The sequence below is a fragment of the Kryptolebias marmoratus genome, linkage group LG9 (genome assembly GCF_001649575.2).
Source record: "Kryptolebias marmoratus isolate JLee-2015 linkage group LG9, ASM164957v2, whole genome shotgun sequence".
In the NCBI taxonomy this organism is placed as follows: domain Eukaryota; kingdom Metazoa; phylum Chordata; class Actinopteri; order Cyprinodontiformes; family Rivulidae; genus Kryptolebias; species Kryptolebias marmoratus.
Window position 1 is genome coordinate 10,773,109 of NC_051438.1, and position 72,089 is coordinate 10,845,197.

Below are 72,089 nucleotides of genomic sequence, written 5' to 3' on the forward strand. Positions count from 1 at the left end.
GGTCTCAACCCCCGCTAGTGAACCTGCTGTTTAACTTCAGAAACAACCGCAGTGATGACAATGATGATTTAAAAAAAAAAAAAGAAAAAAAATAGCTCACTTCATTTCTCTCTGCAGCAGTTACATGATTGGGGTCTGTGATCGCATCTTGTCAGCCCAGCCAGGAGAGGAGATTGTGGCTGTGTTTGACAGTGTGGGTGTTTGTGAGTTGTTTGCTTTTGATCAGAGCTGATCTGAGCAGGGATGGGAGATCTAATCTTCCCGGCAGGACACAGACAGGGGCATGATTTTGACCCTTTCCTTTCTGATGTAACCCAAAATGTTTCTGGGTTGTCAGTTCTACCAGCAAAAGAAAAAAAAAAAAAAAATATATATATATATATATATATACATTTAAATACTGCAAACTGGGTTTAGATTTCTTATAAAAAAATAAAAGAGAAAGAAAACCCCGCAAATGTTCACATGCAGACAGGACAGCAGTCACTCTCATTGCCTGTTTGTCCAACAGATGTACACTAATAGATGTGTGTTTGTGGGTGGGTGGGGGGTTGCATTTGTGCCTCTGTGTGCTGTTTACTGTTGGGATGAGGAGTTTCCATAATCCAGAGCACTGCTGTGGCAACACGGAAACCGAGGTTAGAGTAGGGTTAATCCCGTGAGAAATACGAAGAGGTCAATCGAAAAGGTCACCTACCAGGAAGAGTGATGGTGAAAGACAGAAAAACAGAGTCAAGAGCCTTTTTTGGGGGATTTTATTTTTCCTGGAGGCAATCCTAAAAATGGCTTAGAACAGGCAACATTTCTCATGATTATCATTCCTACCTGTTAACAAACTTGCAACAAAATTATCAAACAGCAATATATTTTTTAGGCTTTGCTTCTGAATGAAAAGATGCATTGTTGGACGTAAAGATTGATAAAAAAAGCACACCCCCTGAGCAATCAACAGTCTGCCTCCAGCTTATAAAAAATCTCCCAGTGGATAAGTTTCACATGCCCTTACATCAGCTTTTGTCAAACAAGATTTGTCTCCTGTTTGTTAAACTAATTGGCCTTCATCCTAAACTTGAAACAAATCATGTCATGCATTCCATTATAAATCTACCCCAGTGGGGAGGCTCTTGTCAATAGCGAAGAGAGAAAAAGAAGAGTGTGTGTTGGAGGGAACTTGGTTGTGTGGTAGCGGGGGCACAGAGCAGAAACACATCATAGTTGTTGTTTAATTTGATGATGTCTCCGGCGAGAGCAATGTGGGCGTGCAGCTGGCTCAGATCTATCTTCCCCTCTCTGTTTTCCAATGTGTTTTTAACCACTAGATCATTGTAGCAATACACTGGTGGGAGCGCTCCAGCATTACCCTGCCTGCAGCATCGATCCTCACAGCTTCATTTACAACACTATGGATTTCTGCATCAGAGAGGAGGAGTGGGAGACAATGAGAGACAGTGATGGAGACAGAGAGAGAGAGCAGAATAGATTTTTTTTAGGGGGCACTTTCAATGCCCAATTTACTGAATGTCTCCAAATTTAAAGGATTAACTGTATTTTGGCAACTTTAGGGGTTAGGTCACACTTCAAAAAGACAATTTTATTGTGATGCTTTTATTGAACAATAGAAGCCATGACATCCCTACTACTGCTCTACCAAATCACCCACATTTATTTTAAAAATGTTTCTTTCAAAACAAACCTTTTGTAAATAGAGGAGTCTTCATCCAACTGGAAAGACCAAAATGAAGAAAAGTTCTTGAATTAAAATCAACAGAAGGTCATTTCATTATTGCCTGCTGCTGAAGGCAATAGTTTTACCCTCTGCCTCTATTTGTGCTGTTGCAAGACTAAATTTAGATGTTTAGAATGACTAACCAAACAAACTTCGGACCAAGTACCACTGCTTTTCATATTAAATTGTTATCAAATCAAGCCATCATGGATGTCAGTATAAACACAGCAATGGTACTTGCCAATAATAGCAACAAAAATAACAAGAACAAAAGACTAATAACTTAGTGTGTTAAAATTTGGTTGTGTTGTAGCATGGATGAAGAAAACAAATAGATTAGCATTATTTTGTTGAAACACAGTGTTCTGCTGTAAAACATCTTGAGCCCAGAGTTTAAAAAGGATGTTACTTGATTACACTTCTAGAGATCCAGATAGGGGTCGTAGGCAGAAATAAAATTTTAGGCTGTAAGAATTTGTTCCCTCAGTTTATTAAATTAGTTCCTAAATATTGTCTTCACTGAAAACAAAATGAAACACAGCACCTGCTGAACATAAACCCTAAGGTTACTGCAAATCTATGCCTACACTTTACTAAGCTGAGAACTGGAACAGATTGTAAATCCATGAACACAAATGAACTAAACTGAGGGAACAAATGCTTACAACATATCCTTTTTTTATTTTGACTCAGGATCTCTTGTGGGCTCCATACATTTCACAACCTAAAGCTTAGTTATCCACCAAACTCTACCTACAGTGGTCTTCCACCTAAAACAAAACTGCTCAAAAATTGACCTGGAAACCTTAATTAATATTGTGGTGTAAGATTCCATAGAATGCCTCAAGTAGTCTGGGTCCCTTCCAGAAATGTCTTTTTTTCCAAGAATATCCAAACAAAATGGCTCCAAGCTGAAAAAAAAAAAAACAGATATGCCTTCTGCAATGACAGCAGAGTAAATGTTAGTCATTCACATGTTCATTTCACAGGATATATTCATAATGACAACTCTGTCTGGTTTGGGAACCTTGGGGTCTCCTCTTTGCTTCTTTCTATTGGCATCTTCAAGCCATGACCTCCAGCTTGTACTGGGGCAGCTCACAGTTGACTATGAAGCAGATGGGGTGAGAGTCAGCTCCTCTAAGTCTAAGGCCAACTCATCTGATTAAACGTGGACTGCTCTCCTGTTTGGGGGTGAGTCTTTGCCTCAATTGAAGGAGTAGTATGTTGATATCTTGTTTAAGAGTGATGGCAAAGTAAAGGGAGAAATAGACTAAAATATCAGGGTTTTGGCCACAGCAATGAGTCGTTTCTCCAATACGTCATGGAGCTGAGCCAAAAAGGCAAAGCTTTCGATTTAGTGGTTCGACTTCGTTCCAACCTTCGTCTATGGTCATGAGATATAAATCACGACTAAAACAACAAGATTCTGGATATGAGCTGGGGAAGTTCAGAGTGGAGTTGTTGCTACTCTACATCAAAACAAGCCATTTACGGTATTTCTGGCAGATGATTAAGAAGCTCGCAGGATGCATCACTTTGAAGGCTTTCTGGGGACATGACTAGAAAATGGATAGAAATGGAGTTTTGAGGTGTCCAAAATTCTTTCAAAAAATTATATTATTGTTAATTTCAGAGACTCTTTATCTGATTTAACAATAAACTGCTGTTTTCAAACACACAGATTAAGTTTGTGATACAACTTGTTAATATGTGACATTTGCATTTGGATCTGGTTATGCTACCTCCAAGTGGTGAAAAAGAAAAATAGTTATGACAGCTTTACGGAAGAAAGTCAAAACAGACAATTCAGAATTGCCACTCAGTCTAACAAATTAGATTCTACTAAACAAGTCATGTGGATTACCAATTGAATCCAAATTTCACAAAGTAGCCTGTTTGAAGCAATAGCCGCAAACTCATTCCTGTCAGATAATGACATCACATCAATGATTAATAGGCATTTACTAATGCACAAAGTGTATATTGATGTAATTTGAATCTTTGCACACGAAGTGGGTCTAGTTAATGTCCTTGGGGAGATTTCTTATTCATCAATTCTCTGTAGCTGTAATGATTGAGGCTTAGCAATCCTTAACTTGAGGATGTGCTGGGAAGAGGCCGGGGAGGAAGACGGGGACAGAGAACATGAAGTCAAAGGTCAATCCACTGAGGTATAATATAACATGGGCAAATGAATGAGCTCACTACTTTCCTTAAACTCTCTCTGGGTTTTTGAAGCTTGGAGGGATTTCATTAATCAGGGGGATCATAGGGACTTAGGAGTGTCCACTACTTTAACCAGCAAGGAGGGTGTGTGTGTGCATGCATGCAGACAAGCTAAGCTTTTTCTATGACCTGGCTTTTAGGGTAATGTGTCTAACTTCACCCAATTAAATGTCACAATGCCTGCTGAACATTACCTTATTAAATGAAGGGACCTGCAGTAAAATGAAATGCAAGCCTGTCCACTCAAATTTGTATTTCTTAGTCCTGAGACATTTCTGATAAATTGGGCAAACCCATTGGGACCAAAATGTAACTTCAGGGTTCATGTTAACTTTACTCACAGGGGGTGTGGGGGTGGGGGGTGGGGATAACACACACTGCATCTGGGTAAACAGCACTTGTCACTTAAGGCACTTTTCAAAGAAAACATGGGATAAAGTCATGTGAAATGGCCTTTATGGCTAACTGAATTTGGACCAACATCAGAGACAGAGCATACAGTAGCTCTTAATCTAGGGTTTATCATAGGGGAGTAATTAGAAGCATTACTGCACAGAAAAGGAGCACCTTAAATTATCAAAACTGTATAAGCAATGTAGATTTGCTTGTTAAATAACTTCTAAAGCTGCTAATAAAAAAAAGTTATTTTGAAACCTTCTGCATGCTTGTTTCTTTTACATTGACCTGTGACTTATAATATTTAAAGGAAAAAGATTTCTATTGTGCAGAACCTTGACAAACTGTAAATCATTTCTCAGACATAAAAAAGAAAGTGCCATCATGTTAGAAAACTGGACTTCATGGCATAAAAATAAAATTGTGTCAAAAACTCATTTCTGACCGTCCGTATTATCCCCTGCTGCCAAGGAAGGCAGACAAATATGTAATTAAGTATGTGACTTCATACAACAGCTAAATTGTTTAAGCGTCAGAAACAAAAAAATATACTTTCCATGTCATGAAACTAGCGACAAAGGAATGCATTAATCCAAAGTAGGAAAACAAACCTCCACACTGTTAAACTTGTTATGAACATCTATTGTTCATTAGCATCAATAAACAAGTTATTGCAAATTCAGAGTGTGTGAGTTCAGTCTATCTAATCTGAGAGTGAAATCCTAACCTAACCAGTTGTGAAGCATGGAGGTAGAAAAATGATGGGACTGTGGTGGTGTGTTGGGCCTGTTCCACTGCATCTGGGATTAAAAGGCTCACCAATATTGATTAAACATTAAATTTAGAAATATTGTGGTAGATTTTAAAGAACAATGTAGAGAATTATGGCTGTGGTTTTCAATTCACAGACATAAGTTTGTGAATTGTTCCATATAAAATAAAATATCCTAGACAACAACCTTCAGTATACAAATCAAGTCATGCTTGATTCAACCTTGATCCATTTGGAAAGATGTAAAATGCTTCACAGTGAGCCGCTAAACAGAGAAAACACACCTGCATTCCAGAACTGAAGTGGTTCTTTCATTTGGCTTAATTTTTAATTGAGGTTTGGATAAAAAAAAAAAAAAATCTTTCAATCTTATGTGTGAAACTGATCAACAGTTAGTAAAAATCATTCAGCTGTTGTACGGATGCATAAGATGCTTCACATGGTTTTGCCACTCACGGATAGAAAATGTTGGATCTTTTTCTTCAACAAATATCAAGGTTGCACCAAACAATCTGCTGGTGACTGCAATTGGATGATTTCCAGCTTGAGTGGCAAAATCAGCGATTGACCAGTCTGAACCTCAAAATCAAATATTTCTTTTTTCCCGTTTGTGAACACACCATTGCTGAGCGCCAGTACTGACTTGTCTTATATGTTGAAGTTTTTACTGAAGACACATAGTTTGTTTTATTTACAATCTGTGTTTAAAGGTGTTTAAGAAACCGTCAGCGAAAGCACAAGAGGTGTAAGAGGATACTACAAGGAAAGGATTTTATACAAAGGCCTGTTTTGCTACTTATATTAATATTCAGTATCATTTGAGCTGGAGGTTTTTCATTTAAGTACCAGCTGCCACTTAAACAGAACATGCATTTAATTTCAGCTTACTGTGTGAGACCTTTAATTTGCAAGCAGGTTTGACAAATGAAAAAAAAAAATTAATAGTTTAATTGTTATCATTATCAAGCTGTAAATTGCCATGCTTATAGCTGCAATTAAATGACTGAAGGCTTTAATAAACCAACACATCTAAGAGTAAATTGGATCTTTTTTCTTCTTCCAAATATCATATTGGACACTGCTGTCATCTATTTTAAGATTTTCTGTGATATTATGCACTTCTATGTTTTGAAATGTGCATAATAATAATGTAAGTAATACATGTATTTGTTTCTCTAATAATTTATATATTGTTTTTAGAGCAGATATAATGCAATTCTTTTTCGCTTAAGTTTTTTTTGATATTATTGGTAGATTTTCACTGACAAAGAGAGAAAACGTAGTAACCTGTTGCTGTTTTGGAGAAAGTGTAACACAATGAACATGTTATTCTGAAAAAGAGTCAAAGTTTTAAGTTTCTAAAGAAACAAGAAAAAAATATGTAGGGTAAAACGTTGAGGTCGACTGTATCAACTTCAGATTTTCCAGAGAGATTTGAATATTAAATGTTTTTTTTGTACAACAGACATTTCAAACTCCAACTATACATTTCATCAAATACCAGCTACCTGTTTACAGCCAGTAGAAAGAATTCAACTGGAATTTATTTTTCTTTGTCTAATATGCAAGTGCATCGTGCTCTTGCTTCTACTGTCTACTGCCTAAAAAAATCGAATGTTTCTGCAGCCAAATAATCATTAACATTGTGTTGCTCTGGGGGTGGAAGCTTTGTCCGTCTGTCTCTCAGCAATTTAATCCAACTTTAACATTGGGCACTTTAAACAAACTAAACCTCAGTGACTATAGTGCAACATGATGACACTAATTAATACAACAAAATAATAGTTGTAACTTATTCAGAAATAAGAAATTTATCTTTTTTTGTTAAATATGTAATGTTGGGGTTAATTGATGACTGCTGAGCAGCGAGTGCTGGCAGGAGGTAGGTACAAATACAAAATGTTCATTAAAAGAAAAAGTGCAGAATGTACACACACAAAAAAAATTGAAAATAACAGTACAAAACTTACTTACATTTGAGGAGCTGACAACTCACAGAGGAACTAATAGATATGGGCAGAGTTGATTAAGGAGTGAATGCAGATGGGATGATTAGGGATGAACAGCAGGTGTGTTTGAGACAAGGCAGCCCAGTAGCTGAGAGAACACACTGCCTGAAAAAGTGGAAAACAAAACATAAAAGCCCAACCATTTTCTATACCCACTTTTGCTTTTCAGGTCTCAGGGGGCCTGGTCACTGTGCAAAAGGTATGGTAGAGTTTGGACAGGTCACAAGTCCATCACAGGACCATATATAGACAAATGAGACAAACAATCATTCACACTCACACCTAGCAGTTAACTTGGCATGCATATTTTTGGTTTGTGCAAGGAAACCGGAGTACCAGGAGAAAACCTATGTGTGAACTGGAAGAACTACTCACAGAGAGGCCGAGAGATGAACCTGTGACCTTCTTGCTGTGAGTCAGTGACACTAACCCCTGCTCTACCTTGCCACCCAAACCTAAAACTGTCAGGCTAAAACAAGTGACAAAACACAGCAAACACTGGCGGACAAAAAACATACCAATTAACCTGAAAACACAAAATTTTAGGTTAAAACTGGGAAAAAAAATTGTTCTTTGAAAGAAATCTGAATCAGCAGATCAGAGACGTACAAGGATTTATTTAGTAAATATAAAAGCAAATATAATGTTTCCCCAAATTGTTTTGTTGAATTAAAAAACATAAATACAATAAGGATTACACAAACTTTGCTTTACCACAATAAATTTAATTTATAAACCCTGACTATTTTCAACATGTATTTTATTTCTACCAGTCTAATCATTACTTATTTCTCCACTGATGTCATGTGGTGAAATTGAACCCAAAATGTAGACAAGTTCCAGTACCCAGCATTTTAGATTAAAGGATAGATTTAGGATAAAAAAAAAACAGAAAATAAAAATAAAACATAAAGATGCCCTCAGGACTGTTCCTTAGGAACAAAGAAAAATGGACAATGTGGATCTCACAATTGGCACAGAGAAAGTAGGACAGCTACAAACCAGACAACCAATACAAGACACCAAAATATCTCAGAAACCTAAAATCACAACAACTGATTGGCTGATTGATTTCTTGGATCTACCTATCGACTGGTTTCTGTTCAGTTCAGTTTTTTAGAAGAACCTTTTTTTGAAAGTGGGGAACACAGACGTATCACTGTTGTTAAAATCAGATTTGCTTTGAGCTTATATTGACACACATTAAAAAAAAAGATTCCCAAATAAAGTCTAGGACAACACAATAAAAATAGATACAAGCACAACCGCTATATACACACATCAAAGTTTTGTGATTATTGTGATGCAACATACATTTGAAGAAATGAAAGACTATAGAGCTCATTAGATGAAACCTTTTCAAACCCACTTCTGTTTGAGTGAATCAACACTTCTGCTAAAAGTTCTGGTTTTACAATTCTTAAAGTAACAGAGAATGTGCAGGTTTTTAGAACTGATGCAAAGAAAAATCTCTCATTGTATTGATTCGTTTTTTGTTGTTTTTTTTTTTCATTCCATCACAGTAACTTTAAATGCGCAGGAGTGCAATGTAGCTCAGTGTGAACACAAAAACTGAAGGACATTTAAAGACAAAGGACAACAGTGAGACAAAGTTGGGTGCTGAAAGAAGAACAGAAATTTTTTAGAACTACATGCTGGTGTGAGACTGCAGAGAGGGGAGAGACAACAGAAGTCCTGTTTGAAATTTAATTGGAATTGATCCTATGGAGCAAGTGAAATTTTTAACAGCGGGCAAATCCATACATTTCAGGCACGAGGCGATGCTGTGCACCTGTGTGTGCGGAGATACTGAGCCTTGGAACGCGAAACAAAGCTGCTCAGATCACCCATCAGTCAGATCACCCATCAGAGGTAGACAAACGAGAAGAGTGTTCTGAAAATGAAATAAAAGATAAATAAAATAAAAATAAGAAAGTTGTGAAAAGAAAAAGAGAACATCAGGAACCACAGAAACTGAGCAGGAGGGAAGGAGGGTGGAGAGCGGGGAGTTAACAGATAAGTTTTAATATTTCTTCAAAGATGATTTATTTATCCACCTTATGGTAACACCACCTGTCAGAGCTGAAGAAACCAGCAAGATTCTTAATAATGTAAGCAATGAAGAGGAGGAGACAATTAGTTTGGTGCTGTGAAAATAAATGCATCAGTATATATATATGTACTTAGCACATATATCATAGCTTGGCTCTAATTGACTTATTTGTATTGTAAAATGCTGCACATAATCTGCATTTGGCCAGGCTATACATTACACTCACCACCTCTTTTGTAGAGATTTGAGAAAAAAACGAGTTAAACCCAACCAACACCTGAGTTGTAGCACACCATAAATGTTTCCTTCAGGTGCCTATTTTCTTATGTTATTTCTAGGCAATCTTAAAAATAAATTTTCAAAATAAGTCATGTAGAAGTCCTGTTATTTATTTTTATTTCTTTATTTTTGTATATGAAGCTGTAGGGATCTTCTGCTAGCCCTTGCAGTATACACACAGATAATCACATGCAACGTTTTATTTCTCAAAGTTCTTGCAGTAATGCTAAAGAGTGCAAAGTCTGCATGGTTGCTTATAATGGCCACATTATTAGGGAATATGGTGGGCTGGAACTGTGCTTTAACTGTAAACATGTAAAAATGTGAGTGCAATGAGTGTAGATGTACTTTTGCAGCATTGTTGCAGAGAATCCGTTCATTTTGTGCCCACTAGTTTCTCTAAAAACAGATGTAATGAGCCCAGATGAAAGGAAAACATGAAAGGAAGAAGGATATATTATCATGTGTGCAACGTCCATTTTTTTTTCTTTTTTCGTTCTTGTCCACGTGCTTGCGTGTCAGCATACGTGCTTGCGAGCTCAAACACTCACACACGCACATGCCAACACAAACAGCGGCTCGCAAACAAACAACAGAAAGCCAGCGCCTAAAGACAAAAGCTGTGCAGTGGAACAAAAGACAACCAAAAAAAGCTATCAAGACACCCACATCAGGCACCCATTGTGATTAATGAAAACAAATATTGGGAGAGAGTGGGGCACGGGAACAGAGAAACAGCACAAACAATGGAGCAGACAGCATAATGCATTCAGGGTTCACTGACGGCCCTCCAGTGCAGAGTGAGAATAATAGGAGGAGAGGGGGTGTGGTGTAGAGGGACAAAAAGGAGAGGGGAAAAGGAGGGGAGGAAGAGGAAACAAGGGCATCGATGCAAAATCTATTTTCTCAAAATATACCCGTACACACACCCACCATCGGAGCAGCCAGTTTCCAAACCCACAGTGCTGTCAGCACGTCTGTGCTTACACCTGCTACACTGAGCACTCGTACCACTGTTTTCTGCAGCAGAAGTCACTCTGCTGCTCACACACTCGCTGACTACGCATTTTATCACACATAGACGAATGCATTTCATGAGTTTAAAGGGATTAAATATTTTTATAACATGTTTGTGAGTGTTGGGTCACAGCTCACCATGACACTTAAATCAGTCACTACAAAGTAATGACAGCAACAGGCTGCATGAAATTACACACATACATTCAGTTTACCAGACAACCTGTTTTTTCAGTGTCTGTTGAGGCGACTCAACAAGAAAAAAATAAACACATTTACATGGATACGGCTGTACTCATTGGATCTGCTGTAGTTTCCATGCCAAGCAGGGTTGCCAGATAGGAAATGACTAACTATTATCCTGTCAATGTAAAATGATTGTATTTTGACTCAAACTATCATATGTGCTGAGTGAGGTGCACTATCTCAGAGGGGGGAGGTTGTTAGGTCAGTTGTGTGTTGTGATTGGCAAACCTGAACAGAAATAGAGGGGGACTTGACCCTAAGACTATGTTAAAATGGTAATTATTGTGCATGTGGCACCACTGATGCCAGGCTTTCAACAAGGTGCACATGCAGTTTGGAGCATGTAAACAGTTACATCCAAAATGGTGACTACATGGATGTTTGGATTTACAGTGAGGTTGGGTTGCTGCTACATATTGAAAAGGGTGAGTAACGTAAACATCACTCTGCTATCTGCCATTACTACTGTTGTTGATCTATTTGTGCATGTGCAGAACAGCTATTGACTGTAGCCATCTGTAGTGCACATGTGGGATTTCCTTTGAAATGCAAATGGGAGGGTCCAAAAGGTTCCACTCTGAGACCTGAATTTAAAGTTTCAGTGTCAGAAAATCTGACTGCTGTTGTCATGTAAATGAATTGCTGAACTGACAACAGAAATGTTACAATTTCACTAAAAAACAGCTTCATGTAAACAGCCCCTTAATCTATGAAAAACATTTAAGTTTTTTTTATTATTGTTTACCTGACTTAGTTTCAATTTAAAATCTTGTTCCAAATCATCACAAGGATGTAAAAAAAATCAAACTGCCTAAATTGTTACAGAAAATTAACACTTAAATGCCTCAAACCAATAAAAGTTTTACTTTTTGCTGCTGTCTTTTTTGCTGATGTCTTTAGATTCAATTGATGATCATTAGCATTTTACACAAAATGGTCCCACGATTTTGTTGCAAAGTTGCCCATGGTCATTCATAACTGCACCAACCACACACTGCTATCATGTGAGTTTACATAATGAGACTGGCATTGTAGGACCATAGGAGGTCCATCCAGCCAGCCAGCCAGCCATCTATCCATCCATCTATTTTCCTGGATCCTAGGCCCAGGGTGGATGTCCAGGAGGCATCTTAATCAGATGTTTAGATCACCTCAACTGACTTGTTTCAGTGTGGAGAAGCAGCTGCTCTACTCTAAGCTACCCCCAGATGATGGAAGAGAAGTGCTTAGAGGTGTTTTATGAAAAGGCCTGTGGTGTTTTAATGTAAAGGCCAAACAATGAAAGTACAGACCTTTAGTTGTTACTTGTACTTATAATCAAAATGCTCCCACCACTTGAGTTTGATGATGAGAAAGAGTCACATATGTTCATCCATAGTTATTAGATTTCATCAAGAGGTTTTAGGTTGCATGCTTGAATGAAAAAATATGGTCAACAAGCCCTGTGGTATTAATTAGAGCTTTACTAATTAGATTATCATCTAATGTTCCTTTAAAAAAATGAAAACTTCAGTTGATACTCCATGGCCTCAGTTGGCTTGAGATTATGTAACGCCGATGAAAGACAGGCATGATTGTTAAGCTCCTAGGTTCCACATTTAACTTCTCTGCTAGGAGCAGTTTGTACGATAAGACAAACATAGGGCTTCCAGTGGCTTGACAACCCACAGGGAATCAGCACAATTTATTTTCTTTCATCGACAGTCCCTAAACAAACAGAGCCAGCAGGACAGGGATGAAGGAGCAAATTTATGTTGTGAGGCAAAGAATAGCTGTGGGTGGAAGGATGGAGGCAGCATTCGGGCCCAGCTATCTGGCCAGAGGCTTCCTTTGGTGGTCTGTGTTATTCCCATCCGGCTTCATTACTGTCTTATCTCTAGGCAAGCAACACAGCCAGCGAGAACAGGCCAGAGAAGCGCTGCAAGGTTGAGGACCCGACACACCTGCCACCTCAGATAAAATAAACATCAGCAAAAGACACAATGTGGGGCTCCAGCTTCTTCATGTTTTGCAGGAGCTTGGCTTTCTCTCACATGGCCTCCTTGTTGATTAATCCCTCTCTTCCCGTCTTTGTCTTCGTTTTATCTCCCCCCTCCCTTCGTCCCGCCCTTTCTCCTTCCCAACGGTCCTTTCTGACAGGGATGCAATAATGAGACAATAAATTAGGACCATCTCGTTTCCCAACATACCACCCTTTCAGCTGCTGATGTGACCCCACTCACCAATAAGGTTAAAGGCTAATGTGTGTAACGCAGTCAGCGCACTGGTCTGAATAATCAATCACTCCTTAACGCAATATCACGGGTGCCACAGAAAGCTGTAAACATTCTGGTGAAATCCCACACTGAGAAAAACACCTGCTGCGTTTTTGCTCATTTCCATAAGCAAACAGGAAACGGTTTCAACGATACAAAGATTGAGTGACAAGCAGACTTAATGTGATGCATTTAAAGAGGTTTTTTATTTAACAACCTGTTTCAAGATCAGCCACTGTTATCACTGCAATTTTGTAATCAAAAATCACTTTCATTGTTGAGAAGTGTTTTTTTTTGTTTGTTTGTTTTTACCGTTGCCTTTTTCAATTCATGCTTTGCTGGTAAATCTAATCGCTCTTACAGGTTTAACTTAATCACATGAAAAAACAAAAAGACCTGAACTATTGAGTCTCTTTAATCCACTTTGTGAATACATATTGGAGAACACAGCTTCCAAATTCCAAAAGGGATTAGCTCTAAACGCCAGAGACAGACAGAGGCCTTTGAGAGAAGCTAAAAATTACAGGTGGAGTGATCCCTTCTAAAATTATCCAACTCTTTTATATTGCGCCCCTGAAGAATTCATGCTCATGTTTAATTCCCAAGCTCTGATAACGAATGTCTCCTCCGAGCACCTGAAGATTAATAGACTTTTACCAGGTGCTCTTTGTCTTTTTATAACACACTCCAGCTATTTAAACGCTCAGCTGTCTGGCTGTCAGCTTACACCATGAGGTCATTTAAAGGAAACCAACTTAAAATCTCTTGGCAAATTCACAGACAAACAATACCAACAAAGTTACATTTTCAAAAGCATTACAGTGCAATAATAAAAAAGCAATACAGTAATTAAAAAGAACTATTCCTTAAAGAAATCTATATCACCCACCACCTTGCATATTTATATATTATATATATATTATATATTTAGTTCTCAGAGTATGTGTTAGAGATAATGTTCAGCTACTACCACATACAAATTACCTCAATATCTGTACAGCTGACAGATTTATGGCTATTTTATATTTGCTAAAGGTGACTTTAGGTGCAATCAGTTGCAGATGTACGTCCAATGATTACTTTTGGAGAGTTACATTCAAATTTGTTCAGGGGTTCATGAAATATTTTGCTAACAACACATAAACAGGCAAATGGAAACACAAACACACACACTGACAACAATCACAGGATCACCCACCTTTTTTAACAGAGAGCAATAAAAACAAGTCTATAATGGAGCACACTGCAGATTTCTCTGATTTATCCAAGTTTAACTCTAAAACTTCTTGAAATGTTATGCTTGGCCGTGCAACTCATGCATTATTTTTCAGAGCAGATATCAATAAAGCACAAAGTAAAACCAGGTTCGGAGGTACTGCTGACTTACTGAGGTGTAGGCAGAGAGAATGTCAGATATTTTTTTACGACTCTAAAAATAAGAAAAGAAAGTTTTGGAAAAAATGGCCTGTTTTTTTGGTGGAGGAAAATATATTGATCAGGATCTGAATGAGAGACAGATGAACTCCCATATGATGCTTGAGTGTTACTGGAGAGGAGATTTCGTTCTTATAAATTAGAAAGACCTCTTTATGAGAAAATCTGAAGATGTGAGTTCTACACTTCTAGAGTTTTAATAAAAATTTATACTTTAACCAATGGCAAGAAGCAATTCAATGAAAGTTTTTGATTGATGAAAGTGTTCAGACAGTAGCTTCTTTCTGCAGCAATATTTATAAACTGTTTAAATATGCTAATTAGAAGTAGACTGATTTGATTGGTTGGCCAAATGATTTGGCCAATTATTGCTGTTTTTTTAATAATCACTATTGGGCTACTGAACACTGTAAGCTGGCAAGCATATTCGAGCGCAGCACAGTGTGGTTACACCTGACTTTACACCCTTGTGTCAATAAAACAGCACTTCCTGTGCCTTTTAGTGGCAGGATGACAACACTGGCAGGCACCAAAGAAATTTGGCCAGAATATTTTGCCAACTTTTAAAGGAACAATCTACCAGGTAAAAATGTACAACTTTGTTTATTTTGTTTATCACAGACGGTGATTTAAGGGTTTGAGTGCTATGCCATTGTCACAACTGCCCAAATTTCTTCAGTCTCTACTTTTATTTCTTTTCAAAATATGTTAGATTGTTCTGCATAATCATAAACCAAATATAAACAAAAATTTTTGTATTTCTTTTAATTGTTTTTTAGCTGTCCTGCTTTCTTAAGATTGGAATTGGCTACTGAAAACATGTTGGTTGACCTCTAATGCAAATTATGGGTTATCTTATTAATAATTTATAACAGTATGGTTCATATGCCAAAATGAAGTAAAAACTTAAAAGCATTCAGGGTGTAATGGTTCATGTATTAATACCAAACCATCCTAGTACTGATGTTGTGAACATTTATTTTAAGCAAAAAATAGTCTTTGAATTCATCTGTATTTCTTTTATTTTTTTATATTTAATTTGTTGCCTGATTTATATTTTGCTTAAAAAAATGAAAAAATAAACCAAGCATTTTCTTATGGCTGGTCTTTCTGATGAATTCAAGTTTACTCAACCCAAGTCCTGCAGCTAAAATACCTCTAATGATTCAAAGGCTTTGAGTACAGGGACATGCTGCTGGTAATTCTGCTAGCCAGGGATGTTTATATTCTCTCATTTTTATAATCCAGCATTCAAAGTCGAGGAGGGTGTCCTTGTTCTGACAGTAAGGCTGAGCGCACCCGTGACCATGGTTTCCACTTTGTAATCCTTTAAAATAAACTATGATGGCAAAAACAGACATCAGGACTGAGTTGTTTTCATTTTATTTTCATGAGGAAGTGGGGGAGGAGAGAGTAGGTGTTGGGTCAAAAAAAAAGTGCACCGACTAGAAAAGCACCGTTAGAAAACATTTGTATTGGTTTCTTTTTCATGTTGTACCAAATCTTGTTGTTGTTTGTTTGATTTCTGTCAGTTTTTTTTCTTTTTTAAAAGGAGCAGAGAAATAAAAAGTAGTAAAATGTCTGTTAACCGCATATGATAGAATCATATTTTTACTGTAGTGTCTCACCTTAAAAAGAGAGCAATAGTTCATACTCCTGGAGAGTAAACAACTGAAAACACAAATTCATACGCGCTGCTCATCATAAAACCGAACACTCAGCTGCTGCCGCAGCTTCTCGCACCAACTCAAGCCAAACTTTGAGTGATGAAAAAGCATATTCAGATTTCACACTCCAATAACAACAAGTAATCAAGGCCAGTGGTAGAGCCGCCCCGACGGAGGCAGCAGACCGAGGCGGAGTGACGACGCCGCAGCCCTCAGTCACATCTAAACACCTGTCTCCAAATGGACACATCAATCCCTATTTCACAGCCCGCCTAGCTTCCTACACTGACACACATAGGCATGCACACACATGTACGATATGGATTATAGATGCACACAAACAGAAACTAAACCGACATTTTTAACTATCTGTGCCTAAGCAGATGTGTTTTCTTCTTTTATTTTTAGAGCAGACGGTTAAAACCTTTGGTTAAATGTGTTTACAGAGCTAAAACATGAGACATTAAATGGATGCAGGTGAGAGTAAATAGGATGGAAAGCAGCTTGTAGAAATCAATCTGTTGCAATGTAGCACCACAATAATATCCCTCTTCAGCAGGAAGAACTGATTCACAGCCCTGGAGTGGTGAGGGGTGTATAGGTGTGGCATGTGAGAATATGGTCCTGGACCAAAAAGGGGGGATATAGCGAGAAGCACTTAGCACCTGGGATAATACCCATTCTCTCTCTTTCTCTTCCCATCTCTCTTGCTAACACACACATACACACACAAGCACTTTGCCTAATAGAGTAGCAGCAGTAGTCAGCGTTTCCCATGGCAGGCTGTAATCGCATGACTGGACTCAGTGATGGATTTTGGGTTCGAGGCAGCATCAGCAACACTGCAACAAACATACACACACACATGCACATATACCATTCAAATGTGCATACACTTAGAAGTTTTCACCCAAGCCTCTATGTACTAAAGGTCTAATGATATGTAGAAGTTTTATGAAAAGGCATAGTTAATGTCTCACAAACAGTTAATTCAATCGCCATGACAATAATCAGAACTCTCAAAACACTGCCTTTCCCAAGTTTTTTTTATAACCTTAACAGTTTGAGGGCATCCTGACATCACATTTTAAACAATTTATAGAGGTACACAAGGTAGTAGTTTATAGTTGCTCTGACTGTCAATCTTTAATAAAGATCCTTAATAAGTAAACAAAGTGTGTTTTTTTTCCAAAAACCAAAACCAAGCAAAACAATGTTTTATAGCACTGCTATCGGTCAAGTTAAACTTATTTTATAAGCACAAAAAACATCTGTTTAATATATTTCAAAAGATCTCTTGTAACTGTAACTCATTTCTGTCTTTCTTTAAAATATGGACCTGGTTGATGTGTTGCAGCTTATTAATTACCTGGACAAAGACCAAAATGGCTGTTGAGTAGGGAGCATTCATCTTTGACTGATGCTGTATGGATCTTGTGGTCTGGTGCTGTCACATACACTTAATATAAAGTGATGAATGTTGTGAAGAACAAATTTTACAATTACAGATTGTTTTGGAGCCTCACAGTGGCTATATCAGAAAATCACTTTATTTTGAGGTCACGGTCTCTCGTGGGCCCTGTTGAAAATGCTTTGACCAGTCAGGGTCATTGACAATAAATTCCATTTATAATGCTATTCCAAATTGCTGTGCCACGAGTTCTGACAAAGAGATCATATTTCTCCCCCTTCACACTTGAAGATGATCCTATTATAGTGTAAAAAAAAATTAGCCGTAATGTAGATGGTCTTTGCAAATTCTTGGCGAGGTCTTCAGGTGTGTGTTAAGAATACAGTACGTTACTCATTACACATGAAAAAATGTGAGAAGTCCACAATGATTTTGAGCATGCATAAAAGTTCTGTAGCGAGGTTGTGGCGCTTTACCATCATGGTGGAAACCACAATGGTAGACCCAGGATGATAAACCCAGGGGGAGTGTGGTGGCAGCAGTGGCAACCTATCCTTGATGTGAGGCCTGAGCACACCAACATGGCTTGATTGTTGAGAATTTGAAGTAGGACTGGCTACAATGTCCTCATGCTAAAGTAACACTTGTGATCAAGATAAGGTCATAGAAACAACCTAGCCCAGATGTTATACCTGTGAGGATAGTCTCATGGTGTATATGATAGTACACTGTGGCAATGTGTTGCTGGTGTGTAGATTAGGTAAAGGTGCAAGCCAGAGTCTTGAAGACAATGAAAAAGCAGAAAAAAATCATTGTCAAGTACTAAGAGCATAGCAGCTTTTTGTCTATGTTTCCACTAAGGTTTAACAAATGCAGCTATGTTAGGTCATGGTGATCACAGCAAGGGTCATCATATAGTGTGAAAGGTGCTTTCGCTTTTCTGGTCTAGCTTCCTGTCAAATCCAGAGTTTGTCAACTACATATATACAGTTGGATTGATAAATGGATGGATGGTTTATTCAAATGCAATGCTCAATGTCAGATAAAGTTTGAACACCAATAAATTGCATGGTTGTTACTTTGACATTTAGCATCCATCTAAATATTGTCAAAGACCAATGACACCATTTATATGGCTCCAGAGCTCTCCATATAAGTGCATATTTCAACAATTCAGCTAAAATCTAAATATGTAAACATGGTAATACTTTTAAATCCTTGTTAAGCAGGTACAAGTACAGAAAAAACAATTGTCAATGTCTTCGCTAATCAGCTCCATTGTATTAGAAAAATATAAACAAATGTAGAAATGTAAAACTTTATCCCAACAGCAAACTTTAAAAAAGCTGGGAAAGATGCATGTTTACAATTGGGGAGAAACGTTACTCCCTTCTTGTAATTACAGTTATTGTTTGAGAACTGAGGAGACTAATTGTTGCAATTAAAAAAAGATTCCTTCTTGATGAAAACACAAATTTAGCTGCTGTGTGATAATCCTCTTTATAACGTGTCAAAACTTTTCAGTGGGGGCAGCAAGGATTGCAGACAGGCCAGTCAAGCAAACACGCACATTGTGTGAATGAAGCTGGATATTGTAAAGCAAGCAGCATTAAGTTTGAATTTGTCCTGCTTAAATAATCATGGATCTACATTTATAAGATTGTCTCAAATGTCTTCTTAAAAGTTTGAGCTACATCTCAGCATCATTTGTACCTTGAAACTAAAGGATAGGAATTTATCCAGACCTGGCACTTCACATTTACACAAAATCTGAATTGTTTGTGAATAGAGAATGAGATGAAAACAGCTGCGGGTGACAGTGGATGGATGAGCTTTTTATACAAGTCATGTCCAGCGCTTTCTTTCCTCAGTGTTTCAAAGTGCCTGCCTTTGATGAAAAGTGGACAGGCTGTATTTCATGCTATTTTTTTTAGTATTATTATATTTTTTTTGGTCTGCTCTATATTAATCAGTTAATTAACATTTAAGGCTAGGTTTAGCAGCAATGAACTTACCTCTTTGCATTTCCTCAACAACAATAAAATGCAATTAGTATAGAAGCCTGAGGAGAGATGTGGTATTTCAACTTTACTAAAGAAATGTGTTTAAATATTTATTTTTCTAGTTTTTAAATGAACTTCAAAATCTAAAAAATGAAAAGTGTGACATTATGTGAACATTTTTTCTTCTTCTTCTTTAGCTACTAGTTTCCTGTCCACCAAGACCAACATCCAGTTAGAGTCCAGGAAGTAGACACCCTCCCTCCTTTTTGGGATCAGGATTTAAACAATCTTTCTGAACAGATATTCTAAGCCATCCCATGATCAAAGGTTCAGGCTGCTGTGGAACTTCTTGTGATGTGTTGATCACTTCTCGACTCTCCTCCTAATCTTCATGTGAAAGAAAAGTCATTGGAAGTCATAAAGTTGAAGGATGGTAATACCCTACTCAAAACAAACAGACACAAAAACTCTTCTGATGTGCCAAAAAAGAGTTTCTGCTTACTTGAAGTGTTTTTACTTTTTTGAGGAAGATTTGATCTCCACCAGATGTTCCCAGTCTGGACTTGCGTACTGTAAACTGGCTGACGGATGCCTTTCCAGATTAGATATAAAAAAACATTGATTGAATTAATTCCTGGAGGTCAGCTTTCTCTACGTTCCTGTTATGGATGGTCATCATAGTTGTTGGGTCTATATTTCAGGTTTGCTTTCATTTATGACTGCTTTTACTACTGATTTAAACCACAAGTAATGTTACCTTTGTTTATTCACTTCTAAACGGTTATTAAACAGTTAATTTGCATTTTGTTTTTGTGTGTGTTTGTCTTTTTCTTGTTGCTGCTTTTTGTTCAGATTTGCTTTGGTATTAAATAAAAGTCCAGTTATTGTCAGTCTTGTTCTCCATTGTTCTCTTCCTTTCCTCCCACCCCAACAGGTCTGTGCAGATCATCTACTTCTCCAAGTCTGGTTTTGCTGAGAGCTTCTTCCTATTAAAAAAGTTGTTTGTTTTTTTGCTCCACTTTTATTCTGAGCTCAAAGCACCAAATAAGTCTTCCCTTGTAGATGTGTGACCACAGTAGACAACACATTTAAGGACTGGGTCAAAGTTCCCCAACCCTATTGATGGATGGACTTCAGATCCTCAAAGAACTGGTTTCTTATGTACTGAGAGTGTACCAAGCAGCTTTGCTGATGCTTTTACCTACTTACACTTGTTTAATTTTTAATGCACCAGTGAGGCAAATGGAAAACTGGGACAGTTCTTGTGTTTACAAATGTCTGCAATTTATTTTTTAAAGCCAAAATGGTAAGAAACCACATCTAAATACATACACCAGGTATGTATTTGCCAAGATGTAGTTTCTTTAATTTCTAGCATGTTGGAGCTGTATTTTGACGCATCCACAGGAGCTCTCTTTATGACAGAAAACATCTGAGGCTACATTCCTGAATGTCCAGGTCCAGAAACCACACCAATAATAAATAACATGTATTTTTTTAAATGTTCCAAACTGCCTATCTTTATTTCAAAAGTGTACTCCACTAAATAAATCTGGGACTGCTACCAAAGTAGCTATAAAGTGGGTCAAGTCGGTTACAATGTGGGCGACCACATAGAGTGGATGTTTTTGAATACTGTTTTGAAGGCCATGCACACATAAAATAGGGCAGGATTTTCAAATATTGGCCCTTTAGAACCTGCCAACATGGCTTTCTGGACATTTAGTCATACTTAGTATTCCTTGAGACTTCAACTGAAAATTTGCCCTTTTTTCCTCACAATTTTAAGATGCTAATTACTTTTCAAAAGTAGCAGCCCAATGAGACACTGTCCTTAGGATTGCTGCTTTTCAAAGGGTTTGTTTTCTATCTAGTACTGATTCTAATTCAAGGAAGTGCAGTCAATGGAACAACAGCTCTAAAAAGTACAACAACCACTGGTGTCTTTCAATCCACAGCTTCATTTCAAGAACAAAACCTAGAGCTAAAACAGACCCAGTAACTAATAGACTTTGTTCTGCTGTTTCCAATGTTCTGCTGAACCTTTGGTCTTACTGGTCCTTTTCGTGTATCTCCTGAGCCACCCACCACTACTAAAGGTCCCCGTTTATCATGTGTTCAAGCCCACCTTCATATAGCATTCTAAAGCTGACACCGTGCAAGAACACATTAAAGTGTGATTCTGAGGTAAAGAAACACGGACCTGTGATTAGAATCTTGTACACTGTCTGGCCTCAGGTGCAGCGAGGGGTGAGATAAAACATGTTTCCTTAGGGAGATCTATAGCATACGGGCAGCTAAATTATTCACAAACCAGCACAGAGGAATCCCCCAGCACTCCAAACACATGCAAACCTTGAATAAATAGTTAAGCTGCACACAGACTTAGAGACTAAATACAAATATCTGGATCTACACACATTTTTTTATCGATATGGATAAAAAATGAATGACAACGTGATGAAGGAACCATCGTTTGGGAGCAGAGGAGCAATGTCGAAGACTCAAAGAGAACTTTGTGAGTATTGCAAGGGTCTAATAATACCGGGGTGAGCGTGATGATGTGAAAACTGTGATTAAAAAAAAGAGAGGTCATAAAAACGACAAATAGAAACAGTCATCTCCATCTTATTCAGCCTCACTTCCATTAGTGTGACAATTTCATTAAACAAACATAATGTACAAAATCATTTCCTCGACTTGGCTGGCTCCGAGAAATTAACAGCAACATGGAAGTCATGCATAATGAATGTGAACATTTGCCATCTACAAGTCTCCCACAGTCAAACATTAATTCAACCTCGCGCAGGGTGCGGAGAGGGAGGCAGAGGACAAATGGAATACCGTGAGGTGGGGAAAAATTCGAAAACCTTTGGAGGTGGTCTGACTGAGAGATTCACTGCTGGGCTAAAAAAAATTGGGAGCTTAGATTAATTTCTTTCTTAGACATAAATATAACAAGACAGAGTTGGATGGAGGAGGATGACTCGCTGTGGTGACCCCTGAAAAAGGAACAGCTGCAAGAAAAAGAAGAAGACATAAATATAAATGATAGAAAATGTGTAATGTAATCAATATTTGCCTTTTTTTAACATCAAAACTAAGCTCTTATTGTGGTATCTAAAACAAAAGACACTGACCAAGATGACAGTTATTTAAAAGACAGAAAAAAACTGTTTGTTGTCACAACGATTATATTGTGTAATGCTCTATGCAAAGCACATTAGCAAGACAAACATTACAGGTCATGTGGAAAAAAAAAAAATGAAAGAAAGACAAATACCAAATAATTAAAATTTAACTTGGCAGGGAGTTAAAAGTACATGTCAAGTCAGCTCAGTGCTCTTTTCCCATAGATCAAAACCAGGGGAGTTTGACATGACTCTCATGACCGTGCCACAAACACTTGGCATCATCTAATTCTCTTTGCATAAATCTTGCAATCATTTATCTCGACACAACACAACAAAATGCTAATAGTAACATTTTAGGGAGGGGAGAGAGAGAGCGGGAAAAAAAAAGAAACCTCGCTCATCTCACAAGGAGTGATTTATTACCCAGTACAGCAGGGTCACACATTAATTTTGCTCTTTATATAAAATGCCTGTTATTCCCTGCATGCATAAACAAAACACTCAGACAGAGACGCACGCAGAAACACATGCATGGGAACATGCACGCGAGCTGCCATATGCACATTTGCAGCCTTCACACTCGGCTTGCATTGAGGAAAATGTCACAGTGTCGAGAGGATGTTTATCTGGAGGAGACAGAGCTGATGGCTTGACGGGGGCCCTCGCGGCTCTCCTACCTTCCTCCGTGATGCGGCGCGCATGTGTGTGTGTCGGTGTGTGCACCATTTTGATTGTGATGTGTGCTGTCTTTGACTGACACGGGGCGATGGGAGGTGCCAGCGCACGGCGCCGCGCTCCAACAGACGCACATCGGATGTGACACCGCCGAGCCAGCGGTGTGACAGGCATGTGACAGGGCAGAGCTGGTCCTAAATAACTTCTTAGGCTCCATTACCCTGCCAAAACACTGGACACGCCATCTCCCATTTCCCATTTACCCTTCATGGTCACAGAGTCCTTTACTATTCACAAATGGAGTGCTGATTGGACCCAACCTTTCTCTCAGTGTAGATTAATCAAACGTAGATGCAGGCTTGCACGCACACTGAATAAGACAACCCATAACCCCCCGCCCCACCTTCCCACCCTACTGCAAATCAAAGAGTGAAGCTGAGCGGGGTGCTGAGTGGTAGGAGCAGGCCAGCAACGGCGGTGATTATCCTGAAGGAAGCATCAGTTGTTGGTATTTACACCGCCACTCTACCCTCTGATTTTTTTGACACTGGCAGGCGCTCGAAGAACTGAAAGCATTTGTCAAGAGCTGCTCTGAGAGGGTTGAAGGTGACCGAAGATGAATGTGTCATTAGCCGAGACACAAATTAGTAAAGGGGAATAAAAGAGGGTAAAGGAGACAGAAGAGGTACAAAACAGCATCTCAGGCTCTGTGACTGGAATGGAGAACAATGGAGATTTGAAACTGCCAAAAGAGAAAAAAAAAGTCTGTTATTGGACTGAAAATTATAGTCAAAGCTAGTTTTACAGCTTCAAGCTATACTTCAAATCTTTTGAAATGGGAGTCTGGAAAGATTATTAACAAATAGTATTTTATCTGTTGTGCACAGCTTTTTGAACAGCTTCAGTTTGGAGAAACAGAGTTTCATTCTGACAAGAATGACGAGCTATCAGATGGCTCATGCAAGATATTTTATCATACTTTTGTTGGAGTTACTCTTTAATGCAAAGTTGATGACAGTTTGAAAGTTTTTCAAAAAGCCTTTACATGAACCACTGTGAAATTTTGACATTGGACTTGTTTCACAACAACAGCAATCCACCTTGGTCTTGGCCTCAGTTGGACTAACGTTAGCCCCTCAGTCCGTCCAAACTAATCTATATTTTCCAAACTGAGGCCGTTCAAAGCTATCTACAAAAGCAAAGATATTAATTGTTTATAACTTTTCTACAGAACCCCACTTCAAAATATCTGAACAGCCCTTTTAAGCATTTCTGCATGTTAAAATCAGTTTATTTTAACCCTGTAGGTAGATGTATGTCTGCAACTATGAAGTGACGTGAGAAAAAGTGTCAAATGGGACATTCAGCTTTGATCTCACATGATGATGGGGAAACACGTGCATGCTCATGTGAAGCCTTTGATGGTTACAGCTGTCACATTACATGTTGTAAGAGTGTATAATCTGATGCACTGCCAGCCTTGCACACTTCATATAGCACCAGGGACTTTGATGTCTTTCCTGTTTGCAGAGCTGAGGGTTCACTGTAGCCGTTCCTATAATGAGGATAGTGAAGTGGGTGTTAAACCCTGAAGCCTGTTAGTCTGTATGTCTGACGGGGAGATTGCTTGTCACCGTTTAGCCGGTTTAGCTCATTCGAGTGTGGTGACATTTCTTCTATTACCTTCCTGACTATTTTGCGAGCTACTAATAGCAGCCCTATATGAAAAGCCACATCCTATTTAAACACGAGAGGAGTAAACAAGATGAATTATGAATTCCTCCATCAACGCAAAGAAGCATGAATCATTTATGGCCACAAAGTATTTGCAGACATGTGCTGAGGGTAGATAAGATCTTTCGGATTTGCAGAGCTGTTGACAGAACAGGACCCTATTTCTTGATTAGAGGATGATGTGTGATAACTAGCAAACGTGGGCTTCAGGGGAGAATTCAATAAGAAAGGTGAGGACTGAGATAAATCCAAGCAGGCAGCAGAAAGAGGTTGTAGTAATTGTTTAAATGGCTTTGCAGGTGATTCTGTCTGCTGTAGCGAAGCTCGAGGCACATTGTTTTAAATGAGCTCTGCTGATTTCACTGTATCCTGTCTGCTCAACACTGCATGAGCCTCAATAAACACTCAGAGCTTTTTGATTTCATGCTTCCCAATGTGTAGCAGCATATAGCAACACCACAACAAGCAATCACAAATTCAAATGAAAAAGGGAGAGGGGAGGAATTCATCCTTCAAAGCCTTGTTTAATTTGCCGCCTCCTGGGCAACCGAAACGTGCTTCTGCCATCCCTCTGTCTGAAGGTGTGTGAGACTCAGAGAGGATGCCTTACAGGCATTTAGGTAGGAGGAGAAACAGCCAAGAGAGAGAAGAAAAAGGAAGTGGGAGAGATATATAAAAAAAAAAGACAAACTGGATAAACTTGGTTCTTGGTGTCTTTCTTCAGCCTGAAGTACATTCCCACACGCGTAGACCCACTCTCCCCAGGATGGAGCCGTGTGTGTTAATGCCTGGAGCTCTTGAGCCATGCAGGTGTCTCGGGGGACGCGTCCCGATAATGCAAACGAACTCCAGCGCGTGGTCCCAAGGCACAGAAAAAAACAAAAGATAATGCTCCGTCTACTTTTATCTCATTAAACAGTCTATAACTTGCCTAATTGTTTACAAAGGGATTTAGAAGAATATCCCACCAAAGGTTTATGGTTTTGGTGTGTGAGCGCATATGTGTCTCTGATCACTCCAGCCCACACATGTCGGAGATGCATTTGTAATTCATTGCTGTTGTGAATTAAAAAGGGGTTTTAATCAGGATGAGTATGGATGTGCAACCTAATAAGATATAGAAAGAGATTAGAAGACAAAGGGCCACATTTTAATTCTTCCTCACTCCATCCGTCACTTCGTCTTTGGAGTCGATGGCGCAGTGTAAACAGTTTTAGAAAGACTCGGCACACACAAGCACACACATCTGGCTCAGAAACAAAAAGTGAGCTTCTAAAACATAATTCAAAGATGATATATTGCCTTTACAGCCAATTCATGTCAACCTCTTTTCCGGCCGCGTCTCTTCTTGACTTTTTTTTCTTTCTGCTTGTTAGATATTCAGCCAGCAGCACTCTCCTCTGCCTTCCCCCGACCCAGTGCTTTTCAATCTGTCCATCGGAACACTTGAGCTTTGATCTTCTCACCCAGGCCTCCTCACTGCAGCCCCTGCAGCCTCCCTGTGCTCTCTCTCCTCTCCAACTCTACTCATCTTTAATACCTCCCATATCCATCACTATCCCTCTCATCCCAGGCTTCGTTCCTCTGCCCTTGTATCATCGGTCTCACCAGCCCACTCTCCCCGCGCTTTGACCACGCACGCGCTAAAGAAATCACTCCCGAGGTACTTATTAGTGCGGCGCTTTTAATTACAGTTTGCCCATCAATCAACTGTTGCATTACTAGTTGGTCCCCATCGTCCGGTTAATGTGGTGATGGATCACCTTCGAGGTTTGGCGCTGGTCATCTGTGACAGTCAGATGTGGATTCCTCAGGCGTAGGGAAAGCAAAGCTCATCTATGATGTTGACGGTGTAGGTCTTGGAGCATAATGAACAGCATAAAAAGGTATAACAAAGTGCAAACCACAAGGGGGTGAGATAAAAGAGAGAGGAAATGAAAGCAAGAACTTCATTTGTTAAAAACAACAAACTGTCGCTGCAGTGCTGTAACTCACTTCATTTACAACGCGCTGATTCCCATTAATGAAAGACAGTCTAGAAGTCTTTAAAGTTGAGTGCAAACAGGAGAGAAGCTCATTTATACAAGGCACACACACAACACACACTCATAAGAAATCCAATGTGTCTGATCAGCATGCAGAGTAACAGCTCCACCACCTGAGTCTCACTGCCCAAAATCTGCTTCTCCCCTCTCTTATCCTGCTGTAGTCTCCCTCTGCATGAGATTACGATCCTTGGCTTGGTGCAATGTATTCAAACAGATCAACAGCCTACCCCTGCATTTGTAATATGTTTACCGTAGTTGTCAAACAGCTCTGCTAAAGCCTCCCTGCCTGACTTACTTAAGTGTGCAGACAAAACACATCCAGGTAAATACCAGACAAGTAGTAAACAGGAGGATCAATGCTGATAAATGATGAAAAGGAATATCCTAGTTGGTAAGTGTGGTATTTTTGTGATTTGATGGCAGCAACTTTCTCCTTTTATAAGACATAAAAAGAGTGACTTTTGGCAAAACAAACATCCATCCATCTTTTTTTAACGGCTTGATCCTGTCCAGGGTCGCAGGGGCTCCAGTGGTCACTGAAAAAAAGGTGGGGTATATTTTGGCCATTCCTTCACAGGGCCACATAGACAAGTAACTATTCACACTCCTACCTACAGCCAATTAACCTAACATGCATGGTTTTGAACAGTATGAGGAAACCGGAGCACCAGGAGAAAAACCCCTGGGAAACCATGCAAACTACATGCAGAAAAGCACCTGTTAGGAGCTGAACCCAGGACCTTAATGCTGCGAGGAAGTAGTGCTATCCAACTATTGTACGGCCTGCAAAACAAACAAGAATACTTTAATAAGTCTTACTATTCGGGAATAAAATAAGAACGTTGTTGCTGTTTTGCCCCATTGTCCGAATGAACTCCTCATGCCACAGATATGTACTTGTGCTGACATGAGACTCCAGTAAATACGATTAGAAATGTAGCAGTGGGCCTCTTGTCCTGAGCCAACCCCTGTCCAAATAAAAAAACCAACAGATTATTATGGAGTTCATTAACATGCAGGAAAGATCCAAATCGTCTGATGGATAAAGAGAATGAGACGTTGAATCTTGAAGAGTCACTTGAAGACAGGGCCTGGTAAATTTATAACTACACATCAAAGTAACTGCTGACCTGATCTTCTCTACAACTGAGACCCATCAAGAAAGTGCCACAGGTAACTTTTAAAGAGGGCAGTGATGTGTGAGGAAGGGGCTAAAGCCTATGTTTTGTGCTCAGCCAACTCATTTGAATGCCCTTCCAAAAAACGTAGAAAGGCAGTGTATGGGCGTGTAACTACATGCAGTCTTGTAATGCGTGCGCGTGCGTGTGCGTGTGTGTGTAATCTCATTACCTGTCTCTTCGTCCATCGTGGCCCATAACGCTGGGATGTGTTGGCATTACTTTGATTAAAACAGGTAGGGTCAGAGAACTGAGCAGAAAGGAAAGAAGAGGTTGGGGTGTTGGCAGAGTTTAAAAAAAGTGAATGTGTGTGTTTTATGGCAAGTAGAAATGACTGGGGCACTTATTGGTATTAAAGGGTAAACTTTGAAAGGCATCCATCTCAAGCATGGAGCGAACTTTTCATTCAAAGTTGCGTGAGTGTTTGATCTTGATGTGCCAGTGACAAATGATCAACATGAAAAATGATCTTAGCGTTATTTATTTCTTTATTTTTTTTAGAAGGAAAAATGTGTCTTTGGCTTGAACCTGGGGTCATTAAGAAGCAAATAAATAAGCACAGAAAGTTTGCATATTGGAAAGCTGTCAGCTCTAGGCCAGCATGTGCTCACTTTCAGCTTGATGGAGAGCCGTCTTTCCCGGGCAAGCCCCTGGACTCGGGGGCCGATGAATCAGCAGGAGTGGACACATTGGCAGTTGTCATGTAATGATATTGCCTGAGTGTCAGCTGTGGTTAAAACAGTTACACACAAATGCTGACATCCTGTACAGACACACTCAGCACACACTTACATAAATTTCCGGGAGAGGTTTAAGAACAATCCAGAACCGTTGCTCTCTTAATTAAAAATGAAATAAAATATAGCTAAAATGCCTAAAGCAGTAGTTTAGAAAATTTGAAGCGGAGTTTTGTGGAAAGGTTATGAACAATTATTGTAATTCTTATTGTAGACAGCTCTTTGAATGACCTCAGGTTGGAGAAAAAGAGTTTGATTCTGACAGGATTGATGAGCTAGAAGTTCCATTTAGAATCTCCTAATATTAATATTGGAATAACAACGTAAGTCAAAATTGATGGCGGTGTAAAGATTCGGTTCATTCTTTCTTTTTTTTTTGTACCACTTGTACACAATAAAACTTAAATGCAGGCCACAACAAATGAGAGAAGAATGTTAGTATGTTTTCCTTAAAAAAACATCAGTAATACACCTAGTACCTCAAAGAAAATTCATTTGCACAGAACAGACCTTTTTGCACTTGTGTGGTGATGAATCCACTTAATTTCTGAAATCATACAAATTAATCAACTTGTGCTTCACACAAATTTTTGACATTATTCTAAATGAAGGCATTTTAACAGTCTTAAAAAGAGAGCATTAAAATCTTGTTATCCTTTTTTTTAGAAAAAAATCCAAGTAAAATTTGTGTGTTAATAGATATTTTAACTGTTTATTTTAGCAAATAAAGTTTTATAAATCTGTTTGTAAAACGGTTTTCACTTGGTTTCAAGATAAGGTTTTAAGAAAGTAAATATAAACGCTCAGTAGAATAGTGCTAAACCACTTTAAAAGTCTCAGTTGATCTCAGTTCCATCTTTTTTTTTTGTCTTCACAGTATAATTATATACTGACACGGAGTGCCTCACATATAGTGGTTGAGTGTGTCAAGAGAAAGAGATGATGGTGTGGCAACAAGCTTTTAGAAAAATGGACAGCCAAGTGTATGCACACACACACACACAGTGTATGTGTGCAGAGAAACAAACATGCAGAGGAGTGATCTGTCCCTCTCTGTTAAGTATCATCTTGAGTTGTCGTGACGACCAATTTCTCACAAACATCACATCCAGTATCATTCCAGTTGTTTGACAAGATGCATTATAAATGAGTACTTAGAGATCTGCAATAGTATAGTCCCCCACACTTTTCTGCCTCTGTGTTAAAGATAACTTTTTTAGATGGTTTAGCAGTATAAAAAGTTAATAAAGCTATAAATAAAACCATGCCATATCTTTGCAGAAATGAAGAATGATGGGAAGCCTTCATGTCTTAAGCCTGTGTCTCACTGAGCTGCAACTGCTGGTGACAAGTTGAAGACACAAAACTATGAGAAAATACACACATTTTCACTTGGACACTAACTGAATTGGTACTTCCAACACGTTTGCAACATAAAGGCAAATAAATTGTGACATTCTTGTGAGTGATGTCCAGTTTTATTTGTCTCAATTTAGTCACAAAGTGTCCTAATTATGTCTCAAATTGGTCACAATATATTTATTTTATGTTTCTTGTGTAACCCGTGTTATAGTTTGGGTTCATTCATTTCAATTTATGTGGAGGTTAAATATTTAAAAAAGGGTTAAGATGTTTAAAAACGTTTAAAAAAGCAATTTCCAAACATTAGTAATATTCCTATGTCCAATGCCTTTGTTATGTACAATTTTGTATTTTCTTTCTGTATTTAATAATTGCCAAATTATTTTACTAATTTCTATTTGGTTAGGGATACTGATCTTTGAACTGTTGCGCAATTGGAAGGGGAGGGGAAAAAAGAGAGAGTTCGACGGAGGGGGGTGAAGGAGACAGTCTGCTCGATTGTTCCTCCCAGTTAGCATATGCTAAGCAAAAACTTTTCCTAGCTAAGGAAAGGCAGCTGCAGTCAAGTGTTCGGCCAGGACATTTATAAAAGCAGTGGACTTTAGTTATGTGCGGTGGGATACTTTTTCTCTGTTTTTCAAGAAGTCGCAGCTTGGACTGTTGTGAAAACTGACGCGACACACGCGAGAGCACGCTAAGCTAAGAGACAGCGAGGAGGGTTGGCTACCACGTTGGTGAGCTACACGACTGCTGTTCTTTGTGGACTTGGAGACGAGAATCGTTTGGACACCGGAGGAGTTGCGGTTTCGTTTGGAAAAGACGACCAAGATCGACTACACGGTGGGGACCGAGAGATTCAGTGCTGCGGGAGTCCATGCAGGAGACACGTGCAGAGCCACGAGCCACGACAGGTCCACGCTGTGCGCACATGAACGCTCTACTCTTCACTTTCAAACGCAAGGAGTCAGGTACAGAGTCAATTTATTTTGTTTGCTCATTGAGTGAAGCGGCCAGTGTTTAAGTTTCCAGGCCCCAACGCACACAAGCGACGTTCAGGCCTGCAACGGGTATTTTTTTGGTCATTTTAGTTATTATAAAGCCGGCATAGCTTAGGATTTACTAATGACTTTGATGATTTTGGTTTGTTAATGCTCTGCAAGTGACTGATGGACACTGAGGGTTTGATTTTTGAACTTTAAAGGGAAACTTTAATTGTAAGGTTTTGAGTTAAGACACATTCCTTATTTACTGTACATTGCTATACAGGTAAGTTGAGTTGTTTTAAGTTGTGTTCACTTCTTCAAGTGTGTTTATGGTTTATTTACAAATGTAAGGTATTTCATTTTACTAAATTCAGGGTAATTTCATTTGAAATATATTTTCATAAGTAAAAAGAAGAAAGACATTTACTGTTTCAATTCATTATTTCATTAACAGATTTCTCCTTGAGTAAAAGAAAGGTATAGTTACAAGGTATTTATAAGGGAACTCATAACTAATCCGATAACAACGACTACAGTTTTATCACCTTTTAACGATAAGAACTCAGGGCGTCCCATATTTGATTATTTTACATGATTTCGGATGTTTTGCCAGTAATGTAGGCAAAGGGGCGCTACACAAAATGGAGGCACCGCTGGGATGTTATGAGAATTTCTGAACTTATTTACCCTTGTTATAGTGTAACTCTGCACATTTTCATAGAAAGTTGAACTTTTTATTTATCAGTCATGGCTGATAGTAAGTGGCAGGCGGAGCTTAGCGAGTGGTGTGACACTGAAACTATTGATGTCACTCATGCTATATTAGTGGTAGGGGTGGGGAAAGATCTCGAAGTGGCCAAAATTGAAGAAGAGCTACACTCAGTCAGATGCTGGGGTCGTGTGAGGGGGACAAAGCCCTACAGTGATGGCGATGGCGTATTGGTTCTCTGTGAATGTAAAGAAGTCATCGACCCGAGTTTAGTTCCTCCTGAAGTCCGACCCAATGATGGCGCTATTTGGAAGATCATAACTCATGCTCAACAACCCACTACCTCTGCTCCTGCTGAAGACTTTTCAGTCAAGTTGCAACGGTTTCTATCGTCAGAGGGAAAGACCTTTGCCGATATTCAAAGCATGTCTTCCACTGATGAGTCAGTCTTACGTGCCATGGTCGACGTGGTCAGCCGCACTACCAGAAGTCAAACTGAGAGCCATGGATACCGCCGCTTGCGGATTTTCTCTGGTATCACTCCCACCCCAGCTGGAGAAGAAACTTTGGAATATTGGCTAGAACAAGCGACGTTGATGGTTCAAGAGAGTGAACTCACTGAACAAGAGAAGAGACGACGAATCCTGGAAGGCTTGAGAGGGCCTGCTCTCGAAATTGTCAAGTCACTACGCCTCAGTAAGCCAAGAGCCACAGCCCAAGAGTTTCTTGATGCGATGGACTGCGCATTTGGTTCTGCTGAGTCTGCCGAAGATCTGTACTTTTCTTTCCGGCTCATACAGCAGAAGTCTGGTGAGAAGCTGTCAGACTATGTTCGCCGGATTGAACCTTTTCTGGCCAAAGTGGTGAAGAAAGGAGGGGTCTCAGCTAATGAAAAAGACAAAGTGCGCGTTGAACAGTTGCTTCGTGGTGCAATTGACTCAGACTTGATGTTGCTTCAGCTACGCCTGAAGGAGAGACGTAGTACACCTCCCAACTTTCTTGACTTACTGTCTGAAATCAGAACCGAAGAAGAATACCAGCAAACACGAAAGAAGGTGAATGCACGTATTCGGAATGTTGCTGCTAGTAAAGACTTAGTCGATGATGATGTGGACATAGAAGTGCTAAAGGCTGATTTTAAAGCTCTGAAAACTCAAGTATTTGAAATGAGTAAGAGTTCGGCAAATGAAGGAGCTAGTGCTCCCGCACCTATGCTAATTCCGAGTCACTCAGGCAATGATAAGTCAGAGGCTGCTGCTTTACGAAAGAAAGTTAAAAGATTAAACAAAAAGTTGAAGTTCAAAGGAGAAAATACAACTGACCCTTCGGCTACGGTAGCCGCTATCGGGACTAAGAGCCTAAGTCAAGGTTCTAGGCAAGCACAAAGTCCTGGAGGTGGTGAACGCTTCTGCTACAGATGTGGAGAAGATGGTCATATCGCCACTCAGTGCTCATCTCCTGAGAATGAAAAAAAAGTCATAAAGAGACTCATAGCTTCGCTTAACAAAGCAAAAGGCAAGCAATCGAATGAGAGCAATCCAAACAGTGAGACCTTCAGCTGCTTCTCTAAAAAGCAGGAAGTATGCTCAAACGCAAATGCCCCGCTTCCCAAAGGTCTCATTGGTCCACCATCTACAGTGCAAATGAGAGTGAAAGGTAACCCATGTACAGCCATATTGGATAGTGGGTCCCAAGTAACTATCATTTTCCAGGAATTCTACGAAAAGCACTTGTCAGATATACCCATACAACCAGTCTCTGGATTGGCCATTTGGGGACTAAGTGATACAAGCTATCCCTACTCAGGATACATTGTAGTTGACATGCAGTTCCCAAAGGAGCTAACTGGAAAGTCAGAGACATTGTCAGTGTTGGCACTGATTTGCCCTGGGCCTAACACACCCGATCAGGTCCCAGTGATCCTAGGCACAAACGCTAATTTGTTCCACAGACTTGCTGACTTGTGTGGTCATCCAAAGAGTGAGGCTTTAGCCCGTGCCTTGAGAATCAACAACAACAGACAGAAGAGAGAATCAGTACTGCCTAACGCCAATGACACAAACACCGATGATTCCGTAGGTTTAGTGAAGTACATGGGCCCTAATGACTTGACACTTACCCCACAGGAAAGTCGCTGTGTACCATGTCAACTGGACCTTACTCAGCCAGCACCTAAAGGCATAATCGTGGTGGAGACAAGTGAAACTGTAGCATTACCTTACGGAGTGATGTTCCAGCCTGTAGTTGCTCCCGCTTCTGCCATTGATCCCAATTGCTTCTCTCTGTTGATTCAGAACGAGACCAAGAAGGAGATTACAATACCTCGAGGTACCCCACTAGGTACAGTTCAGTCAGCTGATTTGGCCAGACCTATTGTGAAAAGTCAAGATGCCGAAGAACTGGATCCAAGTCTGATAGACTTTGGGGATTCGCCTATCCCCAATGAATGGAAAGAGAGACTAAGGAGAAAACTCTGTCGTCGACGCAATGTGTTCTCACTCCATGAATGGGACGTTGGCTTAGCCAAAGGCGTTGAGCACAACATTCGTCTAACCGATCCCCGTCCATTCCGTGAGAGATCCAGACGCCTGGCGCCTGCGGACATAGAGGATGTGCGTAAACATCTCCGAGAGCTGTTAGACGCTGGAGTGATACAGGAGTCAAGGAGTCCATACGCTTCGCCTATTGTGGTAGCGCGAAAGAAGAATGGAAATGTGCGTATGTGCATAGACTATAGGACTCTGAATAGCAAGACAATACCAGACCAATACACCACACCACGCATCGATGACGCATTGGATTGTTTAGCAGGAAGTCGATGGTTCTCTGTCTTAGACCTTCGTAGCGGTTATTACCAAATCGCAATGGCGGAACAAGACAAAGACAAGACCGCATTCATTTGTCCTCTTGGCTTCTACCAATTCGAGCGTATGCCCCAAGGAGTGATGGGAGCTCCGGCGACGTTTCAACGTCTGATGGAGAAGGCCGTTGGAGACATGAACTTGCTACAAGTCCTTGTTTATCTGGATGACTTAATCGTGTTTGGTGCTACGCTAGAAGAACATGAGGAGAGACTCATGAAAGTTCTCGATCGCCTTGAGGAGGTAGGCCTAAAAGTGTCTTTGGACAAATGCCAGTTCTGTCAGCCCAGAGTCAAGTATGTTGGCCATATTGTCTCTGCTGATGGGATTGCGGCAGATCCAGCTAAGGTCGAAGCTGTAACCCAGTGGCCACAGCCTACTGACCTTAAGTCACTGAGGTCATTCCTTGGTTTCTGTGGTTATTACCGCAGATTTGTGGCGAACTACTCCTCAATCGTTAAGCCCTTGACAGATCTGACCAAAGGGTATCCTCCGGTGAGGAAAGGCAAGAAGCCTACAGTCACAAAAGATCATCAGTACTTCAAGGAGGCCGAACCTTTTGGATCACGATGGACTGATGCATGCACAAAAGCTTTTCGTGACATTATCCGATGCCTTACCAATGCGCCTGTGTTAGCGTTCGCAGATCCTAACAAGCACTATGTGTTGCACACCGACGCTAGTCTCAAAGGTTTAGGAGCAGTCTTACACCAGGTTTATCCTGAAGGTCTCCGTCCTGTTGCATTTGCCAGCAGAGGATTGACTGCTGCTGAGCAGAAGTATCACATTCACCAGCTCGAGTTTCTAGCGCTCAAGTGGGCCGTGGTAGACAAATTTCATGACTACCTATATGGTGTGAGATTCACGGTAATGACTGACAACAATCCGCTCACATATGTGCTGACAACTGGGAAACTCAACGCAACAGGTCACAGGTGGCTTGCAGCACTAGCCATGCATGACTTTGAAGTCAAGTATCACCCTGGAAAGGTGAACATTGGCGCTGACTTGCTCTCACGTAACTGGTCTGATGTTGAAGCAGAACCCTGGAAGAAACTGTGTCAGGGTGATGTAAAAACACTTTGTAGTCAAGTGCGGGCACAAGATATGTGTATGGCTGAAAGACTGGGAGTTCCTGTAGAGGGTATTCCTGAGCTCTATTGTTTTGCAACCCACCTGAATGGTGGACAACTAGAACGGTTAACCCCTGACGACTTGCAAAGGGCCCAGCTCAAAGACCCTGTTCTCAAAACAGTAAGAGAGGCCTTGAACACAGGTCGCTGGCCATCTCATGTTACTGATGCAGAAGTTTCTTTGTTGAAACGGGAGAGAACCAAACTGAAGATTGAAGACGGATTACTCTACCGAGTGAAAATCAAAGCTTCTGGTAAACAACACCGCCAGCTGCTTTTACCCGAAGAGTTCAGAATACAGGTGTGTCGTGCATTGCATGATGACATGGGACACTTGGGTGTAGAGAGGACTGTAGAACTAATGAGAGAAAGGTTCTACTGGCCGAAGATGAGTCACACTGTTGAGACATACATAAGCAACTGTGGGAAGTGTGTCACATGGAAGAGTCCATGTCCACGAGCTGCTCCATTACACCAGATCACTTCTGCAGGACCTATGGAACTTGTATGTATCGATTTTCTTTCACTAGAGCCAGACTCCAGTGGAGTTTCTAACATTCTTGTGGTGACTGATCATTTCAGTCGCTATGCACAAGCTTACCCGACTAGAGATCAACGAGCAGTCACTGTTGCCAAGGTCTTGGTTGAAAGGTTCTTTGTTCATTATGGTCTTCCAGCTCGAATTCATTCGGACCAAGGGCGTGACTTCGAGAGCCGGTTGATTCAGGAGCTTCTGAGAACCTTGGGAATCCGTAAGTCACGGACGACACCCTATCATCCTCAGGGTGACCCACAACCGGAGCGCTTTAATAGGACGCTGTTATCTATGCTGGGAACCCTGAGGGATACCCACAAACGTCAGTGGAGTCGTCATGTGAGTCAGTTAGTACATGCGTACAACAGTACCAAGAATGATGCTACAGGGTTTTCACCCTACTACATCATGTTTGGCAGAGAGGCCATATTGCCAATTGATGTATGTTTTGGTACTGATGACCAAGAACCAGTTAGTCATTCACGTTACGTGGAAGATCTCAAAAGAGACTTAAAGAGTGCTTACGAGTTAGCTACCAAGTCTGCAACTCAAGTTCATGTGAGGAACAAGAAGAACTATGAGAGAGCTCTACGCAATCAAACCTTAGTCAAGGGTGATCGAGTGCTCCTGAAGAACTTGGGGTTGCACGGGAAACATAAGTTGCAGAGTAGGTGGAACTCTTTACCTTATGTGATCATGGAAAAGCTCCCTGATTTGCCTGTCTACAGGGTGAAGCCTGAGAGTGGGATGGGGAAGCTGAGAACTATTCACAGAGACAATGTTTTGCCTATTGGAAGTTTGGTGAGGGTTTCTGAAGACTCAGATGTTCAACAGCAAACCACAAGACCTGTGACTAGGAGTCAGAGGAAGTCAAGGACACGTCAACCACATGGTACGAGGCCTCAAGACAATGCAGGTTATTCGCTGGATGGAGAGTCTAGTGATCCTGAGTCTGAATATCAGCTTATGTGCAGATGGAGGTCCAAATCTGAAGATCTTGAAGATCCTGTCGCAGAAAGAGATTGTGAGTGTGAAATACAGAACACTGCTGCGCAGGACAGTGCATCTGATCATGATGAAGAGTCCGAACATGATGTGATGTCAGAAGCCATAGCAGACTCTAGCGATGGTGAAAGTGATGCTGGCGATGAGGTAGAGACGCCTGCTGAACTAACAGGTAGTGCAGAGCTTGAAAGACCTTCTCCTGTTAGGGTGACTGAGGAAGTCCGACCTCAGAGACATTCCCTTAGACGTGAGAAGAGGTCTATTAAGCCTGTTGTTAGACTGACTTATGATGAGGTAGGGAAGTCTAAAGACCAGCCTTTGACTATAGTACATAGGGGTGTAGTCATAAAGATTGGTTGAGGGAATTTTTGTTTCACTTTTCTGTGTTATTGAAATTATGTTTTCATTCATGTTCATGGGAATTAGGTTTCATAGGGACATGTAAACCATTTGAGTGGGGGAGAGTGTAACCCGTGTTATAGTTTGGGTTCATTCATTTCAATTTATGTGGAGGTTAAATATTTAAAAAAGGGTTAAGATGTTTAAAAACGTTTAAAAAAGCAATTTCCAAACATTAGTAATATTCCTATGTCCAATGCCTTTGTTATGTACAATTTTGTATTTTCTTTCTGTATTTAATAATTGCCAAATTATTTTACTAATTTCTATTTGGTTAGGGATACTGATCTTTGAACTGTTGCGCAATTGGAAGGGGAGGGGAAAAAAGAGAGAGTTCGACGGAGGGGGGTGAAGGAGACAGTCTGCTCGATTGTTCCTCCCAGTTAGCATATGCTAAGCAAAAACTTTTCCTAGCTAAGGAAAGGCAGCTGCAGTCAAGTGTTCGGCCAGGACATTTATAAAAGCAGTGGACTTTAGTTATGTGCGGTGGGATACTTTTTCTCTGTTTTTCAAGAAGTCGCAGCTTGGACTGTTGTGAAAACTGACGCGACACACGCGAGAGCACGCTAAGCTAAGAGACAGCGAGGAGGGTTGGCTACCACGTTGGTGAGCTACACGACTGCTGTTCTTTGTGGACTTGGAGACGAGAATCGTTTGGACACCGGAGGAGTTGCGGTTTCGTTTGGAAAAGACGACCAAGATCGACTACACGGTGGGGACCGAGAGATTCAGTGCTGCGGGAGTCCATGCAGGAGACACGTGCAGAGCCACGAGCCACGACAGGTCCACGCTGTGCGCACATGAACGCTCTACTCTTCACTTTCAAACGCAAGGAGTCAGGTACAGAGTCAATTTATTTTGTTTGCTCATTGAGTGAAGCGGCCAGTGTTTAAGTTTCCAGGCCCCAACGCACACAAGCGACGTTCAGGCCTGCAACGGGTATTTTTTTGGTCATTTTAGTTATTATAAAGCCGGCATAGCTTAGGATTTACTAATGACTTTGATGATTTTGGTTTGTTAATGCTCTGCAAGTGACTGATGGACACTGAGGGTTTGATTTTTGAACTTTAAAGGGAAACTTTAATTGTAAGGTTTTGAGTTAAGACACATTCCTTATTTACTGTACATTGCTATACAGGTAAGTTGAGTTGTTTTAAGTTGTGTTCACTTCTTCAAGTGTGTTTATGGTTTATTTACAAATGTAAGGTATTTCATTTTACTAAATTCAGGGTAATTTCATTTGAAATATATTTTCATAAGTAAAAAGAAGAAAGACATTTACTGTTTCAATTCATTATTTCATTAACAGATTTCTCCTTGAGTAAAAGAAAGGTATAGTTACAAGGTATTTATAAGGGAACTCATAACTAATCCGATAACAACGACTACAGTTTTATCACCTTTTAACGATAAGAACTCAGGGCGTCCCATATTTGATTATTTTACATGATTTCGGATGTTTTGCCAGTAATGTAGGCAAAGGGGCGCTACACAAAATGGAGGCACCGCTGGGATGTTATGAGAATTTCTGAACTTATTTACCCTTGTTATAGTGTAACTCTGCACATTTTCATAGAAAGTTGAACTTTTTATTTATCAGTCATGGCTGATAGTAAGTGGCAGGCGGAGCTTAGCGAGTGGTGTGACACTGAAACTATTGATGTCACTCATGCTATATTAGTGGTAGGGGTGGGGAAAGATCTCGAAGTGGCCAAAATTGAAGAAGAGCTACACTCAGTCAGATGCTGGGGTCGTGTGAGGGGGACAAAGCCCTACAGTGATGGCGATGGCGTATTGGTTCTCTGTGAATGTAAAGAAGTCATCGACCCGAGTTTAGTTCCTCCTGAAGTCCGACCCAATGATGGCGCTATTTGGAAGATCATAACTCATGCTCAACAACCCACTACCTCTGCTCCTGCTGAAGACTTTTCAGTCAAGTTGCAACGGTTTCTATCGTCAGAGGGAAAGACCTTTGCCGATATTCAAAGCATGTCTTCCACTGATGAGTCAGTCTTACGTGCCATGGTCGACGTGGTCAGCCGCACTACCAGAAGTCAAACTGAGAGCCATGGATACCGCCGCTTGCGGATTTTCTCTGGTATCACTCCCACCCCAGCTGGAGAAGAAACTTTGGAATATTGGCTAGAACAAGCGACGTTGATGGTTCAAGAGAGTGAACTCACTGAACAAGAGAAGAGACGACGAATCCTGGAAGGCTTGAGAGGGCCTGCTCTCGAAATTGTCAAGTCACTACGCCTCAGTAAGCCAAGAGCCACAGCCCAAGAGTTTCTTGATGCGATGGACTGCGCATTTGGTTCTGCTGAGTCTGCCGAAGATCTGTACTTTTCTTTCCGGCTCATACAGCAGAAGTCTGGTGAGAAGCTGTCAGACTATGTTCGCCGGATTGAACCTTTTCTGGCCAAAGTGGTGAAGAAAGGAGGGGTCTCAGCTAATGAAAAAGACAAAGTGCGCGTTGAACAGTTGCTTCGTGGTGCAATTGACTCAGACTTGATGTTGCTTCAGCTACGCCTGAAGGAGAGACGTAGTACACCTCCCAACTTTCTTGACTTACTGTCTGAAATCAGAACCGAAGAAGAATACCAGCAAACACGAAAGAAGGTGAATGCACGTATTCGGAATGTTGCTGCTAGTAAAGACTTAGTCGATGATGATGTGGACATAGAAGTGCTAAAGGCTGATTTTAAAGCTCTGAAAACTCAAGTATTTGAAATGAGTAAGAGTTCGGCAAATGAAGGAGCTAGTGCTCCCGCACCTATGCTAATTCCGAGTCACTCAGGCAATGATAAGTCAGAGGCTGCTGCTTTACGAAAGAAAGTTAAAAGATTAAACAAAAAGTTGAAGTTCAAAGGAGAAAATACAACTGACCCTTCGGCTACGGTAGCCGCTATCGGGACTAAGAGCCTAAGTCAAGGTTCTAGGCAAGCACAAAGTCCTGGAGGTGGTGAACGCTTCTGCTACAGATGTGGAGAAGATGGTCATATCGCCACTCAGTGCTCATCTCCTGAGAATGAAAAAAAAGTCATAAAGAGACTCATAGCTTCGCTTAACAAAGCAAAAGGCAAGCAATCGAATGAGAGCAATCCAAACAGTGAGACCTTCAGCTGCTTCTCTAAAAAGCAGGAAGTATGCTCAAACGCAAATGCCCCGCTTCCCAAAGGTCTCATTGGTCCACCATCTACAGTGCAAATGAGAGTGAAAGGTAACCCATGTACAGCCATATTGGATAGTGGGTCCCAAGTAACTATCATTTTCCAGGAATTCTACGAAAAGCACTTGTCAGATATACCCATACAACCAGTCTCTGGATTGGCCATTTGGGGACTAAGTGATACAAGCTATCCCTACTCAGGATACATTGTAGTTGACATGCAGTTCCCAAAGGAGCTAACTGGAAAGTCAGAGACATTGTCAGTGTTGGCACTGATTTGCCCTGGGCCTAACACACCCGATCAGGTCCCAGTGATCCTAGGCACAAACGCTAATTTGTTCCACAGACTTGCTGACTTGTGTGGTCATCCAAAGAGTGAGGCTTTAGCCCGTGCCTTGAGAATCAACAACAACAGACAGAAGAGAGAATCAGTACTGCCTAACGCCAATGACACAAACACCGATGATTCCGTAGGTTTAGTGAAGTACATGGGCCCTAATGACTTGACACTTACCCCACAGGAAAGTCGCTGTGTACCATGTCAACTGGACCTTACTCAGCCAGCACCTAAAGGCATAATCGTGGTGGAGACAAGTGAAACTGTAGCATTACCTTACGGAGTGATGTTCCAGCCTGTAGTTGCTCCCGCTTCTGCCATTGATCCCAATTGCTTCTCTCTGTTGATTCAGAACGAGACCAAGAAGGAGATTACAATACCTCGAGGTACCCCACTAGGTACAGTTCAGTCAGCTGATTTGGCCAGACCTATTGTGAAAAGTCAAGATGCCGAAGAACTGGATCCAAGTCTGATAGACTTTGGGGATTCGCCTATCCCCAATGAATGGAAAGAGAGACTAAGGAGAAAACTCTGTCGTCGACGCAATGTGTTCTCACTCCATGAATGGGACGTTGGCTTAGCCAAAGGCGTTGAGCACAACATTCGTCTAACCGATCCCCGTCCATTCCGTGAGAGATCCAGACGCCTGGCGCCTGCGGACATAGAGGATGTGCGTAAACATCTCCGAGAGCTGTTAGACGCTGGAGTGATACAGGAGTCAAGGAGTCCATACGCTTCGCCTATTGTGGTAGCGCGAAAGAAGAATGGAAATGTGCGTATGTGCATAGACTATAGGACTCTGAATAGCAAGACAATACCAGACCAATACACCACACCACGCATCGATGACGCATTGGATTGTTTAGCAGGAAGTCGATGGTTCTCTGTCTTAGACCTTCGTAGCGGTTATTACCAAATCGCAATGGCGGAACAAGACAAAGACAAGACCGCATTCATTTGTCCTCTTGGCTTCTACCAATTCGAGCGTATGCCCCAAGGAGTGATGGGAGCTCCGGCGACGTTTCAACGTCTGATGGAGAAGGCCGTTGGAGACATGAACTTGCTACAAGTCCTTGTTTATCTGGATGACTTAATCGTGTTTGGTGCTACGCTAGAAGAACATGAGGAGAGACTCATGAAAGTTCTCGATCGCCTTGAGGAGGTAGGCCTAAAAGTGTCTTTGGACAAATGCCAGTTCTGTCAGCCCAGAGTCAAGTATGTTGGCCATATTGTCTCTGCTGATGGGATTGCGGCAGATCCAGCTAAGGTCGAAGCTGTAACCCAGTGGCCACAGCCTACTGACCTTAAGTCACTGAGGTCATTCCTTGGTTTCTGTGGTTATTACCGCAGATTTGTGGCGAACTACTCCTCAATCGTTAAGCCCTTGACAGATCTGACCAAAGGGTATCCTCCGGTGAGGAAAGGCAAGAAGCCTACAGTCACAAAAGATCATCAGTACTTCAAGGAGGCCGAACCTTTTGGATCACGATGGACTGATGCATGCACAAAAGCTTTTCGTGACATTATCCGATGCCTTACCAATGCGCCTGTGTTAGCGTTCGCAGATCCTAACAAGCACTATGTGTTGCACACCGACGCTAGTCTCAAAGGTTTAGGAGCAGTCTTACACCAGGTTTATCCTGAAGGTCTCCGTCCTGTTGCATTTGCCAGCAGAGGATTGACTGCTGCTGAGCAGAAGTATCACATTCACCAGCTCGAGTTTCTAGCGCTCAAGTGGGCCGTGGTAGACAAATTTCATGACTACCTATATGGTGTGAGATTCACGGTAATGACTGACAACAATCCGCTCACATATGTGCTGACAACTGGGAAACTCAACGCAACAGGTCACAGGTGGCTTGCAGCACTAGCCATGCATGACTTTGAAGTCAAGTATCACCCTGGAAAGGTGAACATTGGCGCTGACTTGCTCTCACGTAACTGGTCTGATGTTGAAGCAGAACCCTGGAAGAAACTGTGTCAGGGTGATGTAAAAACACTTTGTAGTCAAGTGCGGGCACAAGATATGTGTATGGCTGAAAGACTGGGAGTTCCTGTAGAGGGTATTCCTGAGCTCTATTGTTTTGCAACCCACCTGAATGGTGGACAACTAGAACGGTTAACCCCTGACGACTTGCAAAGGGCCCAGCTCAAAGACCCTGTTCTCAAAACAGTAAGAGAGGCCTTGAACACAGGTCGCTGGCCATCTCATGTTACTGATGCAGAAGTTTCTTTGTTGAAACGGGAGAGAACCAAACTGAAGATTGAAGACGGATTACTCTACCGAGTGAAAATCAAAGCTTCTGGTAAACAACACCGCCAGCTGCTTTTACCCGAAGAGTTCAGAATACAGGTGTGTCGTGCATTGCATGATGACATGGGACACTTGGGTGTAGAGAGGACTGTAGAACTAATGAGAGAAAGGTTCTACTGGCCGAAGATGAGTCACACTGTTGAGACATACATAAGCAACTGTGGGAAGTGTGTCACATGGAAGAGTCCATGTCCACGAGCTGCTCCATTACACCAGATCACTTCTGCAGGACCTATGGAACTTGTATGTATCGATTTTCTTTCACTAGAGCCAGACTCCAGTGGAGTTTCTAACATTCTTGTGGTGACTGATCATTTCAGTCGCTATGCACAAGCTTACCCGACTAGAGATCAACGAGCAGTCACTGTTGCCAAGGTCTTGGTTGAAAGGTTCTTTGTTCATTATGGTCTTCCAGCTCGAATTCATTCGGACCAAGGGCGTGACTTCGAGAGCCGGTTGATTCAGGAGCTTCTGAGAACCTTGGGAATCCGTAAGTCACGGACGACACCCTATCATCCTCAGGGTGACCCACAACCGGAGCGCTTTAATAGGACGCTGTTATCTATGCTGGGAACCCTGAGGGATACCCACAAACGTCAGTGGAGTCGTCATGTGAGTCAGTTAGTACATGCGTACAACAGTACCAAGAATGATGCTACAGGGTTTTCACCCTACTACATCATGTTTGGCAGAGAGGCCATATTGCCAATTGATGTATGTTTTGGTACTGATGACCAAGAACCAGTTAGTCATTCACGTTACGTGGAAGATCTCAAAAGAGACTTAAAGAGTGCTTACGAGTTAGCTACCAAGTCTGCAACTCAAGTTCATGTGAGGAACAAGAAGAACTATGAGAGAGCTCTACGCAATCAAACCTTAGTCAAGGGTGATCGAGTGCTCCTGAAGAACTTGGGGTTGCACGGGAAACATAAGTTGCAGAGTAGGTGGAACTCTTTACCTTATGTGATCATGGAAAAGCTCCCTGATTTGCCTGTCTACAGGGTGAAGCCTGAGAGTGGGATGGGGAAGCTGAGAACTATTCACAGAGACAATGTTTTGCCTATTGGAAGTTTGGTGAGGGTTTCTGAAGACTCAGATGTTCAACAGCAAACCACAAGACCTGTGACTAGGAGTCAGAGGAAGTCAAGGACACGTCAACCACATGGTACGAGGCCTCAAGACAATGCAGGTTATTCGCTGGATGGAGAGTCTAGTGATCCTGAGTCTGAATATCAGCTTATGTGCAGATGGAGGTCCAAATCTGAAGATCTTGAAGATCCTGTCGCAGAAAGAGATTGTGAGTGTGAAATACAGAACACTGCTGCGCAGGACAGTGCATCTGATCATGATGAAGAGTCCGAACATGATGTGATGTCAGAAGCCATAGCAGACTCTAGCGATGGTGAAAGTGATGCTGGCGATGAGGTAGAGACGCCTGCTGAACTAACAGGTAGTGCAGAGCTTGAAAGACCTTCTCCTGTTAGGGTGACTGAGGAAGTCCGACCTCAGAGACATTCCCTTAGACGTGAGAAGAGGTCTATTAAGCCTGTTGTTAGACTGACTTATGATGAGGTAGGGAAGTCTAAAGACCAGCCTTTGACTATAGTACATAGGGGTGTAGTCATAAAGATTGGTTGAGGGAATTTTTGTTTCACTTTTCTGTGTTATTGAAATTATGTTTTCATTCATGTTCATGGGAATTAGGTTTCATAGGGACATGTAAACCATTTGAGTGGGGGAGAGTGTAACCCGTGTTATAGTTTGGGTTCATTCATTTCAATTTATGTGGAGGTTAAATATTTAAAAAAGGGTTAAGATGTTTAAAAACGTTTAAAAAAGCAATTTCCAAACATTAGTAATATTCCTATGTCCAATGCCTTTGTTATGTACAATTTTGTATTTTCTTTCTGTATTTAATAATTGCCAAATTATTTTACTAATTTCTATTTGGTTAGGGATACTGATCTTTGAACTGTTGCGCAATTGGAAGGGGAGGGGAAAAAAGAGAGAGTTCGACGGAGGGGGGTGAAGGAGACAGTCTGCTCGATTGTTCCTCCCAGTTAGCATATGCTAAGCAAAAACTTTTCCTAGCTAAGGAAAGGCAGCTGCAGTCAAGTGTTCGGCCAGGACATTTATAAAAGCAGTGGACTTTAGTTATGTGCGGTGGGATACTTTTTCTCTGTTTTTCAAGAAGTCGCAGCTTGGACTGTTGTGAAAACTGACGCGACACACGCGAGAGCACGCTAAGCTAAGAGACAGCGAGGAGGGTTGGCTACCACGTTGGTGAGCTACACGACTGCTGTTCTTTGTGGACTTGGAGACGAGAATCGTTTGGACACCGGAGGAGTTGCGGTTTCGTTTGGAAAAGACGACCAAGATCGACTACACGGTGGGGACCGAGAGATTCAGTGCTGCGGGAGTCCATGCAGGAGACACGTGCAGAGCCACGAGCCACGACAGGTCCACGCTGTGCGCACATGAACGCTCTACTCTTCACTTTCAAACGCAAGGAGTCAGGTACAGAGTCAATTTATTTTGTTTGCTCATTGAGTGAAGCGGCCAGTGTTTAAGTTTCCAGGCCCCAACGCACACAAGCGACGTTCAGGCCTGCAACGGGTATTTTTTTGGTCATTTTAGTTATTATAAAGCCGGCATAGCTTAGGATTTACTAATGACTTTGATGATTTTGGTTTGTTAATGCTCTGCAAGTGACTGATGGACACTGAGGGTTTGATTTTTGAACTTTAAAGGGAAACTTTAATTGTAAGGTTTTGAGTTAAGACACATTCCTTATTTACTGTACATTGCTATACAGGTAAGTTGAGTTGTTTTAAGTTGTGTTCACTTCTTCAAGTGTGTTTATGGTTTATTTACAAATGTAAGGTATTTCATTTTACTAAATTCAGGGTAATTTCATTTGAAATATATTTTCATAAGTAAAAAGAAGAAAGACATTTACTGTTTCAATTCATTATTTCATTAACAGATTTCTCCTTGAGTAAAAGAAAGGTATAGTTACAAGGTATTTATAAGGGAACTCATAACTAATCCGATAACAACGACTACAGTTTTATCACCTTTTAACGATAAGAACTCAGGGCGTCCCATATTTGATTATTTTACATGATTTCGGATGTTTTGCCAGTAATGTAGGCAAAGGGGCGGTACACTTGTCAGTCAGAATTTGGTTTAAAAGGTTGCCAAATCTCACTTAGTGCACATGTGGTGATAATGGTCCTTGATCGCATTACGTGAGTAATGCGTGGGTACTTTTGAAGAACTATTGCGCTGATATACTGTATATGTGGTGGCAAAAGCATAGCTCACTCCCCGCTTACTTTTCTGTGAAGAAAATAAGTGAGACTGGAACCACCTAAATTTCATCTGTGGCTGTATTTGCTTTTCACACTTCATAAAATATATGTGGAACATATCCTGTTATCACTAAATCACACCATCAAGGTGTGATACTGACGTACCCTTTCACATATTGACAGTTGGAGCTCTGTGTCTACCTCACTCAGCAGCCCAGAAGCATGATAGCAGCAGGTTGACTTCAAGTTCCCCATGCTACCTTAGTCTTTACAGAAACCACATTAAAGTGGAAAAGAAGCATCCCAGGCCTTATCCACCTTGGAATGGCACTTTGTAGAAATGCAAAGGTTTTTCTCATTTGAGGTTCGCATCCACACAGAAACAGCCTTTCAGGAGCCCCTAAACTGTATTTTTCCAAACCCGGTTTTAAAGAGAGAAAATGCCTAAACTCCACTGTTGTGTCCTCGTGTGGACATCTTAAACACAACCTTTTAAAAACAACGATAGAAAAACAGTGTTCCCAAGCCTAAGTTGTGGCTTGAAGTATTTTGTGAAAAGTGTTGTTCTCACCACCAGACATATTCGTACACTTTGAAAAATAAAATAAAACACTTAAATTTTTTCTCAATACAGTTGTGATCACAAAGTCGCTAACAGAGACCGGACCAATGTGACCTGTGCTTAGCTGCATTACACACATATCAGATCAGATGTTATTTTCCATGACAACAGTTCTTATCTTTGACTATAGACAAAGTTAGTCTAATCTTGAAATTGTTGTGTATATTTTTAGTTGCCATAATAAATGCTTTTATGTGCTAAGGCTTAAGCCCTTTAACTATTTGATTTGGAAAGAGATTGAGTTTTGATTAAAATACACTGCTGCACAACTTTAACCAGGCACATTGCATAATGATATGGAAATTCAAAATCCGACTACTTTTACCTGCTGCAGTGAAACCTAAGTATAAAGCCCTCTTTGTTTCCTCATTTTATTAGGAATTCTGACAGAACTGTCGTATGTGGCGCCATCTGAGTGAGAACAGACTTGTGTTTTCCTCGGAACAAGGTGTGAACAAAGGTTTCGCAGATAAAATAAAAACCCCAGTGACACAGTCATATCAAAAGGCTCTAAGAGCTTGCAAAATTAAAGGGAAAACCTATTTTTTTAAAGCGTTTTCATGCCATGATTAAATAAACATGAAGGACTGGCAGCTGCTGGAGGTGCAGATCTCAAGTGTCCATGGGTATATTTTAGGTAAACTGACAAGGAATTGACCATGCTGTTTTAATAGTCAGCTCAGGTTTGATGGAGTGCAGTGAATTTGGAATTAGTTCAGTGTGAGTAAAGAGCTTAATGTATTTAAAAACCAAGCACAAGGATATATGGCCTAACCATCTATCATGTGTGTGTGTGTGTATGTGCGCGCACGCCTTTTTTGCTTGTGTGCGACAGAAATATGTGTAAAGGGACAGCGAGAGTTCATGGAAATGCGTTAACCTGCAGTATGGCAGTTTGAGACGCACACACACACTTGTGCGCACACGTGCATGAACACACACATGCACACACGCGCATTCCTTCAGTAGACCAATATATCATTGCTCTCACAGACCAAATGAGGCAATCGCTCAAAATTATTTGCATATAAACTAATGAAATATTACTGGGTAAAACTCAGTTGAATGTTAATTACAAAGGTAATGCACTATTTGCTGATTAATGGATCGTCTCTCTTTTGGGCAAAGAGATGCTGCAAGAAAGTGGATGATCAGTGCGGAGATGAAAAAAGAAAAAAAAAAGATTCCAGTCAACAGAGGTAAGCAGGTGTGTGAATATGCAGAGAGGAAAAGCAGAAATAAGAGGAGTGGGATCCATTGTTCGGAGGCAAACAGTTGTTTTAAGTTGACTGGACACAGTTACACATCACAAACTCTTGTATCACTGGAGTGGGTGGAATGAAAATACATTATTCATTTATAGATCATTAATTATGAATCCACCAAAAGCAGCATGGGAGGTGTGAAGTGTTCAAGTCAAAGCATTTTTTTTATTATTTATTTTTGCTGAAGATACACATTACAAATTTTGTCTTGCTTTTTGACCTCATAGTTTGTTGCAAAGTCCTTGTGATTCCAAAGAGTTACGGCAATCATAACAAAAAGCATAAAAACTGCGTTCACTTTAAAGGCATGAATCCTTTGATACTCTTATCTAAAAAATAAACATTATTCTTCTTTTTGGCGTTGCTCTATTAGTCTCAATTTTGGTTGCACTTTTTTCTGTATCTCGTATTTTGCTTTTTACAATTCCTCAGTGAAAAAGCCCTATAAAGATTACATTTCACATGTTTAATGTTTCCCAGCCACACTAAAACTCAGAAAACTAGGTAAAGTTAAAACTTTTAAGCTTAAACAAATCTTTAATTTGGCTTTTTTGGTATATCAGTTAAGCAAACAATTGATCTTTATTTAAATGAGTGCCTATAGCTGGGTATGATACTTATTGCACTTTTCACTGAAAAGGGGATCGAATTAATTAATTTAGTACAAATACTGCAAGTTATAAGCTAATTTTAAGCCAATTAAATTCACAATTTTTTGCAAGCTATTTGCATACAAGTTCAGAAAATGCATTTCCCAAGTTGTGAGCATTAACAAAATAGTCACTCATCTAAACAGCACTCACAAGAAAAGACACAAAGGCTTTCCAGCTTTCCACTTGATGGTGACAAGTCTCAGTCTGAACAGAGAACACAAGAGGAAAATCAAGCCATGGTTGGCTTTCATAAAACCAAAACAGCTGCTAGTCACTCCTATAAAAAGCGTCACTCACTCCCGCAGCTTCTGCATGGCATTTCTCATCACCAGAACCTTTATAAACGTATAAAAGGCGCTTTAGACGCGCTACACAAACGTATGCATATAAAACGAGCTGTTTGTTTCCCTTTTCGTGCTGACAGACTATGCATAATGCATAGCCTCGCGGCAGCCTTGTTGGAGAGACTGAAAGATTGATTGATTGATTGACTGATTGATTGATGATGACAGTTTTGACTAATTCATTAAAGCAAAAGCTTGCCATGCATGCCACTCATTTAGACTGAGGGAGTCCACTGGCAATACAAAAGCTGTGCATGTGTGTGTGTGTGTGTGTGAGGGGGATAGGGGGTGCGCAAATGTGTGTGTCATAGACTAGAGATGTGATGCATGTGTGTTATCGCATAGTTTCAACTTTAGATGGGCAAAATTTGATTAAATGCTTACTGCCACATCACTACGGTTGAACAGGCACCCAGATCATACAATACTTAAAGCTGAACTGAAATCAAATCTACAAAAAATGACATTTCATGTATGTTATTTAGTCAAACACATCCACACAACATTGCAGGGATCCGTTTTTTGACCTAAAAGTTAAATAAACTGTTTTTAGCATTTTAGTCAAGTCACCGAAGTGGGTGATTTGTGGGGCGGAGTTGCTGTCCTAGGTTCATGATGAGAACTGTGCCACAGCCAGCCAGGAATGCTGCTACTGTCCAGTTGATTACTAGTGGAAATGGAAGAAAAGCCTTTTTTGAACACATAGAAATGCTGGAGGACTTTGTGGGAGTAATGGATATACAATCATACCAGTATGAACCTGAACCGATGGCTGGATCTCTGGAATCTGATGAAAACTCTTCAGATTCGGATTCTAATGATCACCAGGCCCAACATGGCCAACAAAACAAAGTGCATAATGACCGAGTTGGTAATGTGAAACGGTGAGAACCGATTACTACCAGATCATTGTCATGACATCAGCATACAACACTTCAAGTTAAAGTGTAACTAACCCCCAAATCAACTTTTTTTGCTGATAAAATGTCTAAACAGGTTATTTAGGGTTCCCACATGGATTTTCTATATATTTTCATTAATAACAAACTGCTGTGAATCCCAGACTGATCTCAGGCTGCCGGCCTGTAAGCAGCTCAGAGCTTTTAATGACAGCATGCGTTCACGTCATGTTTGAAGTAAAACTTTTTGGTGCGCCTCTCCTTCTCTGTAGAGATTTCCTGCTCTCTATTTGCCTTTATTTTAAAATTAAAAATAGTTAAAACTGCTGCTGGCAAAAGGTCCTGGTTTTTTTTTGGCGTGAAGTCAGCCCATGGCAGTGAGTAACGAGGGTCAGAGTGGCGCTCCCCTTTGAAATAACTAATTATTGCCCAGCTTTTGCTTTTTCTGGGATAACAATGGGTTTTTTTCTGTCTGTGTTTGTGTGTGTGTGCCCTCAGGGTGTGTATGTGTGAGTGTGTGTGTGTGTGTGTGGTGTGTGTGCATATGTTCTGTCTGTTAGCAAAATATCTTGTAAACTACTGGACAGATTTAAACAAAATTTCAAAAAGTTATTTCTGGATGTACATCTACAACTGATTTACTTTTGGAATCAACTGGACTTAAAATGGTTGCCACAGCTAATGGACTTTAGCCAACACAGAAATGGCCTTATGTTAGTTGTAAGTGTGGCACAGATGAGTGCAGAAGCAAAAAGCGCTTGTTGTGTGTAAGGTTTAATCCAAATGTGTTAAACTGCCCAAGAGGAGGCGAAGGCAAAAGAAATACAGAGCCAGAGTTTGGAGAGTTGTGAGGAATCACAAGGAAAGATCTCTGATGAAGGAGCCCTGGACATAGAGAAGGTGATGTCTGACCAGGTGAGTTGATCATCCTTAAAGGGGACCTATGATGCAAAATACATGTTTTTGTACTTACATTTGGTTTCTACTGCTTCTAGAAACAGTCCAAGAGCAAAAAACAAACCCATCCAGCCATTTTTTGACAATAAGTAAATGTTTTCTGGTCTCTGTAAAACAGTCTGTTTCAAAAATCTTGAGATTATTGCTTCACAATCCTAGCAACCCCAAGCTGATCCCAGCTCATAACCTGGCAACTCAAGTAGAGATTCACCCACTTCATTACAAGAATACCGTCATGTTAGTTCTGTTGCTTTTACTGCTGAATGTCTGCTGGAAAAGGAAAATGTGTTGTTGTCAGCTGCAATATAGAACATGTTTCCCAACCTGCTACCAGTTACCAGTTTCAGACCCACTTACTGCCGCTCACCTGCTTGACAAATGTTGGTTCAGAACTGCTGATTGCTGCTGTCCCAAAGTCAGAATCCTCAGAGTTTGAATTATTAACAATATAAATGTGCGTCAGATCTGCAGCGTTTAATCCTTCAGAGAGTTTTTATGTTTTCAGACGAGTCACCAAATTGGGGGGCAGCTAATTTGCATAATTGTGACGTAGCCCTAAAACCGCTCATTCTGAAATGAGCTCAAAACAGGCAGAACTGATCAGGTGAAATCTCAATATCTGAGAATGATTTTGTCTATTAAATGTAATGAACATGTCTTGTACAGCCCATAGAACTATCCTGACTTGTTCAAGGAAGGATAATAGGTCCCCTTTAAATACTGTCCTGACTTATCCTGAATTTTTCACCTGACCCACTGTCTGACACTTTTACTCAGATAGTTTTGCAAATATTGAGCTAAGATTTATTGTGATAGTAGCAATTCCATATGATCTCAGTGCTAATAGATTGCCTGAAATCTTTGCCTAAAACATTGCCAAAATTATTAGATTAAACTCTTTTTGTCTGTTAGCAAAATATCTCATGAATCAGCAGACACATACAAGTATGACACAGAAAGTGAACATTGGATGTACAGCTACTACTGATCAGCTTTGCGAGTCAACCCAATTTAAGATGGCTACTACTGCTAAACAACCTTGACCAGCTCAGTGAATTTTACAGCTATTGAGCTGAAGTTTGTTGTGGTAGGAGTTCAGTGTCATTGCAGAAACATATTCTAAGTGCAAACAGATCACAGAAGATCTCCCTGACAATAATTTCATGGTTTGACCAAAATGGCTATAATTGTCATTTTTCAACATAGGATCATCTTAGTTTAAAGCTCTGACACTAAAGGCAAGTGGTGAGGTCCGTTTCTTCATAGAATGCTGGAACGTTAAATATCCTAATTATACAAAATAATACGCATCATAGAGTATACATTGACAGCTGCCATGAATATGTAGCCAAGTTTGTTTTTGCTCTGCCAGGCTTTGTGTGGTTCACTCTGTGGCTTCGGTGTAAAGCTCTAAATGCGCAGAAGCCACAAGACAACACGCAAGCAAAGCCAATGTGTTCACCCCACAGAGTATCTTTGTCATGCCTGCAAAAAATAGTAGACACATTTGAGCACAAAAGTATGTGTGCATCATTATACACACTGTAATAGTGGTGCTCCATTGAAACCAAAAATTGCATCATATTTCCCTGAAAAAGACAGCCTCTATCATGTATAAACTGCAATTCTTACCAATAGCGACACAGTGTAAGGAGGAGCATGAAACATTGTTGAGCAGTGTCCAATTCCATAATTCATGTGCAAACGGGATGCTTTGGAGCTGAACAGATCATAGGATTCTGTGAGTAAATTATGCACTAAAGGCAGAGGCATGGAGTGACAGGAAAAATTTAAAAGGGAGGAGGGGAAAAAACAATTAAAAGACCCTGTCTCCCTTCCAAAAACAAACCAATGGGTTGTTTGTTCATGCAGGAAATTACAAGCTATAATTAAATTTCAAGACTATCAGATCTAATGTTTATGAGAGCAACTGCATGTGAAGTGTTATCGTTTTTGCCCTAATTATGATCTTCTAAACCTAAACCAATGGTTCCCAATCCAGATCCTTGTGGCACAACCCTGTGTCTTTTCGATGTTCCCATCATTTAACCCACCTGCTGTAAAACTATTGTTCATTAAAGAGGGGTTTGCAGAACTCAATGACAAGCTGTTGAGGTTATTTATTCCTTTAAATATGGGTTTTTGGAGCAAGGATACATTTTATAGGCCATGTTGTGGAACCAGATTGTGCACAGTAGAGATCTGGACAGTGTTGTTCAAATTCACACTTTTAAAGATCTAGCTAAAAGTTCCACTCACACCGGTTAAAACGGAATTAATTCATATATGTAGGTCATCCTTGAAAGATTATAAGCTAAATTTACAGATACAAATGGAACTAGTTTGCTTTCAATTATTCCTTATTGTGTTAATGATTTTCTGTAAATTATTCTAATTATGTATGGAGCGCTTTTACCCCTAACAACAGTAGTTTAATGAGAACACTGACATATACCTTAAAAGGCAGTATGCCATAAATATTTCTACAGGAGGTTTAGTAAGTTGAACAGCTGACAATTTATTGCTAACAGCAACAAACACTGTACAATGAAATAAAATTAAGCTCTTTTAATAATCAAAATAAAATGAACAGAAAATGTGAACCCGTGAAAAGCTTTTACTGAATTCTCTATTTTATTGAGGATTCAAAATGTTTAGTTTTAGTGCTTTTAAGTATGTGTCCTCACTCCTACCCAGGTAACGCTAAGAGTGTGTGAAATTCTTATCTTGAGTCCAAGGGATGGATGAATCAGTAATCTGTGAATAGTCAGATTGTCCACATCACCATTCTCACAGCTGTTCTCAGTTTCTCTGGGATGGACTCACCATCACTGGATCTTCCAGATTCAGTCAGATCAAAGAAAACCTAGTCTATGCAAATAATGCAGAACTATAAGTTGCTATATTTTCCTTTTATTTCAGACATGTAATCTAATTAAATTATCTCACTTCTCATGAAATTATAACCAATGTCTAAGGTTAATATATAACCACTTGAAACCACTTTTCATGACAACTGCATTTTACCCTGCCACAATACTAACTGCTGATTTAGCAAGCCACTAATAAATTACTTGTGCTTTTTAAATTTCACATTCAATCCAATTTACCCTTTATCATATTTTCTATCCTTAACTAACAACATTATCTGACCTCAACCAGAATCTATTTCGTCTAACTATTTTAAAGACATGAACAAACAACCTATGATGTTATTTTTATTATATAGTATGGTGTGATACAGCTCAAATATTTTCTGTTTACAGCTTGTATTTTTAGTACTTCCCCTAATGAGTTTCTGGTCGAACCAAGCTGATACCATACCATGTTGTAGAATCGTTACTGGAGATAATTACCAACAACAGAGTCTCTGCAGCAGAGCACATCCCGACATATTTTCTTGTTTTATAAAGTCATTTGAGAGCTCGGCACTCACTGTACCACATAATAGAAAAACACCATAAGGATGAATGTGATTACACGTCACACTCTGAGTAGAAGAGAAAATAATGTCAAGTAAACCAACTGTCCGCATGACAGAAGAAATTAAATCAATTATTTGCCTTGCAAGTGTCTCCTTCTGTTGTAATGCCAAGCTAAATTAGCTCACAACTGACATTTGCTTAATTGTATCTTCTTGCATCTAACTTGCAGCAAAAACAAACAATCAAGTGCTAAAAATTTGTTCACTGTTTTGGTAATGTTATAAGCAATTCATTTTGAATTTGTACGTCAGTTTAGCAGATGCTTTTATTCAAAATTTCACATGGGTGAGAAATACTTTCAGGAGATATGTGTGTTAATGTCTTCCTCAGATTTTTGTTTTAACTTGTGAACTTCTTTGATGAGATTAACAGATATTTATCTCATCTCCTCAATACAGCTTCACATGCCATTGACGGTTTACACTGAAACACAAAAAGAAACCTAAAACCACAACTGTCTGAAATCAGCTGTAGTTGCTTAAAGCTTCTCCTGTTCTCAGGGCATAAGAACGTACAAAAATTAAAACAAGAGTCTGACTAAATGAAACCAAGACGTGTATAAAAAGGAATGTTGTTTACTGATTTACCACAGGTGTGCTGATTGCTAATGAAATACAGGTGTCATGTGAGGAGATGGAAATGAGGACAGATGAGGAAATACAGTCTTGTACTACAAAGCAGGATTAATAGTTTATCAAGGTAACTTTAGATTTAGTTTGGGATTTTCAGTGTCACAAAGCTGGTTCACTTTTTAACTTGGCTCTAACTTAACTTGTGCTGGAAAATTTACCTGAGTTCAAATATATTATTGCACTGCCTCTCAACCAATCAATGCTCTTAAAAATGAAGCAACAAAAAAAGACTGCCAGTGTGTAACAATGGGAGTCTGTGTGTGTGGGGGTTTTTTTCTGTTTCAATCTGTGATACACTCTTAAATTTGACTTTGAAGGTAGCATCTGAATCACATTGATTCAAATAAAATTTAATGATAATTGTCAAATCTACTTGTGCTTTAATGACGCAACAGTGTTACTGATAAGCTTATTAATTTTGTTTGTTTGCTGTTTTTATTTTGTTGATTTTTCTGTATCTTCTTCCAGCTTCATTATTGTAATTGAGTCTCTGATGCAGCTTTACTCGTATAGCATGACAAATGGCAGAAATAGAAGATGGACGACTACCAGTTACCACATTTTCTTATTGTGAGGGTCAGTTGAACCTTCACAATGGACCTGCTTCCTAGTATAGGGCATAATCATAACGGACCATAAATCAAATGAACAGCTAAAACTGGCTAAGCATACAACAAAAGTAAGAAAGTCAAACAAAGATTTTTTTTTTTTTTTTTTTAAACAGCTAAAAACCAATACCAAGACCTAAACTTTGATGACTTGGTACTGGACACTGTAGAGATGTAAAAAAAAAAAACTTGGACTTTTATTGACTTATTATTTTATGAACTGGCCACAACAGACCAATGCAGAAAACATAGCATCATATACTGAAACTCTCTGCAAGTCACAAAGATGACAACATATATGTTTTGAGGGGACAAACTGTGACTGATATTACTGTTGAAATTCCTTGGTAACCTCTAAAGTCTCAAAGCATTGAGCAACATGTCCCTGATGTGTTCATTACTCTTTGCTTCTTCTCACAACATATACACACATATACATCCATTGATGGTGCTGCCTACAGCCTGTGTATTTTACCATCAAAAATAGTTTTAAAGTTTGATTGCAAGAAGACACGTTTTGTTGAAGGGTTAATATGAGGCTATGAGCTTTGAACTCCAAGCCAGTTTGAAGATTAGATATGAGAGCATCAGCCAACTTCTTTGACATTCTGTTTGTGTGATGGGTAAAGGACTCACATATGCTGTCTTTAGCCCTACACACACACATACACACACATGTGGACTGCTAACTAGATGTTTGCCAATAAATTAAAATATTTCTTGTCAACTGGATGGTTAGACAGTAAACAACCAATGACAAAAAACAGTTGGCAGCTTTGCACACAATTAGGGAGTATACAACAAGAACCCTTCATGTTAAAAGTGTCATCTGCCCCTCGCTTGCTACATTAGGAATTCTCTTTAAATGTAAAAATATCAGCATTAAAGAGGTATGCACTTGTTTATGTGCAAGGGTGCTTACATATTTGCATGTAAAGGTCTCCTCTGTCTTCAAAAGATGGAGTAATGCAGAGCTGAGGATACCTAGAGGGAGCAAAAGAGCTGCAGTGTAGCAGAACTTCAACCGTGCTTTGCATGCTTTATGTATCCAATGGTAACAATATGTATGCATTCCAACATTTAAAGTGGCCAATGAATATTTTAATAAATGGCTAACTGACAGACCACTTCAGAAAATAGGACTGTATAATGTAAGGGATTTCGTCCACCTGCTAGTTTCATACTGTTTATCTGTCAAATGGTAAGAAGAGCTAATGCAGATAAAAGAATGAGAGTGGAAAAATAATGTAAATTGAAACATAAAAGGTTCATATGTTAAAACCAATAGGATGAGACCAATATAATGAGTGAAGCAGGAAAGTGTTTTCATTGACATTTAGAAATCAGCCACACTAGAATGAAAATTTGTATCAATATATTGAAAAAAACACAAATCAGACAGTGTTAAAACAATTAATTGATGAGGTAAGTGGCACTGATCATCTCATAATAAATCATCCAGATAACCTCCTATTTAGATGGATGTTGTGATGCATTTCATTTACGTTCGAAGTTGGAATTTACGTAAATCTGTTAATAGCGTCATACCCAACTTTACCACGTTTTAGTTGCAGTTTGTTAAATCAATGGAATTTGCTAATTGTCGCTAATCTATCTTTCTACATGAAACACATGTGAAGCACATGTTTTCTCTGTGGAAGTATTAGTACTCCTTGAAGTAATGCATTATGGCATTTATGCCAAAGTTTTAAACTAAACTAATCTTATGATGTGAAGACACAGTTATAGCCGTTTTGGTCAAACCTTATAAATGACATGCCGCATGATCTTATGCAATATTTTGAGATCCTACCAGATGTGATCGCACTCTAAAGATAGATCTCCATAAAGTTATTAAACGTGCCATTTCTACTTGCACAAATTAGAAGATGGCAGCTATAACAAGACTTAAGGAAACTCAAAATAAAATTACTGCAACACAATATAGAAATGTCTAAAGATTTAAACAGTTCTATATTTTAAATGTATGACGTAGATTAACACCCTTAAAAGCACACATACAGCAAATAATACATACACTCTCTGTATAATGTAGTAGGATTAAACTAAGTCAAAACACAAAAATAATAAGCTCGAGCCTCAAATGGCAATGGTATGCCTTGAGATCAGCTGTCTCACCTTGCAAGAAAATTGGCAAAAGCTTAATGTAGTGATCCAGGGTGTCGACTTCCAAACCTAGTTAAATCAAGCCTCTATAAGATGCACTGGAACAACCCTAACCCAGGAAGACCCCACGCCACAACCTGTAATACGACTGTGATGTGTCCACACCCAAATACATCAGACTTGTTTGGCAGATACGCAGCAAAAGACAGAATTTTTTGGATAGTCGACTTTTGCAGCTTTCCTTATGAAAGCAAAGTAACATACAGATTGATGCATTAGTATCGAGGATGGCTTGTCTACTTGATAGCAGGTTACTTATCAGTGACACCTTGCCTCCGCTTGTCAGGGAGTGAGCAGCATCTAACCAGTCGATCTGATGAGCCTCTCTTCAAAATCTGAGCTCCTGAAAATTGGCTCACTGTTGTCTGAGTCACTGGCTGCTGCTATATTGTGCTCATACAGCCAAATTTATCCAACACAGAGCTGCTGCTTCAGAGAACATTTTTAAACTATTTCCCTCCACTTCTCCATCTTTGCAGGCCTTTCTGTCATTTTGTATCCACAGCAATAGGCTCAAAGCCTTACTCTGCCATGTCAAGTTAAAAGGATGAGCCATTAAATACTATATAACTGAATACACTGTGTTTGTACCATTTGCAACACACACAAATGAAGAAAGAACAAGACAACCATTTTGTTACTTCCATAGTCAAATTTACAGCATAAAGCAATAGATCAGATGAAGTGGGGTTTCATGGAAAGGTCACAGACAATTAATATCCTACTTATTGTGGATAGATCTTTAAATGGCCTCAGTTTCGAGAAATATTGATTAATTCTGACTGAATTGACAAGCTTAGTCAATTTGGCTAGTCTACACGGGGCCAAGACCAAAGTCCAAATTAGTGGTTAATTTAAATACTGTTTTATAAACTATAACCCTCATAAGGTCTTATTGGTAAATGCTGGTTACATGTAACAAATATGAACAATGTCATAGTAAAGGACAGCATTTACTGAGGTCTGGTGTGAAATTTTGCTGACTAAGAATGAAGTAAAAATGCAAAAGAGCTGGTTTACCCTAGGTGCAATCAAAATGAAAAAATCTGGCACTTAAAAGCGCTAATGCTTGCCACCCACTGTTTCCATTTGCCACAATTCTTCTTCCATTCATATGAGTTTACTCTTTGTGGCCTCTTAAAAAAAAAGAAAAAAAAAAAAAAAGCTGACTACCCCATCATCAGCCTCCTCTGTCTCCCATTCGTTTCCATTCGGACTTACCCACCCTCTTTCCTCCCAATCATTTCCTCCCCCAGTCGCACTCCAGCATAAATCACCTCTCTGCGATATTTTTAATGGCTTTTTAATGAGCCTAATGTTTTCTGTTTTAATGAACTTCTTACGTCAGCCTTAATCATTTTAGTAGGATGAAAAATGATTGAGAAATGGCCTACATTAATTTAATTTACTGTTCAATCTGCACGGGCATTTTTACAACCACGGGGAAGCCGGGGCAAAAAGAAAAGAGAGGAAGGCGGTAGAAAAGAATAAACAAGTGGAATATGGTTATAACATCAAATAGGATAAGAGAAATACGATTTAGCAAAAAAATCAAATGAGATAATGCTTCGAATAGAAAGGTAAAATATTTTTATGTTTGGGAATTATTGAAATTCTTAAAGAAAATAAGGAGAATTGAACAAAATGGTACAGAAGCTGTAATTTATGAGGCTAAGCTGTAGTCTTGTTGTTCAGGCTTATCTCCAATTAGGCTCCATTGTTGAGGCCTGCCAATGCTGCTTTCTACTACTCTGTGAGACCAGCAGATTTACACAGCCATTAACACAGCAGGCTCTGAATAAATGAGAACAATATTCAGCATCTGTTGCTCCATGAGTGTTGGATTCTTGCTCATTCCTGCTAACTTTGTTCCCCTTTTTTCTCATCTGTTGTCCTCCTGAGTAACAGAGTTGTCATTCTGCCACCTTTGAATTAATAAAACCCTAAACCAGCTGGTGAGGCCTTATAATCTAGAAACGGAATAATATCTCTTTCTGTATGGAGTTGGTACACTTGTTTACCCAAGGACACCTCACCTTGCCAGCATGCTGTGAGAGTCAGCCTTCAGCTTGACTGTGCTGATAGTAAAAAGGCTGTGAATGTGCCAAGGCTGGCAGCCAAGACTGTTTTTCACTACCTGAGCTGCGTTGTCCCTTACAGTTTGGTTTGTGAGCGAGTGTTGAGCTTGTCTGTCCTCAAGGCTGGAAGCATTACCATGCACCACTGGTTGTATGAATAATCGCAGCTGTGACTGGTTACTATAAGTGCTTATGTGCTTAATGACCCATTGCTGGATAGGATTTGTGTGAGGGTGGACACAGGTCTTGGTAGGGACGAGAATGTTAATGTTGAAATGTAGGCAAATCCATATATTATTCTATCAAAAGCACATCAATGTCACAAGTGTCATTTTTACATATGGGCACAGACATTTCTTCATGTATGCTTTTATGTGTATTTGACAGATGAACATGTTGACCAGAGATCCGCCCAAATACTGGAAGAGAAATTATTTTCTGAGAGGGGTTGCAGCAATCCCACCCCTTTGGGTTTAGACTGACTGATGTGTCTTCCTGTATGGTACTACAGGTAGATCATCCGTATTCTGCTGCATTTACAACAATTCTGTCTGTATCCAGCTAACAATAATCACTTTGTTGTTTTTTTTCCTTTCTAAAAGTGATAGTTCAGATCTGTTAAAGTGGGTTTCTTTGAAAAGTTTGTCCTACCTGTTTTAAATACGACCTCAGTTTGGAGAAATAGTGTTTAATTCATACCAGATTGACGGCTAATCCAAGCTGTGGATTGCTGTTGTCCTAAAACAACTTCGGTCCTAAAATTTTCATAGTAATTAATGGGAACACTGCTTTATAAACCTTTATATGGCTGTCTGTTACAAATTACATGATTATTTGAGCAAAAATATGATAATTCTTTGGGAAGTGCTCCAAGCTGCACCACAAGTGCTACAACTAGCTGCTGCTACCACTATTTGTACTTGCAGGTAAGCAGAAAATATAGTGCGAATAACTGTGTAATGCAAAACTAACAAAGAAAGAAGATATTTTCAAATGGCAGCAAATCACTTTAGTTTTGACCCAACTCAGACTATTAGCTCATCAATCCAATCAAAATTTAACCGTTTTTTCTCCAAACTCATCAGTTTGTGGGACACTTGTGGAAGATGTTTCCACATGTGAAATTTATGTGATTTCTTTTCATGAGAGGGAGTCGTTCAAAGGGTTCTCTACAGCAGGTAAGATATTAATCGTTCATAACCTTTCCACAAAATCTCACTTCAAGAGCTCATCTCTCTTTATCCATCAATTCTTTCTTCTTTGTCCTTCAATCAATTTTGCTCATTTTTACTTTTTATTTTTCAAAAAATCATGAAAAGCAGTAATCAAAACGGGTTCTGAGTGTCCCTAACCACACTCACACAAAAAATCCAACCAAACACGAATGATTAAAATAAACAAAGTACAAAAAGACATATGAAAGTATATAATAAGTGTTCCCTGCCTCTCACCTGCCCTCCCATGACTCTGAACAGAATAATGGTGGCATAAAACAAAATGAAAACGAACATTTAAAGAATAGGCACTTTTTGTTCTTCTGAGTAGGTGGGGGTGGGATGTCTACTGAGCAGACTGAATTTCAGTTTTCATTAGAGCTCAAATAAACTACACAAGCAAGACCAAAATAACAAAGCTTGTTTAAACAGAAACAAGCACCTTAGATGTGAAATCACAAATGCGCAGGATTTTGAAAACCTTCCAGTTTTGGAAATTGCCTACAACTATTTACAAAGGCACACAAGGCAACTTACACCCAGTGGTTGGAACAGACTTGTGATAAGGCAGCACCAGATGTTGGCAGGATGGGCAAAGAAATTCATGGAAGGAAGTAACTCCGGTCAGCTTTGTTTATTCGTTGGAGTTACTTATTCACAAATGAAAGTTTGTGAAGTAAAATAGATGTTTTCTTATGACATTAAACTCTCCCTAATTTGGCTCTTTTCCTTAAGGACAACCTGCAAAGTGCAGCTAGTATCTCCAGTTCCCTTCCTATCTGTGGCATGAAAACAGTTTGGCCCTTTAGTTACAAAACCATAAATCTGGTTCTCTAAATATGTGCATCGCTCTCTACATCTAAGGTGTGGCTATTGGCTCAAGGAACTAAAGTTATGTTAATTTCTTAATTAATTCATAGAAGTTTTAAATCAAGAGCTTGAGTCGTTCAGCTAATTCTGGCCTCTGGTAAAAGAATTGTGGGATAAAAGCAGCAGAGTTAGCTAGATGTTAAATACACAATTAAATAGTAAAGTTGCTGAAGTATTTAAAACATTATGGTAAAGATGATAGTTAAAAAAAAAAAACATACTTTAAGTCAATCAGTATTACCCAGTCAAGATTTCTGACCTGCCCAAATTATTCTAAACAAAAAAAAAACTTAGGTCGAACAATTTAGTACAATGCATTCTTTTAACCTTTTCAGCAACTACTTTCTTACACATGAAATGTTGTTATAAAATAGAACTTGAATTTGCTTTTCATGCTTGATTCACAAAATAAATATCTAAATCTGAGACATTTAGCTTGTTTGTCATTTTAAGTTAAAAAAATAAAAGAGAATTTATGATTATCATATGAAAAATGTTATGAGTTAAAGTGGTGTTTTCTCAGAATTAAGTAGGTAAGACAAAAAGGGCCTTTGACTGAGATGAGAACAGTCACCCTAATTTAGACAACTGCAAAGTTATAAATGATAAAGATAGTTATGTTATGACAATAATACAGAACACAGGTTAGAAATTACTTATCAAACTTCAGTTTGTTGCTGCATTCTGAAAATACCCAACCAACCTATGCAAAGTTGGTACAGTGGTTGTAATGTTATGGTTAATCAATGCACTCTGGCTAGAATAAAAGGTTAAGTTTGTTAATGGCTGTCATTCTGATGTGATCATGTGTGGGTTTTTTTTTTGTTTGTTTGTTTGTTCAGTTTTGTTGCTGTAGACAGAAATAGTCCCACCATTAACAAATACCTATGTGAAAATGATGCCATTTCTCTGGGCAGCAAAGTTCACATTGGTGCTCAGTCATGGCCACATCATTTAAACACCTATCTCCACACGCAGACACATGTCACACATGGCTCAAGCTGAACAAAAGTGATTTATCCAGGTGTTCGGGCTTCAAATGAATCCAGTGGCCACAGGCTAAAGCAATGCAAAACTATTAGCATTGCTAGGCCCCAGGTTTTTAGATGACATATTTGATTTGCTGCTGGAAAAATCACAGTGCTGTCACAGGACTAAATTGCTATCTAAATTGAAGTCTTTGTAAACTGTTTGTTGCTGAAGTTTCAGTATCTAAATCACTAGTACTTGTGTCACAAAATCTAAAGGCACAGGTCCAGTAATTTACATTGTCTGTGTTGTGTGCATTTTAATTGCAAAATATTGAAGTTTTTTTATTGGTTTACCAATTAAAGACTGCATACTTTTGAGAATTATTACAAATTATTACAATATTATAAGGCATGAAAACTACATTTCTTCATTAGGATCAGTTCTGATCCTTTTGGTTTTGTGTTTTGTTTGATCACATTATTGCCAAAGTATTTTATGATCAAATATTTAAAAAAAATGTTTTCAAACTAAACTGAAGTTTTTGATAAATCTGATGTCAGTGACATTCAAAACGACCAGCCAATTAAAATACAATATTATCCTTTGATTCAGCACTATTATTCGGGATCATGCATGGATTTGTGATTTCCACGTGTGCATTAATGCACCGTCATATCATTAGAGGTGTTGGCTTTTTTAATATAAAGACCTAGAAGATTTCATTCCTCTTTACACAGAAAAAAATTAATAAAGATTTTCACATTCTGAATTTTCAAAACACAAGATGTCTGTGATTGCAGCAGTGAACTGAGTTTGACAGATGGCGTATCAAAAGAATTTTTGATCCCATTCAGGGCTCACAGAATTATGTCTGTTTCCTTAATGCAGCACTGCTCGAGAGCTCAAAGACCTTACTGTCTCAGCTTGTATTCACGTAGCATCATGACAGTACCTTTCAGCTATTCTGTCCACACTTTCAGTGCTGTTTGGCATATTTCTCATTTAGATGATAAGAGTTTTGAACTAACAGGTACCAAGTTAACATGTTTTGTAACTTCATATATACCGGTAATATGTAAAGGTATGCATCTCTGTGTTTTAGGACATCTGCACTGAAAAAAAACAGGGTGATATTGAAATTTTATTTTCATTTATAAGAATGTGTTGTGAATCTCAGGGTAGCAATAAACATTTCAATCCAGGACCAAGGTCTCATCGACACTACTCCAGATATTTATTACTTACATATTAATTACATTTTTTTTTCAGTTTGTAATTTTTTTCCTCCTTCCTTCCATTTGATAGTAAATTAGACAAATCTGTAGAATACACTTCCAAACTAAGGCCACAAGTCAATGTTTGTCAGGGCACAAAAGAATATGTGCATCACTTAAAAATGAATCTTGAGCCTTTTTAGATGAGTTCAATCTAAAACTTATATATCCATAAATGTTATGTCAGCACCCCATTTCTGCCTAAATGCTTTTGCTTATGGTTGTGTACAGGAAAAAGGAATGTGTCATCTCAGTGTGTCAGCTGCATCTGCCATGTTTACAGTCTTTACCTGTATAAAACCTACTTTGTCCTTCAACTTATGAGGCTCTGCTTTCACATCTTGGCTCTCTTCGTGTTATATGCGCCGACCGGTGCACTAAAAGCAAAGCAAACTCATTATGTAACCATCTCCAAATAGATAGGTGAACCAGAGATGTCACATTCAATCTACTCCCCGAAGGCTTTGACAGACTAAAGTAGATGGACAGGCCATTTCGCAGACCGACCTGTCTCCCCTTCTACTAAAACCTAGTTCTAGACAAGCTCAAGTTTGTGAGTGTCAGTGTGTGTTTGTGTCTGTGTGTATTGAGGGCCTATCTTCATGCCTGAGCAGATACTGTATGTGCAAACACAGTGAAATTCCCCTCACCTTAATACACTTACATAAGCCTGTCGATGCAAGACAAGTGATGAAATGGTAGGAAGGCTAGAAAGCAAGGTGAAAGACTGAGAGACAGTGTGTCAGTGGGTGCGCATGCTATCTGTTTGTGTTAGTGTAAGTGCAAGTGTCTGTCTGCGAATATGGGAAGGTGGTTTGCTGGGGGGTAATTAAATGTATTCTTGTCAACTAACCAGCTCAGGCTTCCATATCAGACACTGGGAAATGCAGAAGTAGAAAGAAACCAGATGGGTCGTGGCCAACAGGGGTGCTTGATTATGTGAATTTCTGTTCAGGCAGGTGGGTGGGGGAGAATGAGACAGCTTTAATTCCCAGACACCAGCCCTTGGGGGGCTGGAGGTGGAATTGAACATGGTCTGGAAAGGAAAGCTTTGACAGCTTCCCTAAATACGCCCGATAATGTTTTCACCACCCTGGACAGAGAAGGAATCTAAACTTAGCCTAGATGTACGTTTCTGGCCCAAAAGCTCTCTCATGGAGTGTGATTATTAATCCATGTGCTGCCAAGAAAGTCATTCTTTTTCTTGTGAGCAAACTTATGAGGAACATGTTAATAGATAATGAAGGGTTACAATTTCAACGAGGCTATGTGCGAGTCATACAAGTTACATGGACAATGATACATGCATAAATCTTTTCTTCTCCACCTAGTTTAGTCAGCCTAAAAGGTGTAGCATAAAACATATCTCTAAATGTAAACTAATATTTCAATAATTACCCTTGAACTAATGCAAAGCAATGTGTTACAATTAAGGCGTTGTGGTAAACATAAATCGTGACACCAACTTTGTTTTTGGAGTCATGGTTTGATTTGGATTCAATACAACAAGAAACATAAAAATGCCAAATGCATTTTTCTTTACTTATTTTAAACAGACAAGCAGAGACAGTGAAACAACCCCCCTTGCTGCTGAGGAGGTTCTAAGATAAGAGGTCATGCACAGTAAGGTATTATTTGTGAACAGGTAACTTCTCTAAAAAATTAAAAGATAAAAATGTCATATTGTGCAGTCTAACTCATCCAGTCTGAACTTTTAACAGTGCCCTACAGGCCATGTGTCAAAAAAGTTCAATAAACTATAAACTGAAAGGTCTCTCTTTTTTGTTCGGAAAATAGTGCAAGTAGTGTTTTATTGTTTGTTTGTTTAATATTTTTGCTTCAAGTTAAGGCAAAATAAAAAGGCAATACAGAACTGAACAAAATCTCTAGATGTGAAAATACAAAATAAAAAAAATGTAAACACTAAACAACTGAGTAATAATGTTCTGTCCTTACACAGATGGCACTTGTTAAACACCTGGCGGCATATTTAACAGCATTTGTTAGATGCCAGAGGGTGTTTTTAAGTGCACAACATATAATTTGCTCTCTTCTGCTGCCTTGGATCACGGAGAAATGCAAAGCCTTTTCACACTGCTGATTTAAAGTAAACTGGCATGTCTTCAGTCTCTTGTGTGTCATCTGAGCTACCCATTCTTGCTTTGCCTCAGTATAGGGTGCTTTAGATAGTATTTTCCTCTTTTCCTTTTTTATTGTTTGGGGCAGTTCTCAAAAACCAGTTTAAAAAGTGCATCTTTTTATACATAAGAGTGGTGATTGCCTGCTGTAGCTAACATTTTCTTCATTTGATTGAATGCACTGGACCCTGACATCAGCACTGTGATGGTTCAGTATGAGTATGTGTACCTTTCTTCCTATAATTATGCCAAATGTTAGCTTACCTAAAACTAGACACAAAGTGCAAATGCTAGAGAAAAGTAATGTTCAGTGAAAAGAGTAACAACTAATTATTTAGGCAGATTAGCTGGCAGCTTAAGTTGGTTATTTAAACTTCTGAGTTGAACTTTCAGAAATGGCTGACTGCCTGCTTGTGGTTTTTACCACCACGTGCCATGCATTAAGACACATGAAATGATTTTTGAATTGATGTCAACCATCCATCAAAATTAAGATAAGACAGAAAACAAGTCAACCCCCAAATTGTAGAAGCACTGGAGCATAACTGGGATTAGGAGACTATCTTTAATATAATTATGGAATGTCAAATTAGAATTCCTTGTAGTAAGTAATGCAAGTTTTCTTTTTATGGAAACAGGATTGAATTTTGGCAGCTGGATTGTTTGGTTTAAGCTGAGCTGTGGCAGTACATATTTGGCATCACTAGTCAAAAATTCAATTTTAGCCTTTCAGCATATTGTAATTTCAGTGGATTTATAGGATTTTCCAGATTTAGAAACCATCTGTCTTGACAGAAGGCTTTGGACATTTAGGGGGCATTTTAAACCAGATCTAGTAAAGAAAGCAACATAGTCTCTGAATGAGAGGAGGCAGATGTTGGACTTTTATTTAAAAGAGTGGGGTTTAATTCCTGGCAATGGCAACTCCATTTAGGTAGGGTGAAACTGCAGGACAAGTCTCTCTCTCTCTCTCTCTCTCTCTCTCTCTCTATATATATATATATATATATATATATATATATATATATATATATATATATATATATATATATATGTGTGTGTTTTTTATACATTTTCTTTGCCAAAGATCTGCTCAGTAAATATGAGAAAGGAAATGGGCAATGGGAGTAGGACATCATTATTTATACTGGCTTGAGCAAAGCAAAACATTTTCAGAAACCAATTTAATTTCATCTCTTCAGCATAACCAGTCCTCATATTATGACTTTTTTCATTGATACATCTTACAATGCCCTCAGATACATTATCAGTGATGTTTCTCCTGGTTTTATAGCATTTCAGGCCTCAGAACATCAGACACATATGAGTGACCCGGTCTGGGCTGATCACACCCCAACTTGTCTCTGACCGGCATTTTTCCATGGCATGCTTCTCTGTAACCACAGCCATCTTCATGCCTTTCCTGCTACCTCTATGTTGTGCATAATGGCCCATCTTTTTTGGACATCTATGACGTAAGCCATACAAAGGGTCTGGTCAGCAAGTCTTCTGTAGCCCACTTCAATACACAGTCAACATGTCCTCTCCCCCAGCTTTAATCATAAGGATGGTTTGTCTAACCAATTTTTGGTGTTTAGCAGGGGCCATGGCAGAAAAATACCTTAAACACCTGGTCATGACCAATGATAGTGGCCCACAACCAGGGCTTTTGGGCAGCAGCCAAGGACATACTCCACTGTGCCAGCACCAGAGCACAAAGAACATGCACACATCTCAGCTAAGTCACAGCAATGAAGGTTTGGATTACAATGTTAACAAACTGGATCAAGAGCTAATTCTCTGTGACTCAGCATGCTATAAGTCAGACCACAATGTCAGACTTTGATCCAATTGTATCTATACCCCCTGTTGTCACAACCTCTCTCTTTTGGTGACACACTCCTCCATAGCTGCTCACAGTTTTAGCTGGACCAACTGGGGCTTAGTTCTTTCCCTGCATTTGTTCAGGACTGGACATAAAGCTGAATTAAAGCGCATCATGTGAACTAAAGGCTACACAGAACCTTAAAATTAATATCTCAGATGCTACCTGGCCTACAAGCATACTGTGTGACCTAGACACAACTTATGGGCATGCAACAGTATGGGCATGCCATTTTCTCCTAGTCCTCAGTGGATTCTCTGGACTGTAAAATATTGGTTGTGTGTGTGATCATTAGGTCCTCCTTCACTACATAATGGGGAGAGTGAGTTTTAGGGTTTTTTTTTTTCCAAGAGTGTATATTCAAACTATCCCAGGGAGACTTTTGGCTTTACAGTAAATAAAACTATGTTGCACGATGACAAAAATGCTAGACAGAAGCCAAATGCTGGGAGGACCAGTGCCATTAGCATTTGTTGTTGGAGGCTCACTAATTAGAAGAGTTAAGAGCAATTTTTTTCTGTTGAGTTTTGTGCCAAAAATCATAGTTTGTGATTCAGCCCAGAATTTCATTCAGAACCATCTGGGCATCAAAAAGAGCATCTTTTATGTGGGAACTAATGACATTTCAGTCACTAGGTTGCCTCTGATGAAGAGCTGGAACTGTGTCCTTTAAATGATCATCAGCTCAAGACCAGACGCTTCACCTTGGTCCTGGCATTGCGATACTGAGACATTAATTATTGGAGAAATTAATTTTAAGGGGCTGAGTAGCCTTTTTCTCACATGATGGACCTGACAATTCAAAACATTTTCTTCTGCCAATTTTCTTACCTCCTGTGAGCTCTCGTGGCCTTTACACCAGAGGCCATTTTCACCAAAAATGATTTTTAAACACTACTTAGAAGCAAGAGAATGAAGACCGATCTTTGGAAAGTAAAATGGCTTTGTGATTTTTCTAAGTTCTGCTTCCAACTGGCTTCAGAGTATTTTTTTTTTTAAGTGTCACCATGAGAGACGGTTAGCTAATGCTGCATCTTGCATATTTCAGATTTTAAGAGTATTTCATTTTCATTCCTTTTTCATTTATGGATTCAAGACATTTTCTGCTACATGGTAGTAGACTATATTATACTGAGCACCCAGTCTTGCTAACATTCACCTGTGCATATGAGAGAAAGAGAGACAGAGAGGAGCCCTTGGCTTCATACCTCTGGGGTATTTACAGTTTAAAGTATCCATGAGAGAAGAATATTGATTTTGGCACCAACAGTCCAACCCTTACACTGTATGTGTTGAATAAATTTACACCAAAAAAGTGTCTCTTTTAGACTTGCAACAAAACTTTAGTGCAAAAAACTATAGAATTACAATTGAACATTGTGATATTTGATTTAAACATAGAACTGTACACAGTACTGTCATCCCCACAATAATGGAGACACGATAACAATATAATGGAAATCGTGAACATGCCGAATCTGTCAAGAATTCATGCATAGGTATTTTTTACCTTATTCACCTTTTAATGTCCCATAGCTTGGGCTGTGAATTGTTTCTGTGTGCTGTTCAGCCGCAGATGGATCCACTGTAGGGTTCTGCTGGTGATTCATATTAATGGATTTGACCCCATTCCCTCCTTTTCTTTTTTCCTTTTCCAGTCTTATCCCCCTTGTTCCTCCCACTGCTCACCCTCTTTCTCATCCTTTCCAAACACCTCGGAGACAGATGGACCAACACTCAACTTCACACCATTTAGCTTTTCAAGGCTGCTAAAATAGAGTGTGCTGAATAGGTGAAGTGGGTTAGCCGGGGAACAAGGACCGCTGTGTAGCTTTGTGTGTGTGACAAAGAGAGGTAGAGAAGGAGCAGGGACACACCCGACTTAAAATCTCTATGCTCGCTTTTTGTGTTTAGTGTGTGTGTGTGTGTAGTTTTAAACACAGGAGGTCTACAGTGGGAGGCTGGCACACAGGGGAATGTGGAAAGTAAATTAAGGACTGAGTGCTCTACATGACTGGTCAAATATATGATGCTACCTTGAGCTTACCCAGCTCAAGTCATGCACAAGTGCTATTTCAATAATGGAGACTGAGCACTCTTCTTTATCAAGCCCAAAACTTCTATAAAAAATGTACTCAAGTATGTATTTCTTCTTTTTTATTATTATTATTGATACTGAGGAGAAGGAGAAGAAGAATCCTTCAGTGGTGAAAATTGCACTTGGCAGGCTGATTCCTAGTGTCAAAAAATGGCTTTACGTAGGTGGAATGTCACCTTACTGGAGAGAAAGGAGCTGAAATTCGTTTGCAAGGTTGAGTGATGCCAACTAGATATAGTTGGGCTTACCTCCATGTACACCTAGGGCTCTAGATCCCAACTTCTAGAGAGGGGATTGACTCTCTGCACCGAGTGAGTGCGGGCATACTCATAGGCCCCCAGCAGAGCACCTCGGTGTTGGTGTTCTCCCCTCTGAGTGTTCTCCCTCTCTGCAGCTTTAACTTGCAGGAGGGAATGTCCTAACTGTTGTTTGTCTTTATGTACCAAACGGGAGTTCAGTCTTTTTAGAGTCTCTGGATGGTGTCCAGGAAGGTGTGCCATCTGGGGATTCACATGGGCATTGACTTCTTCAATGCCCATTGACTTCTTCAATGCCCATGTGGGCAATATTGTAGTCACCTGGAAAGAAATGATATTGAGAAATGGCCTACTTGATCTGAATCTGAGTAGGGCTTTAGTATTGGACTTTTTAAAAGTTAATAGTTGTTTGAAGTCACTTTTGTCCAGATGTATCCAGTCTTTGTTCTGTTCTCACCATTGTGCACCTGGTATTGTCAGCTGCCTTGTAAAGAATTTTCTGTTTTGTTTTTTGTTTTTTGTTTTTT

The 72,089-nt window shown here is 39.7% G+C and overlaps 2 protein-coding genes across 2 annotated transcripts; both read left to right on the top strand.

Moving 5' to 3' along the window:
• The first annotated feature begins 30,571 nt into the window (after positions 1-30,571).
• Positions 30,572-37,951, top strand: LOC119617376. Its single transcript, XM_037977551.1, has one exon. The coding sequence runs from the start codon at positions 32,096-32,098 to the stop codon at positions 37,949-37,951; it is 5,856 nt and encodes a 1,951-aa protein (XP_037833479.1). The 5' UTR covers positions 30,572-32,095.
• A 1,447-nt stretch (positions 37,952-39,398) lies between these two features.
• LOC119617377 lies at positions 39,399-45,448 on the top strand. The gene has a single exon (XM_037977552.1). The coding sequence runs from the start codon at positions 39,593-39,595 to the stop codon at positions 45,446-45,448; it is 5,856 nt and encodes a 1,951-aa protein (XP_037833480.1). The 5' UTR covers positions 39,399-39,592.
• The last annotated feature ends 26,641 nt before the right edge of the window (positions 45,449-72,089 follow it).

Excerpts from the sequence above, each read along its gene's own strand:
- LOC119617376 (XM_037977551.1), top strand. The coding sequence starts at position 32,096 with ATGGCTGATAGTAAGTGGCAGGCGGAGCTTAGCGAGTGGTGTGACACT.
- LOC119617377 (XM_037977552.1), top strand. The coding sequence starts at position 39,593 with ATGGCTGATAGTAAGTGGCAGGCGGAGCTTAGCGAGTGGTGTGACACT.